A 72,089-nucleotide genomic window follows, 5' to 3' on the forward strand; every position below is an offset into this window, starting at 1 on the left:
ATCTTTTTCAGTGTTTCTGATATTCTTTCGAAGGTTTCTGTTTCTCGATGTAATTATGTCAACCATATAACAACTGTGTTTTGGAATATCTTGCTGTGTTTTGGCATCGCTTTGGTAATTTCGTGTAATTGATGCTAGGTACATCTGACATAGTATGACAGGAATATGTCAAATCATCGAGCCTTACTTTACTGTCACTATTTTAATCATATTCACGTGATTCACCTACCACATAATCACCACAATCATGCATATACTCTGACCATTCACAACATCTTCTTCAGCAACTTTGCCAGCAACCACTGCGTGACAAAATTCAGTTGTCCACAATGAGGCCGGATATCACACTAATACAGGCTGTGTTCACAAGCTGAAGTTGTATACTATGAAGTTATCCCACGATATCAGCGCTTGGTTGGGACGTATTGCCACGATTTAGGGTGCGTGCCGCATCACACGAGTCGAAGACTCGTGTGATGCGGCTCGCACCCTCACGAGTATATGCCCATGACCGTATATTTATGTAAAAGGTGAACACGATTGGAAATATTTTGGGTTTATAGGATTTTGAAAAGTTTGTCAAAAATTATTGAAAAATAAGGCACCAGACCATAATTTGTCGCTACAGACTAAGGTAAATTTCTTAATTTTGTTCAATCTACTTGGCAACAAAGTTAAGTTAACTGCTTTTTACTAAATCTAGTCAAATTTGCTTTTTTTGCAAATGTAAATACAGTGAAATAAACAAAAAATTTGCAAACTGTACTTATCATATAATTCTGCAGAATGTTTTGAATCTTACAAATTTTGATCCTTTACCTGTTTTTGATATATCACGGTTGTCAAATTGCTATTTTTCGAACAGTTATAACCACTACTTTGTTTGACTGCTGATAGTACATTTTAAACTCTCCTATTTTGCTAAACTGTCATTTTCATTGTGTGGTAGATGTTCAGAAAACTAAGGTATTTCATACTTTTGATGTTAGTACCTCAATAAGGCAAAGTAAAATAGTTAAAATTGTATTTATTTTATTCTATCTACTTAAAAAAATACAAGGAGTTCAAGTAGCTGGTGAAATATTTGTATTAAAATGATATTTTGAAATTGAAAAGTTGAAAATGTCTAAAAATTGTTCATGACAACACTACCTTATATTTTCAAGGCCACCTTGAACATGACCCTCTATTTTTCAAGGCCACCTTGGACATGACCCTCTATTTTTCAAGGCCACCTTGGACATGACCCTCTATTTTTCAAGGCCACCTTGGACATGACCCTCTATTTTTCAGGGCCACCTTGGACATGACCCTCTATTGTTCAAGGCCACCTTGGACATGACCCTCTATTTTCTCAAATTACCAAAACTTGGGGAATGGACAAAACAATAATGACAATTTCAAAGAAAACAATAGGATCTGTCATTTTGAAATGATAGAAATATATTTATTGTGCAAATTTATCAAAAGTGTCGGGTACCCTATAGCTGAAAGTTACAATATTACAGATTACCTTAAAAACATGTGAATTGCAAAAACAGAAGAGTAGATGAGCTTAAATTTACTGAATAAACCAATATTACTACAATATCCTATTATCCCAAAATATTTCCAATCGTGTTGGTAATTAAAAATAAAGAAATTTTATTAGTTTTTGTCAGTCTTTCGAAGGGACTATGTTTTTATATTCTGCCGCTGGTCTGAGCACATTGATACATACTTGTTTACAAGAGCTGATCAAGTCGTCGATCGCACCGTGTTGAGTGTACACAGTCTAAACAGGATTATTTCAGCGCAATTTACCGCAGTTCAGAAAAGTAATGGAGCCAATTTACTTATTCTGGTCACCGTCCCGGTGTTCTGGTGGATAATTATTACACGGACAATATTGTAAGTTTGAACTCACTTGGTGGCAGTCCCCGGGTTGGTGGGTACCCATGCGCGTTACCAAATTCACAGAAAAGGGGGTGTTTTTCTTCAGTCATCTCGGAGATTCTAGGTCCGTGAAATCGAGAAAAAGGGGTACTTTTTCAGAGTAACCTCCGAGATTAGGGGTAGTCCTTTCATAATCTCCCTAGGACACTAAATCTGGTCTAGTCTCACTCAGAATGTGACTAAAATCAGGTGAGAACAAACATTTGTATATATGTACATGTATACAAAGTCAACCTCCAGGGTCAACCCTGGAAGTCAACATACTAACCTCCTAGATTTCGAAAATAAGGGTATGTTTTTTACAGCTAATTTCTCCCAGATTTGCCACAAATAGGGGGTGTTTTTCTCAGAAATATTCTGGGAAAGGGGGTACTTTTCAAACTTGGGTAACAAGCATGGGTACCCACCAACCCGGGGACTGCCACCGCCGGGGCTGAAACATGGCTGACGTGAACAGGAACGACGAAGTAGCGCGAAATACAACAGATTGTAAACATCAACTTTTAATTTTCTACAACAACCTATCCTGTAAATCTCTTTAGATCTGATCATGAAATAAAGGAACGTTAAATTCATATGTATTAGTAATATGTTTCGCTTTATATTGGTAAATTTTGATTGAAGTGAAAAAGATGGGTTTGATCGTAAATGCAAGATGAACATCATAACATCAGAATCGGAAATAAACAATTGATGACGTATAACGTGCCATATCAGACTGATGTTTTACGTTCCACGTCACGACGCGTCAGAGGAGACACGGATACGGTCATGGGTATATGATAAAAAGTAAAACACGATACTATTAACCCTTTGAGTGCTGTAATTTTTCCCATCAAAATTTTACTGCCATATTTTGACAATTTTTTATGAACTTTTCTGATATATTTTGATAATTTTGGACCAAACTTATTTTTGGACATCACATTTCATCGGCTACACTTTGTTATCAAAATTTTGACAAAAATCTGAGAAAAATTGACTGGAGTATATTTTCTATAGGTGATAAAAATTGACATCAAAGGGTTAAAACGAAAATAATTCAAATATGTCAAACATTACAGATATTCTGAACGCGAGTCATCACGCTAGATTATTGTAAACACCTAAATTTTAAACCAAACAATAAAGACGTTAATATTAAACAAACAAAAAACCCTAATGATCACAATTATGGATAACTATAACATCTGATACTGACGTATCGTCTACCTGGGGGAATTCGTGCGATGAGGTACTGGACGATCAACAAAGCAGAGGCTCACAAGGAGCTAGACCGGTATGAGGAGGGTTTATTGACTTGATTTCACCATACAATAACGTGCCCAGCAGGATCGTATTCTGCTCTTTCTCATAAAATTCTCCCTTAAATGAGCGTAACTACAATCTAATCATATTGATTTACTAAAATGGTCGTCCATTGGGCACAGATTGAAATATATTTCCATACAATGTTAAGGTCTCAAATTTACATCGAGTGATCGGTTCGCACTTAATTAAAGCCGGTTTTGTAACAGTCCTTGATTGTTCCTTAAGATATACTTTCTATTTAAAGCAAGATATCTCCAGCAAGATAAATGTTTTGCTGAATCACTGATACTCCTTGAACTTTGTTCATTTTGAAGTCCGTTAAAGTGCAAGGTGATTGACCTATAACAATGACTAATAAGATTCCGTAGTCATTCGATACATAAGAGTAAATAAATATGAATATAATAACTACATAATTCTTGCCTTGTAACACTTCCCTCCTTTAAAGCAATGCGTCCCGCATTGGGACAAAAATGGAAATTACAGAACAGAAAAGTTATTAGAATCAAAGAAAAGTAGCAACTACCATGGGGAGTATTTTAGTTCCACCCCGCGGGAAAACACGTTAGGGTGCTTACTTATTAAAATTGGAAATAAAATTGAGAAAAGTATACTGAGCAAAGTTTTTTAAAAAAGGAAGAGAATATGAAGGAAAAATATTACAAGACATATCGTTGAATATTGAACATAGGTTACATAATACTTCGAGTAAATAAGAATAAAAATACAAATTCGAATTGCTACATATAGTGATAAATGTGACGTCAGCATAATACCATACTTATGTAACTATACCACCATCCAAGCATATTGATTTACTAAAATGGTCGTCCATTGGGCACAGATTGAAATATATTTCCATACAATGTTAAGGTCTCAAATTTACATCGAGTGATTGGTTCGCACTTAATTAAGGTAGAACGCACCTCGGGGACAGACATTCGGACTCTCAAACTTTTACAATTCTCTTCTGATATACCACATGTGGGGGTTCATTTTAAAGCTCTTGGTAAAAGAAAACTTTTTACCGGCTTAGTTTTTCGAAATTCGAAAATGTTTATTTTTCTCCATAGAGTTAACACAGGGATGGCGGCCATTTTGAATTTCTAATATCGGTAAATCTTGGGTAATTTGTTTCTCTAGTACCAAAATTTGCACGGTGACCCCGTATTTTTATTCTTGATTTTGAAAGAGAATGATTGAAAGACTCCTTGAGGAAAGTTAGAGCAAAAGTTTAAGTCTTTCACTTTCGAGGTGCATACTACCTTAAAGCCGGTTTTGTAACAGTCCTTGATCGTAGTCATTCGATACATAAGAGTAAATAAATATGAATATAGTGACTACATAATTCTTGCCTTGTAAGACATCCCATCATATACTTTTATCTCTCCTCGCCGTACTTTGACAGAAAAACTTCTTCCATATGTGTCACGTCATTGTAGATCTGTCTTCGAACAATGACAGCGGGATATATTTCGCAATAGTATGTAAAGTTGTGGCAATCTGTGTAGATTTCGCAAATGTAACACAAACATTGAATAAAGTAAATAGCCTCCCTTCTCAAAAAAAATTAAAGCATCACTGAGTAACGGTAAAAGCCATTGTTCATCCAAAACTTACACTCCTTCTTGTGGTAATCTTCTTGAATTACCATTTCATTGCCAATCAGTGCCACGCTATCCGGTGCATTCAACCAGTTGAACTCTGGCGGCATCACGCCCTTTTTAGCGAAATACACAATTGCCTGCTGCATCAGTGCCTGGAATTGCATGTCTTCTTTGGTCGGATTTGGAATGTAATACGGAATGAACCCGAAGAATGCGTACACGTCTGATGCATGGAAAGCATAGCGAGGTTTCCATGGGGGCTCAAAATCCGAAAACGGTTCCGAAGGCCACCATGTGGATACATAGCGATACACAGGTGATTTCAATGACAAGGCAGCGTGTTCGGCGATCAAGGAACTTCCACAAGTGAATCTAACATCAGATGCCATCGTTGTATAAATCAACTCAGGTGTATCCTTTGTCTTGTCATAGGGATAAAGCGACAATGCTTGAACCGTGATGTCTTTGCCAAATGTATCAAGGTTTTCTATCGATATTAAAGGAAAATACCAAACAGTAACTTAATGATACATACGGTACTTGAAGATTCATCAGGAGCTTCTATACATTTTTGTGTATGTGTGTGTGTGTGTGTGTGTGTGTGTGTGTGTGTGTGTGTGTGTGTGTGTGTGTGTGTGTGTGTGTGTGTGTCAACTTATAATTAAATATTCTCTGGAGACAAAAACGAATTAATGAGTACTTCCTCAGTCTAAAGCTCGTTGTTGTCCTTGAGAATATGTAAATTTTTGACAAGCAACAACAATGCACAGTTGAGAACACTGTGGAAAACATAAGTTTTCGGCATTGACCTTACCATCCAAATACTCAGTACACCAGATGCAAACACATAGCGCTGTTACGATTGCTCCTTCAAAGGAAGATGACGAGGGTGGAGCATCATTTTTTTCAAGTACACTTTAGCTTTAACTGCCATACGTAAATTATTGCAGTGGTTCGTGGTGATGTCTACTCTTTCTGTGTGTGGTAACATCTCACCTGCTACGTCACTTTCATACTGAGCCCAAGACCAATTCCGAATGTCGGTAGAAAGCGGCAAGGAGTCATATTCTTGAGCAGTTGCGCCTATATTAAAGAGACAATAAAGCTACAGAGAAATGTCCATCATACCTTTTGTGCATACTTACAGTGTAAAGCAGGAATAAGAAATTCCTAATCAAATTATTTATTTATTTATTTGTTGCAACCCTTTTAAAGCAGGGGCTCACTGAAAGCAACAGGAGCAGCAAATTACACTGGGCACTGGAAATGTAAATATAAAGTTACAGAAGAGCGAGCTGATAAATCTAACAAAGAAAACAAGTCATTATTATCAACCAAGGGAAAAAGTTGTCAATTTCTTTGTACACTTTCTTGTAATTCTTTGTAGAATCACCCAGGAAGAACATATTAACTCCTTTCCTACTCTGAAATCCCCGAGTAAGTTCAATTCGCTATTATTCAACAGCATTTCTTCAGTATCAGTCATTAATTTTTGTCTTTCTCTTGTGAACCGATCACATTTAAAAAAGAAAATGTTCCAATGTCTCATCTTCTTTTCCACAGCAAGGACATTGTTTTCCCACCTTCTCTTTTCATATTTCAGACCAAGAGTACATGATCTTGCCTTAAACTTTAATTGAGAACCCTTGAAATCATTGATAGATTTTAGATAACCTTCACATTGCAGCTTGTTTTTGAATCTTTGATAGTGAGCTAGGGTAGATTTTTTGGTCATACTTTCTCTCCATTCATTTTCATCATTGTAAAGCACAAGTTGTTTACAATGTATTTGTAAGAGTGCATATACAGGTAAATAGAGGCAAAAATACAGGTCCTGTATTTGTGTTCCCTGTATTACTCTGTATTGCCCTTTATTTACATGTATTTACCCTAAATACAGTCTAAAATACTTGCCTGTATTGTCCTGTATTATAGGGTTTTCACCCAGTGTTAATATTTTGATCAGTGAGCTGTTCAATGTTCGTTATGTTTAAATTTGTCATTATGTCATGGCAGATTTTGTCCAGTTCCAACACAACTGTTTTAGATTGCGTTCGGCTCCATCGTTAATTAACTTCAGGTGATTAAAGACAAGTTTTGTCCACCTTGAATTATCCATATCACAGAGTCTCTTAAAATATTTAAGTTTCATGATATTAAGTCTACCTTTCATAGTATTCCAACTATTAGGTCACCAAGAGTTGCTTCATTTGCTGTGTGTCTGCATGCTTGTCGGATGAATTACCCACTAGGCGTTGCAGTCTTTCAATACTTTCTGCGTCAATTGTAAGTATTATATGTTATTGCCTAACAATTTGCCCGACACTGGGACAGCATTTGTCTCCTACTGCAAGGGTACATAAACCCAGGTATTCAGGCAATAATTTTTTTATTACATGTCTCTTCACAGTTAAAGTTACATGACATTAAATTACATGTAAGATAACTCAAACAATTTTACCATTGTCGCGAAGCATCAAACAGATTCTAAAAAGTCAAAAAAGCAGTGCGCGTATGGATATTTTACATCTAGCGTTAACTGTCGAAGGGCTTCACCGGACCGGGTAACTATGGAAACCGGTCTGTACATCACTCATACGGCCCGCTAACTTCCCGGATATTCCTAGTCAAATCAATGCACTGGTTGCACTCATATCATGTGTAATATATACGATATTGTATTGTCATTCAGTTACTGCATTGTTACCGTTCAAATATCCGATCCAAATGTCCAAAATTGCTATTAAAGCACGATATTATCTTGTAACAGAGTTTACATGACTCGAAAAATCTTAAAGTTTTGATATTGCTTTGCGAGTAAAAGGGTAGTTAGGTTCTTACTATAGTTAAAGGATTATATATATATATATATATATATATATATATATATATTATATATATATATATATATATATATATATACATATATATACATATATATATATATATATATATATATATATATATATATATTATATATATATAATATATATATATATATATTCGAATCCTTGATCAACACAAACACAATAAACCGATTTTTACTTGTTTCAAAAAAGGTTGATTCGAAATTTAAATTTCTCAAAGTGGAAATGAGCGCATTTCTTCATCTTTAGGATTACAACAGAACCAATAATTGCCAGTCACTCTCTTTTATTTCAACTGGATCGAAATCATCACTCGAATGACGTCTCACCTACTCTACTGACCCCTGACCATGATAACCTTTAAACTTTGAATGGATTCCTTTCATAATGCTGTCATTCAAAATCAGTATTCCCCATTTATTATTATCCAGGAAGGCCTATATTTGTCCTTTTCTTCATTGCACTCATTCTTCGGGAACCCAAGATTCTCTCACTAACTTACTGTAATCTGTCTATCTATCTATGTATCTATCTGACTATCTATCTATCTGTCTGTCTGTCTGTCTGTCTATCTATCTATCTATCTATCTATCTATCTATCTATCTATCTATCTATCTATCTATCCATCCATCCATCCATCCATCCATCCATCCATCCATCCATCCATCCATCCATCCATCCATCCATCTATCTATCTATCTATTAAGTTTCATATGTCTAAATGGAAAGGTAAAGCGATATAACAATCAGTGTTATTTGTAATATTATAGAGTTATAGGCCACAAAAATTGAAGTAGGACTTGCTCATCTTGTTAAGATCGGGGAGGGGAGGACTTACCTATGACTAGTGGTATGTCAGCAGCTTTGCCTTCCTTCCATGCTGTTAATGGGTCAAGAGGAACGACTACCCCATCAACAATGCACAACCCACCGCTAAGTAAGCCTTTGACAGGAACGTCTGGACAGCTCAATTCACCCCAGTACGGATAGACATCGGTGGGAATAGCACGTAAAACTTCTTCAGGGGTCAGGGAATAAATGCATTCGATGTCGCGACAATGGGATCTCTCTAGGAACACCAAGTTATCCTTAGACGCCTCTTCCAAGGTTTTTTGAAAATATGGAGCAGCACTCGACATCCAGGCACGATGGAAAAGTCCCTCGGCGAGAGGAGATACAGATAGTGCCATCACGGAACTAGCTCCTGCACTATGTCCAAATAGAGTAACTAGATCAGGATTGCCACCAAAATGTTTGATATTATCCCTCACCCACTCCAGTACAAGTATTTGATCCATAAATCCATAATTTCCAGATGTATGGGTCTCTGACTGTTCTGATAAAATATCTAGAGCAAGAAAACCAAATCCGTTTAGCCTGTAGTTAAAGGATACATACACCATGCCTGTATCAATGACTGTTGTAACGTTGGGATGGTAACCCGCCATCGAAGATCCAGATATCATGAGACCTCCGCCATGAATCCATACCATAACAGGCAGGTTGGCTGAGGTGTCCAGGGAAGGCGTGTAGACATTCAAATACAGGCAATCTTCGCTCCGTATAATACCAGGACCTGTACGCTTAGGCTTTTGAAAACATACCGGTGCAAAATCCAAAGCTTGGAGAGTGCCTGACCAGCAGCTACCACTAGCTTTCAGGGAAACGGGTGGTTTCCATCTCAAGTCGTTGATTGGTGGTTTTGCGTATGGGATCCCTTTGAAGACATGAACGCCTCTTGTTGATCGACCTGCTATTGGTCCACAGTCTGTTTCAACATAACTCGACCGTACCCTTAGAGAGTCCGATTGCCATGATTTGGCCTCATCGGTGATCTGTTCGTCAAGATCTTCCCCTGTAGCAACATGTGTGGTGATCAAACCAGTTGCACACGTTAGACTTAAAGCGACAATGATGGTGATGCGGGTAGACATATTGAATCAGCGAACGATGAAATGTCTGTGCACGACCCTCACGATAAATCACTTCTATTCAATCAAAGGCCACGGCTCGAATTGTTACTGACGCTGTATGTAAATCCCTAAAACAATGGTTTCATGGTCATGCTTATTGTAATGTGATGTTAATGTAATGTAATGTAGTGTAATCCTTTATTGAAATCCTATCGCTAAAAGTATCTGGATTTAAATTACAATACAGGTCTCTGTATAAAAGAATTGCTTTCTGCATAAATAAAACCGTTAGTCGTTAGTCTTAGAATTGCTTTTTATTGTCTCTAAGGGTTCCTGTTTTTTAATGTGTGTTTGTAATCTGTCTGTACTTTCTTGTAGTTTGGTGTTGTGCTTTTTGGTGTACTGTGTAGCTTTTTTGATTCTATGGACGGTCCTTGTACCTGTCTGAAATAAAGTTTAATAATTACACAAAAAAAAAACTTCAAAGATTAAATTCAAACATGATCAAAAATATATATGTATATACGTATGCAAATATAACTATGCTTTTTTTGTGTGTTTGTCTCATGTCTGTGTGAACAGGGTTGTATCTCGTCATGTAATACAGGTACTGATACAGTGTCCAATCATGGTCTAAAAGCACTGTAAACAGACCAGCGTCACAGCACAGGTACAACGCTGTGCACTGTCTTTGCTGACACAGACTTACGCCACAACGGGTTAAAGGGGAAGTTCACCAAGGATGATTTTACATATGTGGTAGCTCTGTGGTAATTTACCCCAGAAAAGCTATTTTAACCATTTATAACTCGCTGGATTTTTTTACGAAAATGATAAAAATAGTACAGGAAGTTGCCCATGTAATTTGAATCATTGGAAAAAAGCCCCAAGCTTGGAGCTTGCATCATGTGATATGGAAGGGACCATCTTCGGATGGGTATGGCCCCCACATTGCCCACTCACAGCAACACAGTAGTAAACTGCAACACAAAATCTGACAGAGGACAGTTTCTTATAAGTGATTCATCGTTTATGCAAGGATAGTCAGTATAAACAAAAGTTATGAAAATACGCACAGCCTGGTTTAAGCATGGGTGAGTGGACAATGCCATACCCATGGGATAATGGTGCCTTCCATATCATATTATGCAAGCTCTAAGCTTGGCGCTTTTTCCCATGATTCAAATTACATGGGCAACATCTTGTACTATTTCTATCGGTTTTTGTAAAAATCGTGCAAGTTATAAATAAAATAGCTTTTCCGGGGTAAGTGACCACAAAGCTAGCACATATGTAAAAATCATCCTTGGTGAACTTCCCCTTTAACACTGGGTATAGTCGGCCTGAAAGAATATTGTCCCTTTCTGTGACAATCGTTGCTGTCACATTCAAACATGTGAACCGGACCAGAAAGTGTGACGAAAAAGTAATTTTATTCAGGACGCTATTAGACAACGTAAGTCAGACGTGAAAATTCGAACAGTGATATAAATAAATATTCTCTGAGACTGTTCTAGAAGGTTTATTATTGACAGCTTGTGACACCAGACTGCAATTTGTACGATCCACCAGTGTAATCCAATAATTGTCTGAATAGTGAACTTAATGTAGTAATATTTGAACATTGCATGGATCGGCATTGCCATCATTTGGAAGAAAATAGAGGAAGAAAATATATCTTAAATCTTTCCAACTGATTTTTTCAAAAGCTGTATCTTCTAAATAAGTCCCAACATGAACGTGGACACAAATACAGACAGAGCATACAGCAGTCTTTTAATCGTATATTTTAAGCCAGAATTGGCCGTTTGAAGTGTATGGCAACTTAAATAACAAAAGAATAGATTTTCATTTCACTCAACACTGCGACAAGTCGGCAACTATCAACGTATGTGGTTTTAAAAATACTTTATACCCGCTGTCACAGTTGTGAGTTGCTTTGTAGCTTCCAATGTGTGAAAAGTACTTCTTATCCTTTACCTTAATTAAGGTAGAACGCACCTCGGGGACAGACATTCGGACTCTCAAACTTTTATAGTTCTCTTCTGATATACCACATGTGGGGGTTCATTTAAAGCTCTTGGTGAAAGAAAACTTTTCACCGGCTTAGTTTTTCGAAATTCGAAAATTTTATCTAACCCCATAGAGTTAACACAGGGATGGCGGCCATTTTGAATTTCTAATATCGGTAAATCTTGGGTAAATTGTTTCTCTAGTACCAAAATTTGCACGGTGACCCCCCTATTTTCATTCTTGATTTTGAAAGAGAATGATTGAAAGATTCCTTGAGGAAAATTAGAGCAAAAGTTTAAGTCTTTCACCTTCGAGGTGCATACTACCTTAAATAATAGCAAGTGTAAGATATATATTTGCTGTTATATATGGTATTCCCGGATAACTGTGAAACGTGATCATTCCTTTACAATTAAAAACGTCATGTTTTCTTCAATATTATTGCGAAGGACACTCTCATGTGTAAGGTACTCAGGTGATGGCCAATCACGAAGAATGAGATTATTAGCATTATCAAATCTCGGTCATGAAGGATCAGAGAGACGCTGCAGCTGATCTTCAAGAATACTGCCACTTGTAGATTTTGTGTAAATGACATATTTATCTCTGTATTAGAGGTTCATGAATATGAAAGGAAAATTCACCCTTCCCTTTGGCGCGCACTCATCTTATATCCAAGCCTCAGAAGGAGGGTGAAAACGGGACATGTATGACATAAACCGGTTCTTAATATTTGTTAACCCTAACACAAAATTCAAGAATAAAAACAAACTATGACAAAACTAAAGTTAAAACATCCAATCAAAATAATTCTGGTCTAGAGTGGTGATTTAGATCTCATGAGATCAAAGAAATTAGTTGAACCGAATATTTAAAGAATAAAGAAGCTGCAAAAGTGCGACAGTTCCAACAATGTTGTCGTTTGTAACATTTTTTGCGTGTCTAGCGCTATCATTCAGATCGAAATGTACTAAAATCTTCTTTGTCATAGGTATAGTCATTCGGTGATGACGTCATCGATGAGGAATCTGTAGATAGAGAAAAAAATGTAAGAAAACAACAATACCTGTTTTCAACCCGATCTAAAATTAAGTTATGTTTGGTCGAAGTTTAGGAATAAATTTTGGGCATGAAAAATCTCTCAGACTTTGTCACGTGAATGTGTACACATTACCGCATCAAGTCATCTGTAATAGGTACTGGCAACAAGCATTAAAGTCAGACCCTATAACTTGCGTGTATAACACTGCGCTATGCAGGTATGTCTCTATAGCACTGCGTACAGTCACATCACTGTTACAGCCCAATGGTGTGTGTGCTGATACAGACTTGCACTATGTCCCTACTGAGGATCTAGAACATTTTTTCAATGGCTGTGCTAAAATCAGCTTACCTTTAAGTCAAACCAATGACATAATCCCTACATGTCACGTCGTAAAAAAGCCATGCTACCATTTTGAAAGAAATGTTAAATTACCCAAATAGATGATGCAATATTTTGTGCCACAAATTTTAGCAGATCTATTTTTTCAGACATTCAACTGCTTGATTTTCTGAACAGCAAGTCATAACCAAACTATATACTTACCCAATCGGAAGCTGGTCTGATCTGTTGTACTGACTTGGTATTTCTCTGCAGAGTAAGAACTCAAGGATTTGCGATTTGATTCTGAAATGAGGAGTGGAAAAATTGGGCGTGAGTTAAGTATAGCGACTGAATGTCCCAGTGTGTAAAGGAAGAGGTGCAGGAATGGAAAATTTTAACACGATTTACATGTATTCCCACTCATATATATGTACAGGAGATTCGGATAGATGCTCCTAGGAAGGCTAGGTTGTATGGATGGGGTATATTTTCTTGAGTTCATTTACCTTTCGTATCATAGTCTTCTTTGTGGCATGCGCACACTGTCCTCCATCGGTTCCGCACTTCTTTGTTCAAAAGACAATGGAATATGAAAATGAAGAGTCCCTGTAAACTGTTGCAGACAGCGAAAAGGTAACTGAAGACAAGTCTTGCTTCACCCACGGCAAATATCGCGAACACCCAGGTGAGTCCGAGTAATACCAGCAGCCCGACGGCCGCCCTCAACTGTGCTTGAACCTTAAACCTTTCGTATGCAGTCAGTCCCTTTGAGTTCAGGCCACATATTTTGTTAACTACAAGGCAGTAGATGACGGTGTTGAAGATGAGAATTAAACACAATGGCGCCAAGAATGATCCGTAGAATGGGTATCTTGACAACCAACAACTGAAAAGAGATTGATTAATATGACATAAGTTCAAATGTCAAGGACGTATTGAATTAATTTGAACCTAACTTGACGACATTATCTTCCCCCTGCATAATTAGTCTGATTATTATTTAGACGACTAAAATGCAGCTCGGGGACAAAAATTCGGACTCTATTATATTTTTTTACAATACTTTTCTGATCGACCACTTATTTAGACCCATTTTTTAAAGCTTTTGGAGTAAATAAAATTTTCACCGTCTTATTTTGTGAAAATCAAAAATCTATTTTTTCCCGTAGAGCTAAGTTAGGGATTGCGGCCATTTTGAATTTCAAATATCGGTAAATTTCAAGGTATACGTTTGTTTTCATGCTGCCAAAATGATGATGACCTTACGATGTTTAATCTTGATTTCGAAAAAAAAAATGATATAAAATTTCGTTAAGGAAAGTTTGGGCAAAAGTTCAAATCTTTCGATTTCGAGCCAAACACAACCACAACTAACTTCTCAAAAGAAAGTATTTAAGTGACAGTATATCGTGTATTTCTATATCTAATAGTAAAATTACACTGATTAATGAGACAAAGCCGCTGACTTTTATTATGAATTTTAGAAATCAGTTATATTTACCATAATACTTTCTGAGAGAAAGCTTACAAAAGACCTATTTTAGTTCCTAAACCTATTCCGCCGGATGCGCTTTCTAACCAGCTAACGTTTTTCTCTGGCAAAGCTACAACCGATGTGTATGATCCATTGCAGTAAATTTATGTCTGGAACTCGTATTGTGTCCATTTTTAGTCAGTAGGTATCTTGCTGTTAAACACATCTATGTTCTGATTTATTTATTGTCAATCTTTTCATCGTCGACAACGACAGCTAGCCGTCGTCAGAACATTCTATATCATTTCAATGCCAATATCAATGTCAACGCGTACGTCAATGTCAATTTAATTTCAATTGCAGCATGCGGGTAAAGCAGTGTAGTACAGAAACATATTATATTACATCTGTTTCACCGAAGACCCTATATGCGACGAAGTAATTTAACAGAACAGAGAGCTCTTGTTAATAGAAATCCAATAGTTCTCTGTTGTGACATTATTAAGGAGACATTTTCAGCTTTTACTTACAACATGCTGTGGTAACCATAGTGATCGACATCCACTGCTACCGTGACGACCGTCACTACGAGCGGCACACCTGTGAAGACGGGCAAAGAGGATGGTGATTTTAATGAACGGTAGGAAACTGAGACAACGCGAATAACACCCAAAGGTATGACACATTACTCTTTGGGTTGATGAATTAGATCTGGAGTTGGGAGAGCGGATAAAGTCAGAAAAACGTGGAATACGAAATGTGTTTTTAGAAAGATCGCGACCATGCTGATTTTGAAAAAAACCGGGAAATTATTCGCATGAAGGAAATCCCTACCAAAGTGTGGAAACTTTGGAGGAAATGCATGAATGCCTTGCAAAAAAAATCATTTACGAAAACGAAAAATAACTTTGCCATTCTGAAATCTACATGTTATTGTTCATCCCTTATAACGTCATTTAAACTACGTTCTGACGACATCCCCACCTTGTTACTCTGTCTCAGTCCATATGTCTTCTATAACTGATTATGATTGGAATTCAATGTGGCGGGGTTACTTCTCTTGTCACGGTGGTAAAGAAATTATAGTAATCGCGTCGTCCGGAAAACCTAAGCACTTTTTATCAGCAAATCAGAGATAAACCAATCCACATAGGCATTACTCGGTTGTTTGGGCCACTTTGGTCAGGATTTGACTCACCCCAGCCGATGATACAGAACTTCGTCATGAAACGTGAAATGAACGTCCTGAAGATTCTTATCACCAGCAGGTACACGTGAACTGCTTCCAAAGCACTCCATACGAAGACAGCCAATGTGAAGTAGTGTAACAACACGGCCATGGTGATACAGAGCTCCGGTATGATTGGTGCGAAATCCACGACCAAGGCGTTGGTTAGGAACATGACCATAGTCATGAATAATGCAAAACACAAATTTATCATTATCTTCACTTGCTTGTCTTTCCGCCTGCTGTGGATAAAGAATAATGTCTTCTTTCATTGGATGGAGATAGAAGAAACTATGTTGAATAGCCAAAATTAAGTACTGATAGATGTCTAACAAAATGAGAAAGGGACATTTGTGAGCTAAGTTCAACTTTGTTCGTTCCAGTGCCGTTGCGCCGTGTTGTTAAAAATAAAAAAAGTGACAATGCGGTGACATCGAATATCTTTTAACGTGACAGAACAAAAAGTTGCTGTTTTATACGACGTTAAGATCACCAGTATATACATGAGCATAAAGTGTAAACTATAGCGAGACATAATTGTAGTTCTGTGGGATATACTAAAAAAGTCCACTTATGAAATAAAAGATGAAAACTGTTTAATAAGTTATACTTTAGTTGATTGAAGCTATTTACCTGCAGAATACCAAATTGAGGAGTGTCAGAATCAACGCAAATAGTGAAATTCCACAACCAATGTACGATATGAAAGTCAACGCTTTCTGATTTGCCGAGTCGATGTCGTCAGCTTCGTCATATACATCCTAAAGCAAGAGTGAGAGAAAATCATGTCAAGGCTCTATTTGCTGCAACTTTCGATGCATTTCCCGGAGTGTTTGTTCTATCTGTGAAACACGTTTTCTTTCTTCTACTCCTATCATCATAACATCATGAAGAAATGGTCTACCCTTCAACTTGTCAACACATCCTCTGTCTGTGTACAGGTGTATGAAATACACGTTTCTCCCTCTAACAGAAATTTGACAACAAAGATTTATGAATTTCTTGACGAACTGGAGACTAGCTGCAATAAAAGCTCATTTTTCTCAGAAATAGTTATTGTGGTCTTTTCTGTAGAAGAAAAGGTAACTTTAATTACATTCCATATTCTAACTTTGATTGCTTGACCGTCTCAAGACACAAAAGGTATTAATTACAAGCATATAAATTATACTCTGTGGCTGAAGGAAAAGGCTGATATATTCGCGGAGCTTTTAATCAGACGATAACTGTTTGAAAGTCAGAACACTGTGACCTGACATCAGATTGGTTGTGACAATTTGGTTCACTCACCATGAGCAGCGCAAAGTGTGTCAAGTGATTACAATGACACACGACGTCATTGTCTGTCTCGGTCTTGTTCACGGCCAAGATGCAGCCATGGCCTGACCAACCTCCCTTCCCTCCTACAAATATAACAAAATAAATTCACAACTGCATTTCGGTAGAAAGGAGTGTCCCTTCTGAAATCAACATCTTTGCCTACAGTAAAAGACAATCACCGCACTTGCTAGCAAAATTATTTCTATTTATCAGTGGTAATATGACGATGATAAAGTTATGCATGTCCTAATGAGGCAATAGAGCATAGATCAAAAGAAGCTAACGAAAACGGTAAATAATAAGTGGCATCGTCTACAGATGAGAATTTTGCCGTTTATAGGTAAAGTTGTTGTCAACATCAGTGCAATGCAGTGTAACAGAGAGTATCAACAGAAAAATTGTCTCATGCATTATTTTCGCACTGACTGTACTTAACGCAGATCATAAATGATACATGCAAATAAATAGTGATTCCCACAAGGATGAAGAACTCACCGTTTCCGGTAAAATCCCAGAATACGCACTTTGGGTTTTTATACGGAACCTAACAAATATGCACCAAAAGACCAAAAAATAATGTATGCGTATCATGCGATGATATGTTTTGAAGGAAAGTGTTGAGTTCGAGTAAAAACGTAACATTCAGTTTCGTTCGATAAAAGTGTTCGACTTAACACCCAGATAATCTGTTGACCAACCGGGTTAGTTACGACCTAACATTTGCAAATCAAAAGCATACTGACAGTCAGTGCCGTTTATAGCAACAGTAACTTCCCGCTTTCTTTTCCGAGTATTGTCACTTGTGTATCGAAATAAAGAACTAATCTACAATCTTGACACAGTTTGTGTAGTTCGTCATCTCCCACTTCAACATGAACTGACGCAGGGATTTGTCACAATTTAAATGGACTTCACTTCCATTTCGTACCTCCTTGTCTTTCCTGAACTTTATCGTCACTGGTTCATTTAGGTTGGTGATTGTGACGTCACCAGTACTGGCGGCGATTACCGGACTAGCTAGCACCGTATCATTTGATGAACTCATGTTTGCTGATTGTGGTGACGAATCAGCGCTTGATTCGACGATCTATAAAAGTGTATAAAAATATAATCTATAATTATGAGGAGGAACAAAAGAATTAAATAGCAATCAAAATCTCCCATACAGCGATACATCATCGGCTACAACATAAGTATATATGAGACGAAAGAATGACCCTGAACTTTTCAGTAAAGGAAATTTTCGAAATCCTCGTTACTTTGTGCTCGCAGTAGACGCTTAATAGGTATGAAATATTCGTGATGGCTGATTTGTTTTTGTTAAATGGTAACCAGGGGAAACGCGAAAATAACATTCCAGAATTGTTGTATTTCCACGACTCCCTATACCTCTAAAAATGTAATCACCATTATCATAACACCAACCAAAATTGCAACAAAATACAACAGTTAATACATTATCGTCCACGAAGATTGTTAGATAATTACATTTATGGAGACTACAGTGATCACTCTTTTAGCAGGAAAAATATCATTAGAGGAAGAAATAAATGAGTGAAGGCCGTGTTTCATGATCATATACTTTCAGAACTCCAAGCCTTACATGGAACAACTCATTTGTCTTGTACGAAATGAACTGCGCAGTCGCAATGCGGGACTGTTCCTCCGTGCTAAGATCTTGAAAGATGGTCGGTGGTAGGTATATTTCTGACTGAAGATTTTCCTCAGGCAAGTCTTCATGTCTTGAGAAGGTGCTCTGCAAAATATTTTAACAACATTTCATGGAGATGCAATATGAAATACATATCCGAGCTAACAGCCAACAATAATTAGGAATTGTCTATTTCACAAGGCGTATATAATACTATACCAATCAACCTATCTGCTTTCCAAACGGAACAATAAAAACATCACAATGCCGAATTTTTAATTGCTGGAGTCAGAATCTTAAGTTTAAGAGTAATGAAACACGTTATTGAATTAAGATCGAAGAAGCTCTGACGAATACCATGATGTTAACTTGAGATGCTAATTATAAGTAATGTAGAACCAATATATTCCCACAATAAACACCAAAGGAACATAAGCTAATATAGCGGTAAAAAGTTGAAAACCTTCGTCATGGACGTGTAACCTGGCAAAAATCGGACGTTAATAAACACAAGCAGTCGTGAAAAAGACCAAGGCCACAGCGACAAGACCAAGACAGATTTTTCGACTTCTTATCACAAAAGAGGGTTTCCTACCCCGCCTCTGCCATCTTCAGCTGAGTAGACACCAAATTCCAGACCATCGAAATGATTTCCATCGATGGCGACGACAGTCAGTGAAATACTACGAGTTGTCACGACAACCGACTCGTTGCCTTGTACCACAATGCCTTGCGAGACTTGTTCGACGGCTTTGATCATCCTAGGTGGTGAATAAGTTAGTAGGATAATAAATTATGATGGCTGGCTATTTAAGGGACAAAGTTTCTGATTTAAGATATATTTGCATAGCAAAGATAAAACCATGTCTAATGAAAACGTACGATTTATTGATGTAATGTCAATATGAGTTAAATGGAGTTAAGATATGCTTTGTCCACAAGTGTGTCGCCACATTTCAGAATCAGAATCTGCTGCCCGTTCATATTAAGTTATTACGAGATTGCATTTCGGGATTCTGGAAAGTCCAAGTTCTAATACTGAAATGATACTAGCTTGCATGCTGGAATGCGCTCCGTGGACAGATATTTCGACCTTTACACTTTTACAATATCCTTTTGGCCCACCACTTGTGGACATTCTGTTTGAAGCCCTTAGAATACATAAAAGTTTCATGGTTTTTTTTTGAAAATTGGACATTTCCCCCAAAGGGATGGCAGCAATTTTAAATCTCATTTGACAAATATCGGTATATATTAGGCAATTTGTTTCCCCATTACCAAACTTTGCAAAATGACCTCCTGATTTTTATTCTAGCTTAAGAAAAAGAACGGTTGCCAGTTTGCTTTAGGAAAATTAAGGCAAAATTTTAAGTTTTCATTTGCTATGTGCAAAAACTATTACAAACCTTGAGGCGCTGTCGTCCTGTTCCTCACTAGCTGCCAATACGTCACTTCCGGCATTCAGCAAATTATTCACGATTTGTAGTACATTTTGTGCGACATCCACATCAGTTCCATTGACCTGACTGTCCAGAATTTTGTCCACAATATCTACCGATGTGGACACGTCGTCTGCGTCAAAGTCCCTTGATTCAGTCGTTAGCCTGCTAAGCTGACCTGACACCGCTTCTGCTTGTTCTTCAAAGGAAAAAAAAAGAACAACTCGTGAATGAACAAATTTGTCGTGACTTGGAACGATAATCATGATTTCTCTATTCAAATTGTCATAGCTATGAATGGTACACGAAATATTTGCTGTGCTCGTTACACTTGTACATCCAAATGTGCACCCTCTAGGGTAAAAACCAGAAAAACGGGCTTTTCATTTTGTCTCTTTGTTGGGCTGAATTCTGCGCCATTGTCTTACTTCTTCGCGGCTACCTTTAAAATAAAAGGCCCCTACACTGATCGGAATAACTTCAAAGAGTGTTTATTCATGACGTCACTTTTACCTGGTTCGATGGTCATATTTGCTATCTTGTTGAAACGATCATCTTTAGTTGATTGCGATTCACGTTTACAGCCACCGGTATCAGGTACACTCCATTCTGCTTTTGAAGATGACAATAGACTGGAGAGAGAGAGAGAGAGAGAGAGAGAGAGAGAGAGAGAGAGAGAGAGAGAGAGAGAGAGAACATATTAATGTTTTGATCAAAATGACTCATGTGTTTTTTTTTGCGTTTCTTAAATTTTGCATACTATGGTCTACCACAGACGAATAAATCAAAACAGATTTAGGTCTCCATCTTTTATGATGTTTTAACTTGATTGCTTTATTCAGAATTTATTTTTCAAAACAGTGGCTTTCATGGCGTTCAACCTACCATTTGCGTCCGATCATGAATTCACTATTCCCGTCTTCAGGGCCGAATGGACAAGGTCGAATTATAATTGTGTCATTGTTAGCTTCCGTTGTCGGCCACTCAACAATGCCTTTGTTGTCGCTCGTTACTTCTGCTTCACAATAAATTTTGACGGATTCCGTGGTTATTATTGGTTCCGTCATTTGAACCGTACTTTCTCTTGTCGACTTCGGCACACTTGTTGTTCTTGTAGTGGACGTAGATAGCATTTCAGTTGTCCTGTCTCTAGTTGACGTTGGTGGGGCTGTCGTTGTTTCTTCCTTGGTGGATATTCTTGGTACTAACGTTGTGGTGAGTTTAGTCGACATTGGTGGCACCGTGGGTGTGTTTCTCGCAGAAGACGTTGCTGGACGCACAGGTGTTACTAAAATAGGAAACTCAATCGCATTAATTGCCCATTCAGGTCAATGTTCCCGCTAACATCGCTGGTTCCAAAGTTCACCTCCGAATAGTATATTCAAGAGTTCGTTAAAAAGCAGCTTATATTATACTTCTTTACAGTCTTTGCAGGCCGAAATGTTTGATTTCGAATTGATAGAAAGGTGGATGTTTCTCCGTATGTATGTATGTATGTATGTATGTATGTATGTATGTATGTATGTATGTATGTATGTATGTATGTATGTATGTATGTATGTGCGTGCGTGCGTGCGTGCGTGCGTGCGTGCGTACGTACGTACGTACGTACGTACGTACCTATGTATGTATGTATGTATGTATGTATGTATGTATGTATGTATGTATGTATGTATGTATGTATGTATTGTACTAAACAAACACTCACCGGGTGATGTTGACGATTTCGGTGTTATATATCGCGGCAGGAAAAAGTTACACATATCGCCTTGACAACACTGCGTGGCGCATGTGCCCCTACGGCCCCTTGCGCACTCCCCATGGCTTGCTCCACCTTCCGGGCAGCTTGAGGAACACATCTGCTGTATTTGTTGTGATCCTTCCTCCGACACAAACTCAACAGTTTTGCATCGATCCTATCAATAAGTTGATTGTAAAAATTTCCAAGTTATAAAGCATGGTAAGTACAATTCAAATAACTGCTGTAGCTGTCTTGACCCTTCTTCCGACACAAACTCGACAGTTTTGCATCGATCCTGTCAATAAGTTGATTGTAAAAATTTCCAAGTTATAAAGCATGGTAAGTACAATTCAAATACAAAATTACCATTTACTATTTATCTGTGAGTGCTGTGTGACATACTACAGGTGAAAAACAAGGACATGGTAACAAAATCCTCAAATTCATGCTCTTGATTTTTTTCTTCATCATTTGCCGTGCGAACGCTACCTTCAAACTCCCTGCGATGAGAAGGTGGAGCTCAAATCTCAGAGTCTACATACATTTTTCTGTATTGTGTATTTGATCTGTAACGTCAATCCTTAGCTTTTTGTAAATTTCTGGCAAGGCCATCGTCATAGGCTATGAAATTCACCTTCCAACATGTGTTAACTGACTTATCTTCACATTAGGACATCATGAGAGCATTGATAAAGTCAATACATGGGTGGACTTATCAAGACCCTAATATGCGGGGTTTGACACTTGTCATAATAAACTCAATTAAAAATGATTTTTAATTGAGTCACGGGAATTGTCAATTAGCAGCTCGTGTAAGGAAAATTCGATAGAGTTCATCGTAAATTAAGTGATTATGGAAGCCGGGGATAAAGTTCGTGTTATTTGGATCAACCGCTGACATATACCCGTTTTTTTTACTATCGAGCCCTTTGAATTACAATAGTTGTACAACTTTACATTTTCGACACCACAGCACGATTACAAAGATTGTGATATAATTATGTGTACGTATATTGCGGCAACATCTCCAGTGTTACGGCACAGGCAATTGGTATCATTTACATGTACTTGGATTTGAATCTAAAATCAGAATAGGAGTGAAGGCACAGGATTCCACGCAAATACAGTCGACAACGGTAGAACAAGCGTTTTTGTGATATTATCACCGCAATCCGAAGAGTGATGTTACTTTTGCTATTGAATATACGTGTACATTCCTAGTGAAGAAAAACGTACGGAGATAATCGTGTAAATAGTTAGACGATACATTTTTATAGAGTGACCTACTTGATACATGGGACATGTCATGAGACTCTGATCGCTGCAGTCCTCTGATAGGCCACACACGTAACAGTTCACTGACGAAATAGGTTCTGGGAGAGAGAGAGAGAGAGAGAGAGAGAGAGAGAGAGAGAGAGAGGAGAGAGAGAGCTTTTTACTCACAAGCATGAATGTATATTCCTTGCTTTTCTACAACCTTTACATTTTTTATTCTTCTGTTGCGTCTTTCTCTTTACCCGTCTTGCTTCAGTATTTGCTTTGACTGTCACCTGATCACTCATTGATGTAGATTCAGATACTACCTAATGTTTTTCTTGTCTTCGCCGCCATGATCATGGCAGCATCACAGTCATCACCATCAAAAATATTTGCGAAATGAGAAACATGAATCAGCCACTACGCTGGCTTGATTGACGGCGCACATTGCAAAATATATAAACTTTTGATCAGTCATTTATTTGTTGAATGCCGATCCTGAAGAACTGAAAGGACGCTGCTCATTGTGTATCCTTGAAAGGAAGAGGTTGCAAATGATTCCCAATGGGAAATAAAATCAATATCGATTCTGTAACAACCCGGCGGAATACGAAAACACTACACTATGTTTTCAGTACACTAATTATCACTCTAATATTTCCTTTCTTAGAATACTATTTCCTTTGCCTTACCTTGACACAGAAAATCTGTTCGATTTAGATTGGATAATTCCCGGTCTCTCAAAGGGCCCGGCGTTTGACAAACAGCTCCGGATATAACGAGGTTTTCAAATAATTGGTATTGATTTGTGGCGGCGTAGTACAACCATCTCATAGCGCAATTGCAGTTCAATGGATTGCCTCCGAGTTTCCTGTCGAGATATCGTACATGTCGATTACCTGGACATATGTGAAGTTGGAGGGGCCAGAAGACTACCACAACTTACTAAATTTACATACTCTGGCCTTATAAGGAAAGGCAAATTACCTGATCATGAAAGCATAACACCGACATTCGGTAACTACGTTCGTAAGATATCAGCAAATTGTGAACAGAAGTTGCAGTACCGAGACTTTAAAATATGAACTGTCCTCTATTATGGTTCCGGAATGCCAATACTCACAATTCTCTGGTATGGGTTAGTGGCAAGATGTCGTCCATATACAGGTTTCTGAGGTCATTGCCCTCCAAGTTTCTGTATGGGAAACACATTAATCATATGTTACTGCTCCATTTTTGTTGAAGAAGAAACAAAGAAATACTGTGGAAGCAAAGCTGACATTTTGCAACAGTGTGCAATTCCAGTCTATTGTAGATTCTATTACATTATAGTATTTACGTTTTTAGATAACCTTAATTACATGCAACTAATTATTGAATGTACAATCATATCACTTGTACATATAATGCCATATATTGCTTCTACCAAACATGCCAGTTAGTTTGGTGATCACTCGAAAGATACAACGATCGTTGTTCCAAGTAAAGGAATGCGAGAACTGTTGGCGAATTCCTTTAAAGTCCCGTCGCACACCATAGTAAATATCATTTCCTATTTCTATTACTTTCTCTTTCAGGGCATCGTCCGGTCTCTCCGGCTTGGTTAGGTCGGCGTAACGTAGTAGCTGTCCTGAGGTAGGGCACTTTCAGAACAGACATCTTTGGCAAGCTAAAAGTTGATTAGGCTATTTAGTGATACAAATCACGTGAAATACACCGGGAACTCTGTAACCATTCGAGAAACCCCAATTAAAATAGTATCTACTAGAAAAACGAAAGGTTCATAAACGTTTTAAATCCGTGGAAGGAACGAAAGTGAAAGCACATGTCATCAATGGATCGTAAGATCAAGAAGTTAGAAAAATATTCAATCTTTTCTTAGCTAAATAATGCCAGACATATTGAACCACTTTCACTGTTTCCTTCATAAAATATCTGGAAGATTTAAAAAAAATGTTCAAGACCAGGGACACGTCTGACACTGTCGGATAATGGCATCGTTATCCTTTGAATAGCACGCATAATAAACATTCCCGAATCGAAATTGTGAAATTGCTGTTTAAGCATATCATGTGGTATCATTGTGTTGGAAAATTTGAAATACTTAGAAAATAAATAGAAAACACATCGCATAACATAAAATATTGGTCTCTCGAATATATGAATCTCTTCTCTAAACACATTAACTTCTCCAAGAACAATAAATTGACAAAATTGACAGTCCACCTGTAATAATCACAGCAAAGACCGTAGACATATACGATTCAAATGTTGGCACATAAATTCCATGGAGTCATCCGACGAGGTAGCCATCTGTTAATGACATTTATGTACATTTCAAATCCTAGCTAGCAGTTTGAAAATCAACGTAAAGATGACCCCTTCGCTTTGAACAGCTCTATGATAGAAATGACATCAAACTAATGAATCGAGTGCCTGGTAAAGGTCAAGTTTGAAACTGCCAGTATCTTCACCCTCTCTCCTCGCATCAGTTTTCGATCACCATTCAAGAAAACAGCAGCAGAAACTACTAGTACTGATACAGCTATGTAATAGTGGACTGAGAGAAATGAAGACAAGTTGTATACTCACAGAATTTTTGTCTCCCGTGGCACGTCAGCGGGGAACGCTCTCAGTCCCTGATTCGAGTAATTTGCGTAACAGTTGGGGGTCGCAGTATCGTCACACAAGTTTTGATTGGTTGCGGTGCACCCTATCACCGTGATGCACAGCACAAGAAGAACAACAGAAATTGTCGTCATGCCCGCTTCTCGCATTTTCTCGCCACTGTGACAACCTTTTCTTCTTTCTTATATATTCTGGAAAGCACACTTCTGAAATACATCAAAACAATTTTAAAATACATGACTTCTGACCTGTTTTGCGATATATTTGTTTCTACAAAGGTATTCATATAAGCAGTCAGTCTAACAGGTATATTAGACTAGGTGATGTCACTTGACTTTATTGACAAGCATTGTTTGGTTTTCAGAGAGAACAAAGATGAAAGCGTGATTTTGAAGTAACTATGTGGTCTATTTTACAATTTTTATGACCAGACTGCGCAACGACATTTCCCGATCTATTGAAAGAGGGATCATCAAGTAAGAGAAAAGCCAGGAATAGCACTATTATTATCGAGTTTTCACTCACATACATCCACCTAGAGAATGTTGACACTTGGCCGTAAAAATGTCAAGAAAGATATTTTCCAAAATCATGACTGTTGGTTATGAACGAACTTTTCAAAAATTGGTTAATAAGAAATTTACAAAATCAACAGGTGGGCTCATGTATATTGATCTATCAAATACACATTTATCAGCATACATAATGTTACCTATATACCGACGTGTTAAGAAACGAATGCAAAATTTCCAGACCGTTCCAAGAACATTTCACTGACTTAACGTACGAATATCACTTTTAACTTTTTGAAAACCACAGCTACAGGGGTTAGGTCTTGCTTTTACCGACACTTGCAGTAACATTCAAATACAGCTAATTTTTGAATGAAAAATATATGAAATAAGAATGTAAGTTTTTCGTCTGTTTTTTTCCTGTTGAATATCAGCAGGATTTGCAATGCTAATGCCGGGACGTTGTCTTGACGAAGTCATCACCATGGTAACCATTGTGAGTGACGACGACCTCGCTTCATTCGAAAGTCCGGCTGAACTGGATTCCCGGACCTCATGTGAGAAATTCTCCCACGCTGCACACTCTCAGGCGTTGGTGCATGGGTTTGAAGTCATACCGGTTTTGACAACCGAATAGTTTCGATAAATTGAACAATGGTCATCTGTCAATTGTGGTTCTGAGTAACTGAAAGGCTGGAACACATGACTAATGCAAACAAGAGTGAAATATATTTCGCTTTCTACAGGACTATGAAAAGCACAGCTGCTTTTAGATTGTGCGGAAACCGAACAACTATCGTCCATTGCTGCGATATTTTTGTGTTCGTCAGAAAAATAGCTTTTCTTCTCTAAGACATACTGATGCACTTAGCATTTTAGACACTTTTGAACTTGCTACCAAGACACTGGGCCTCTGATGAGTTTAGTTTTCTACGCAAGCTATTTCACCTGATTACCTACTGAAAGTTCATTCACCTGACACAGAAAGTAAAACTGTTGGTCAATCGTATGATGCTACATCAAAACTATGCAGATATAACAAGCTGGGGTGACTGATGTAAAATTGTAGTTTGTAGATTGTTTCATTCCTAACTGTGGAAAAGTGTGGCATGTGTAAAAAACATACAAAGGTGTCAGGCATGACGTTACGGAGCATGCTTAGTGTTACAAATGTAGATAATTGGTCGTGTCGGAGTACGATAATCAAAATTTTATTTAAATGGAACCAATCATAATTGATGCCCAAACAAATAAAAACGTTTGCTCATGCAATAAAATTAACGATAATAAAACGTCGTCGATACGATCAGTGCATGTCGTATTGTTCGAAAGTAAGGAATTCAATAGGTACTGTGGGCCGTGCCCTGGTTACGCCCTCTAGCACAATACCTGTACAGTCGTGACCTCTGGTGACTGCTCGGCCTTCCTTTCACAATCTTTTGTTGACCTGAACAGTAGATTTCTTTAACGAGGCAGTTCTACTTTGACAACCCACATTCTCTTCAAAGCATGATTTGTTTGTAAAATTTCCATGTAGGTGTACGTATGAGATCATCTTAACTTCGAGAATCCAAGAGATCTGTCAAACTGTCGATGTTTACCAGTCGTTTGTCCCACTTTTTAAATTTCTACAATAATCCCTAACCCTAATTGTGCGGCCGCACCAGGAGTACAAAACACGGAGAACGATTGTATAAGGGACTGGACATAAATTACAGGGGGGGGGTGGGCCGGTGTTTTTCGAAAAACTGCTGCGTAAAAAATAGTGACCCTTCAAAAGTTCATGCACAAAAATTAGTGACCCTCCCCCTTATCCATGCTTGAAAATAAGTGACCCTCCCCTGTTACTCAATACCCCCCAAAAAAACCCGCAATGTGTTAAAGACCCCCTTATGACTTGCTATACTTTTTAAGTCGCCCCCCCGAAAGAAAGGCAAAATGTGGCCGATATAACGCGTTGTCCAAAAATATCAAATCATATGTGTGTTATTCATGTAAATGTACTTTGCTTGAAGTGGCAGGTAAAAAGTGCATGCCTGTACAAAAAATGTAATTTTTAGATTTTATCGATAATGTTGATTCACTATACATGTAGTCGACTATAAGAAACTACGAACATGTATTTTCCAGTATAAAACTAGCTGTATCTGTTCATATACAGATGTTCAATCACTGATATAGATATACTTGATTAGCATGGGTTGTTTACAAGTGCACATGTGAACAAGATATTTGATTTTGGAATTTCTGTCAAAATGTTGATCCACTATACATGGGAGTCTATGACAAAACTATACATGGGAGTCTATGACAAAACTGTCAAAAAATTTCAGAATTAAAAATTTGCACTATTTGTGCATATATGGACCCTGAATAATTGACATAATTGTGCTTGATTAGAAGAGGGTGGTAAAATGTGCATCTGTGTACAATAACTTTGTTTTTGGAATTTCGCATAAAATGTTGATCCACTATACATGGGAGTCTATGACAAAACTGTAAAAAAAATTTTCAGAATTAAAAATATGCACTATTTGTGCATATATAGACCCTGAATAATTGACATAATTGTGTTTGATTAGAAGAGGGTGGTAACACGTGCATCTGTGTACAATAACTTTGTTTTTGGAATTTCACATGAAATGTGGATCCATTATACATTGTAGTCTATGAAGAAACTATGAATAATTTTTTTTAAATACAAAACTTGGCAAATCTGTGTATTTATGTATGCTTGATTATTGATATTTATGTTCTTGATTAGACTAGAGTGGTTACAAGTCCATGTGTGTGCAAGAAATTTGATTTTGGAATTTCACCGAAATGTTGATTCACTATACATGGCAGTCTATGGTGAAACCCTATGAATAATTTTTTCTCCAATTTAAAAATAGGTAAATCTGTGCATTATGTACACTCAATTATTGGTACTAATGTTCATGATTAGAGTAGAGTGGTTTCAAAATTGATTTCGAAATTTAAAATTTAATTTAAAAATATGAGGTGCAATTACGCCCAGGGTTTAACATATGTTTCAACATAATCTACAGCCCAATGCGTTTATTCAATGCACACATGGCTCTTTCGTCTGGTCGATTAATATTATGGCAAAACATACAGGCTACTGTGGTGGAGCGTTTCGTGTAAGTATCGCAACATCAGTAGACACCCAAAATGCTGCTGATCATTCGTAATTTATCAAAGATTTAGCCAGGTAATATTCACACTATTACTCGCTTTGATGTGCTATTGTTTTACCGTGTGTACATCAGAGAGAGAGTGTGTGAGTGAGAGCTACTCAGATATATACAACAAAGGTCCATAAAGTGAAAGCAGCGTTACATTGCACTATTCGGAGTGATGGCATTCCACAACAGTCTATAACCTTTGTAACTGTCCTTGAAAGCAGTGCTACAGCTGGTACCATGTATGAAATGTGACGCTGTGAGCTTGTATTGCGCGTAACGCCTAGACATGGCAGTTTATTTGTCAAAAACCAAAAACCAGAAATTTCACGGTCACATAATAATGTCTTGCTACAACTGAAGCGATTGGTAGACAAGAGTATCTATGTCTAGATGCCGTAGGCTACATGGTGCAATTTAATCGTCGGCGGACTATGAAAAATTAGCTCATCGTTCTATGTAGCTTCGTCACGGACTTGCCACTCCTTTGACTCTTTCTTTGGACCAAGTTCAAGAGCTGAAAGAAGCTGTGATCGTTTCAAGGTTGAATTAGACAAAAGAAAAAATAGCTATCGGTACCTACGTCCACGATGATTCCGTCGTTTTCGTCAAGTGCTGATGACTGTATCGCCGTATTTGTCCTCTCACAGTTCATACACGATTGCACAGGGTGACCGGCAGGCGGAATGTTCGCATTTTTCGAATACAAGTCCCGCAGTCTGCTTTTCAAAATGCCGTGGTAATGAGTCAGAGTTCGTACTTAGTATTGTTGAAGTAAAGATTTGAATGTGAATCAGGTATGAACGGTTCAGTGCGATTTATGTATTCATTACACGGACGATAAAGGTGAGTTTAGTACCTTTTCAAAAAGCGCCCTCAGTGCCAAATCACCTTGATTTTTTTTCACGATTCAAAATTCTCTGCAGCGAATGGAGTTTATTATGTCATGGCACGAATCGATAACAGATAAACATGATACTCAGAACGTTAATGAAAGATCTAATTGTTTTGTTATGTAACCTGTATGGTCCATACACTTCTTGACGTACATTTAACTCTGGAGTACGGATATCTCTATAACTGGCGGTGATATCTGATAAAGAAAGTGGATTTTTAAATTATTTTTTGATTCTGTTCGCTTGGTTTATGATTACTATACGATATTATATCGTTTCCGTCAAAATTTTGAATAAAAGTGTTTCTACAGCCGAGTCAATCAGATACTTCGCATTCTTCAAGTTCGAGTTCTTCAGCTTAGTCTTTTAGTTTTGTTTTTCCGGTCAATGCCAAATCAAACTTTTCTGTAAATTCAGGAAAGTCACGGTGGTAGTTTGCGTATGTGGTGTCAAACAAACAAATTTACAGTGTTCTTGTAAATTTTATCACAACAACATCAATATTGTAACAGGTATAAAGAACTACAACTAAACAAAACATCACCGTCCTTCAAGTTTATTCGCCACGCAAACAGCGAAGATCCCATGTTGCAGAGCGTTGAGAACGGCCCATGGTCCAGCCCACATGCTGTTACGGCCCAATAAACTGATTTCTTGTGACGGGTGTCTGCTTTATTTATTCTCATGATAATCTCTGTTGTTATATTCGCGTTGTTGTTTTGAACACCAATCTTAAATTCTACTGAACGGGAAAGGGCCTATATATTCTGGGTGACTTCAGATCTATCGCTTTGGGCCAGTGAAACGACAAAGTGATGACGAAATCGATTACGATGGTATTCTGTGTAATATATATCTTCACGAATGCCAGCCATCGCTCAAATCACCACGAAATCAGTGTGTTTCAGTATATTTTGTCCTGTTCGGTTTCAGGGATGAACTCAATGTGGGACTGTTCGAACAACGAGGAGTGTTGCCCCTTAGAATTATTTGCGGCTACTTTTCGCTCGTAAACTCACTACCTCAGCAATAATTCCCCAAAGTTTCTTGGAATCTATATTGTCGGTCCCAAAGAACCGCACTGTTCAGACTTTATCAAATTCATTCTAAAATATTAAAAATTAAATTAATGCTGACGTAAACTATATGGATACATAGGGTTGATCGGGCACTTTGGTGGATTTGGGGTTTCAAAAGATATTCATTGGAATATATTAAGATTAAACTTTGATAAGGTAGAATGTACCCGGATGTGCAGATATTAGACATCTCAAACCTTTTGAATACTGTCTTGGTCTACTTCTTGAAGGGGCTCATTTTGAAGCTCTTGGAGTGAATAAACTTACCGCAGTCTATTTTATTTTGAAATCGAAAATTTAGTTTATTTTTACCCCTTGAGTAAACGCAGAGGTGGCGACCATTTCGAAGTTCAAGTGAAGGAAAAGATTTGGTAATTGATTCTTTAATACCAAATTTTGCATAGTGAATTCTGATTTTATTCTTAATTTCAAAGGGTAGTTGGGTTGAAGAACTTCTTCGATAAGTATGAGTAAAAGATAAAGTCTTTCAATTGTATCACGACGTACAACACCGTAAACGTCTGTTCAACTTTAAATTGGACCATTGCAATGAGTTTAAATGTCAGATGTATCTTAGTTTAAATGTCAAATGTATCTTAAGTTGTCCAAAACGATATGAACCCAAACACCGGAGTAGTGTTTATCAGTAGACGCTCACAATGAGAAAGAGCAAAAATGGTTTGATCAGTCACGTGATGGAAGGTCGCGCCTTTCAACCACGTAAACTGTGCAGTTAAAGGGACAGGTCTTTGTCAGTTTAATCTCTGAACAAATTGATCAACTGGACACAACTTTTAAAAAAGAACTGTTTTACAAAAGACTAACATTATGTATAATACTCAATGTCAACGAGAAGCAGGGATGAAGACTCTCGGCGCTTTAAAGAATCACTATTCTTTACATGGGTCAACAAGGACGCCTACCAATTTACATATCAAAAGATTGTTCGTTGTCGCCCCAACAATTGTCAGTCATTTGAGGTCATGTTTGCGCCTAGCATCACATAAAATGAAAACACTGGATAAGCTTGCGATACGCACAACTGCGTTCACTTGGAATTTTTTATTCAACAAGTACTAATCACCCCATTTTACCAATTGACGAACTTTCAAAACCAACATAAGCGAATGAAGCAGAACACGCACGATACATGAGTTTTCGGCAGCAAATTCAATGTTACACACGGACGCATAAAAACGCCATCACATGTTTTGGAGAATATTCACATGGGATAAATCCTTAAGCTGCAGAAGTGAAGGGAAGACGAAATGAGGCTTATCCTTGCTCTTTGTTTGATTTCTTTTGGAAAAAATTATTATGATATGACGCAGCTCTATATACGAGTATAGATCTTGGTCATCTGTAACAATTCTTTTTGTAATTTGTCTTCACGTGCGCTTTGAAATGTAATTTGACCTAGAAAAGCAATAAACCATTATTTACCGTAATGTGATTGTTTTACCCGTAGCATGATTTCGTTCTTCTCGTAAGGGAAACAGAATCGTTACACTTTGAACTGGCTGATGCATGCTTGTTAAAATCTATACCAAAAGACAATTACTCGTACAAAACTTGAGCAAAGGCATCTCGATATTAGCTTCCTGAAAGCGTCAAATGGGAGTTTGCAGTTTCACCTGCTTTTTAGTGTTTCAAATGGTCACCACGTTTATGTTGTTACCTGCTCAGTGGTATAATTTATTTGCTATGTCAGTGATTGAATAATATTGAGTCCATCCGATAAAGTCTTGTGAAAGCTCATTTACATCTGTGAGGTTAATGATGTTCAACATGACAATTTTAGTGCCGAGAAGTTTTAAAATTCTAAACATGTCCTAGATCCACATCATTGTGCTGAAGCTTTCTTTTGTTGATATAAAATACAAATATATTGGTGTTTTTATATCTAGCTTCATTGGTAACGATGGTGTTGTATACTCCTAATAACTTTCTATCTCAAATTTTTCGCATTTTTCTACCCAAAGTGAAGCTTAGATTATAAAAAATTTATTTTTTGCATCACGTTCGTATCACGTTTTTACTGTTATAAAATGTTCATGTGATAATGTCCGCGTAACTTATGAGTTTTTTTCAAAAACTTTTTAATTTGTCATGGCAATGTAGTACAAGTATATTTTTGTTGTACATTCTGTTTTATCTTTCTTTCATGTTATGTTGACTCAATGCGTCAATGTATCTTGAATTTCATCAATAGAATTAAGAGATCTAAATTTTTTTATATTACGAGCGTTTTAGACTCTTTCTAGTGTAGGTATTGGATATATATTTCCTACTATCATTTTGTTATCTTTTATCGTCTATTAATTTCTCTGTTGCCATTTATAGATGACTTTATAATGATAAAAGCCTTATTAAAATAAATAAATAAAAACAATACATAGCTCAGAGTGATAAATTTTGGCGGTTTTTGCTCGAAAATGCCGCCTTCTCAGAAATTACGCAATGGGCTGTCTTTAAATTTGATATAGGTTGTAAGGGTTGTCCATTTCCAAATTATTGCGAATCGTGTCAAAATTATCAATACGCAAATTAATCCGTACGTAAACGACACGATTACATAAGAGTAGGCAACCTGAGACATTTTGGATTGTGATGAAAATTGATCTGCATCGAAATACATATAATGATATGTGTGAAGCAGTATAAATTGTGCGTGCATACGCCAGTTGACTTTGACTGACAGCATGTGAACTGACGCTAAATGCAAACTCTCTTTTGATAGGTCCCAGGACGGAAAGGTCACCTCGTGTAAGCCACATAAGCAACGCAGCTGAAGAATTACTGAGCGTACTTTGTCAAACGTTAGAGGGAAACACCGGCTATCTTTAGTTACTGTCTTTTGCCAAGTTTGCACTGTTTTAGAAAATATCTTTCACACTGGAATATTGGCACAGTCTGGAGAACATATGCGCAAAGCATAGAGTCATTAAACCTGACTATCAGATCGGTGGCGGTGATGTAATCGCACAGCGTGTATGCCAAACAGCTGTCCTCGTCCGATTAGGTTGTGTATGGCAATAAACATGTATGTATGCACAGTATTGACTTTATATCACTGATATTAAAAAGATGTTTATTTGTCTCACTTTACATGTACAATAGTAATGACACACTTATCCAAGTAAATAATCCCTGTACGAATCTACAGCATGACGTTTGCGGTTGTGTGTTCCGGTTTATCATTCATCTGAGCAGGTCAACACATTCTGTCACCTCCATCAATTTTTCCTTATCTCAGAAAAGAAAAGCACGTTCTTCTGCCAATCCATCAAAACAGTTATGAAAGTAACACGCCAACGAAAATGCCAGTATGTGATGTCATACAAAGGAGTTGCAAGTTCATGTACACTAGTATACACCGAATCATGTGTGGAAAACAAATGGCGTATCATTTGAGAAATATATAAATTATTATGATTAATAAATTGTAAGTTCTACATCAATGTTATCTGCGATTCATAAGTTATCATATCCTGTCAGTTTAGACATATCGTCTGGCTTGTAAGATGGTTTAAAATTTACAGATTACTGTCATGCGCAGAACTCCTTGCAACGATAATAAATCTTTGGTATTTATAAAGTAGAGTAAAATATATAAGTTATGTAAACATTAACTTAATAATAAATCCGTCGAAGCTAGCAAGGTTTCCATGCTGAAGGAACTGCCTTTGTCTACTAGTAACCAGTGCAGTGTCACAAAAGGTAGGAAGCCTTAACATTTTAACTGTCTGTCAGTAGCCTTCTTGCGTAAAGCGACAATTCCTAGTTTAATTTCTGTGTCTGTCAAGTAGTCTGTCTGTCTGTCTGTCTGTCTGTCTGTCTGTCTGTCTGTCTGTCTATCTGTATGTATGTATGTATGTATGTATGTATGTATGTATGTATGTATGTATGTATGTATGTATGTATGTATGTATGTATGTATGTATGTATGTATGTATGTATGTATGTATGTATGTATGTATGTATGTACCGTTTATGTGTCTGTACCTATATGCCTTCACTGAAATATAATACTGTAACTGTATACCCTAAGATACAAAAAAAATCAGGCAATATTCTTTATGATGCGTACATAGTTTGTCTCGGGTGCAGAATATTTTAAGTTCCGTGTAAATGATAATATCTTCCTTCTGGTACTGCCATCCTGGCGACTATTAGCGAAGGCAAGCCTCTCATGTTGCGGTCGTAGAATCTGAAAATACCAGACAGATTCAAAATTCAGAAGTTGTGTGTTTGAAATTTATCGTCTGCTGTGATATAAAAAATTGTTGCGTTACTCCTAGGTTTGTGATGTCGGTAAATCATTAATGATTTATGTCAGAAACGAATCCAAAACTGTGAACAAGTGGAAAGTGTTGCTACCGTGAATATCTAGACTGAAAGATCCGTCGCTCGAGGGCGCTCTCTACGCCCCCTCTCAAGCGACGGACTCGGATCTTTCTGTCTGGTGAACCAGGAGCACAGAAAATAATACATGGCTGGTTTTTATGTTGGGGGATTTCTTCGATTTCAGAACTTACCAGAGTTCAGGGCGGTTTTACTGTCCGTGTCTTTCACCTGATATTTATGAGCGGTGCTGAATATGCCGTTCGACGACGACGTTCTGTTACTTGCTGTAGAAGAAAAACAAAACAATTTCAATAAACTTGACGGCTCCTTTCCATTCTTTAACCAAAAAAATATAATATAATATCAAGAACTGAAAATACAATGAAAGAGTTCGATAAAATAAAGAATAACAAAAATTGTGAATTATTTCCTTGTGCATAACATCTTCATACGTGCCCACAGAGGCTACACATTTGCCAAAGAATTCTGAAGGTCACGTGACTAGAAATGACAAGCAGTGATAAAGAAAGGCTGACCAATCAGACCTTTAACTGGCAAGCTCCACTTTTTACGGCAGATGATTTTCATCGCTTACCCTTTGAGTCGTAAGGAGCTTTCTCTTGCCCACAGAAAGTCCTCTTCCAACCATTTTGGATGTCTGTCTTCAACGCGCAGTGGAATACGAATATGAACAATCCCTGAAGGCAGTTGAATATTGCGAATAGATACATGAAAACGAGGCTGGCTTCACTGATAGCAAATATGGCGAACGTCCACGTCAGACCCAGCAATGCCATCAAACCGATAGCCGCCCTTAACTGTGCCTGAATGTTGAACCTTTCACTAGCAGTCAGCGCCCTGGAGTTGAGACCACATATTTGGTGGATGACAAGACAGAAGATGACACTGTTGAAGATGAGAACCACGCCGAAAGGAACCAAGAATGCACCGTAGAAGGCGTACTGTGACAACCAGCAACTGACAAAATAATGATAGATTGAGAAACATGAAGTAATCACCGGTGTTTACTCCTATAACTTTACTTTGTTACTGGGACTGGCTGAGTGATCTATTAGAAAACTGAATACCAAGTCATGTAATACGGGTTAAATTAATGGAAATGCATTAATAAAATCTCTGAAAAATTCCTGCACTATACTGACACCACATTACAATTCCGAACAGTTTAGTAGGTCAGTCTGTCAATTTGTCAGGCAGTTAGGCTGTTAGTCAAGTATTAAATAAATAAATAAATAAATAAATAAATAAATAAATAAATAAATAAATAAATAAATAAATAAATAAATAAATAAATAAATAAATAACCAAACATAAAACTATCATTCCGTCACGAGCCAATCAGTCAATTAATTGATCAATCATTTTGGCAGACATTAAGTAATGTCTAATCGACCAATTAGCCTATTTAATCGAGTACAAAGTAATCTAAAATCGCACGTCATAGTCAAAACATAGCATAACTTACATCCTGTCATTATACTTGTATCCATAGTTTTGCACATCCACGGCTAGAACAATGATCACAATGATAAGGGAACACCTACAATGAAACAAAAACAAACAATAAACTCTAAAATGCAAATGTATTCCCAGTCTTGCATTTTTTCCATAAGTACATTTAGGCCCTGGTAATTTTTTTGTATTACTTTGCCAATGTCATTTTGCTGGTTTAACTTCAATCGATAGGCATACCATTAGAGTTTCATTTGGGATCGTGGTGGCAAATGAGTCTCATTTGTTTTATCTTAAGTCCCTCCACTCACTTAAATGGAACTTTGAAAGTGCGAAAATCGGACGACCACATAATAGTTCGAACTGTCATCAAACACTATAAATTGCTGAAATTATTCCTTGGAAGTTCACTACCATCAGTACCAAAATAAAACCTGGAGGGTGCATGGTTCAGTATCAAGACTTTCAGGGCACTTCCGTAGTTCAACTTTGAAATAGCACTACCCCTACCCGTACACGCAAGAAGTTACGTTTGTCATGCTAGTGTTTAACTTATCCATGGATCATGAGAATACAGTTATAGATGACAAAACATAAGATTGATATACTCAGGGTATTTTTGTGAAGGCAATAAGGAAATGTAGTATTTAGACATTGATTAAACACCAAAATATCATATAAAAAGTTTCCGTTCTGCCAAAAATTGATGAATCATTTTTTAAATATTAATATTACCAACGTTTGACGGAAGCATCTCTATAGCAGTGGTTACAGATGTACAGAGCGAATCACGGAAATTGATATCGATTCAAATGTTCAAACCATTTGCACGTCAGAGAAATAGAAGTGTTTGAGATAACAAGAAGTGATAACTATTTGCGAAGCATTTCGCTAGCTACTGATGGGTGCTTTAGTTTGAGCCAGACACGAAGTCAGAAAAACTAATTCCGTACCGGATAATTTGTACTTTCAGAGAAAATACCAATTTGAATATTCATAATAGTGATATTTACAATATCAACTGTCGTGAAATCTTAATCCATCTTACCCCAACCAATTAGGCAGAACTTGACCATGAAATTCTTGATGTACTTCTCAAACACTTTGACCAATTTCAGATACAGATACGTTGCTTCGAGTGCCATCCACAGCAAGACAGCCAATAGGAAATAATGTTGTAAAACAGCAATGGTGGCACAAATACCAGGTATTCTCGGTCCAAGGTCAACAAACAATGCACCAATCAGGAACATCAACAACGCCATGGAGAGGGCAGAACATAAACTGATCAGGATTTTCGTAGCTTTATTTTTCTTTTTCCTAAAATGTGATTCAAGGATGTGATCATCTATTATTGAATTTGAAATATGAAATTTAAGTGCGGACCAAGGATTTCAGAGGCAGTAATTTTGAGAAAGTGAAGGCTATGATCAATACAAATGAAGTAAGAATTTTTCAACGTTTTCCGCCGTATGGCTACTCACTAATATTATCACAAACCCTTTTTGTTCAAATGAAAAGTTACTGTTATATATATCTTGTGATTAGAAAGTGTCGCACTGTATGATGTAGTCGGAACACATCAATGTTATAGCCTAAAAGTATATAGGAGCTATTATTTTACGTCTTCACCGAAAAATTGGAAACGGCAGAAAGAGTAACGCTAACCACTATGCTCCTTTTAAGGTAGTATGCGTCTCGAAAGTGAAAGACTTAACATTTTGCTCCAACTTTCCTTAAGGAATCTTTCAACCTTTCTCTTTCAAAATCAAGAATAAAAATCGGGGGTCACAGTGCAAATTACGATACTAGAGAAACAAATATCCCAAGATTTACTGATATTAAAATTCAAAATGGCCACCATCCCTGTGTTAACTGTATGGAGAAAAACAAAATTTTCGAATTTCGGAAAAAAACTAAGTTTTCTTTTACCAAAAGCTTTAAAATGAACCCCCACAAGTGGTATATCAGAAAAGAATTGTAAAGTTTGAGAGTCAGAATATCTGTCCCCGAGGCGCATTCTACCTTAATCCTTTTAGTGTCTTTGAACTCTATATATATTTCTTCGTGCAGGAAGCGGACTTGCTGATAAAATCAAGGATAGAAAAATTTTACATTCCTGTTTCAAAGTAAAGTAAATGTATTGCAAGGCAGCATTGCTAAGGAAGTTTGCTGTGAAATACTCTACCTGAGTCTATGACCGGAATGCCCTAACATGATTTGGAGAAATCGTTGATGAGAATTGAAATTTCATTGTTTTCGCTCACGTTTAAGTATAACAACTGCTAGCATATACTCATGTCTACCCATCTAACATGTATCAGTAACTAAAATGATTATCACATTGTCAAAATATTGCACGGACGCCAATGCTGACCCTTGAAGTTCACTTACCTGTAGACGATGACACAGACAAGTGTAAAAGACAACGCCAGTAAGGATATTCCACAACCGATGTAGGAAATTATCGATAACGCTTTCTGATGGGTTTCGTCGACCTCGTTATCGTAGATATTCTAATACAATAGTGTATGGGTATAAAATATATTATGTGTTAAAGTTTGAAAGTTTCAGATATTCATGTATACGAACTAAGAACGTTAGTTTTGACGGTGTTAAAATTGCAACGATACAGAAAAATGACTCGATGTAGATAACAAAATAGTGTACCTCGTAGTAAAGTCATACTTGCCACGTCGTCGAAAGGCAATTCACGCAGACCAAGTCAACTTTTCACTTTGACATATCACTGCTTTATTCCAGTAGGTGGCCGGTAAAGACTGTATTTAAAGTGGTAGTTCGGGAACTGTTACCATGGTAACGTACGTGTGTTAGTGCTGACCAAACTAACATGTTCAGTACCAAACAGGGAATGGTGTTTTAAACTTGACTCACCACAAGAAGAGCAAAGTTCGTCAGATGATTGCATTCACAATCTGTAGTGTTACTTTCAGTTCCCTTACCATCTGTACCGTCCGATGCAACCTCACAGCCTTCTTCAGACCAAGCACCAGCGCCATCTATAGATAAGAATATGAGTCTGTGTTATGCCTTATGGAGCAAAAGTAACAAATCAGCGTGGACGTTCACAAAATTAATGTCAAAAATGTTACCGTTGGAAAATAATTAGACTGTGGTGTTACGTCCTGAAACAATACAATAAGAACGATAACGGCCAAGTAACATAACCTTCATCTTGTGTATGCTGTCTGGTGTATGTTCAATTGTTACATCAAAAAAAAATGATACATGTATATATCATAAAGTCACACTGTCTTCGTGTTAAGTACATTACATTTTAAACATGATATTCCAATACCAATTATCAATATTTCAACTTGCAAATTGTGGTAGGATTGCACAAAATCGATAACAGGCTGATGTTTTTTAGAGAAGTTTACAATTCTTTGACTACTACTTACTACTGAATTTTACAGTTTTGGCACTCCTCTACAACAAAAGAAGTTTGGAACTATTCGAAAAGCAGTGAGTGCACAGCTGCATGGAAAATATTGACCTTTGACATTAGAACTAGATGTTTAAAATGTGGCCACACCACAGTGATAGTTGGCGCCACTCATGATATATACTCAATGGCTCGTTGTTCTGATAAACGGAAGGCAAATGTACATATGTTGAATTCGTTTTTGCGTTCATCAAAAATTACCCTGTACAACTTAGCATATATTCTAAAGGAAGGCATCACAGACAAATGAAACCTTCGATCTTTTCTGAAAATACGCTTCCATAAAGATGGACATGTGTGAATCAGTGATTATATGAGCTGTCACAAGATTGACATCGTTACTGTTGATCTATTAAAAATATACCGATCTAGAGTAGAAGATAACCATACATACGTGCATTAATTATATAGTGATATCATTCTAAAATAACATGACTTATACGTTAAAATATCCTCAGAGACTCGACATAGCTGGAACCGAAAACTACAATATGAGGAAGTAACTATGTTTATCTCCTTACATAGCATAGAGGCACTGTGCAATAAAAAGGTTTAATATATCTCGAATTTATGACACTTGAAACATTTCTACTCTACAAACACGCGGGAAATTTATTGCATGTACGTGTACATAAGTAGGTATTTACGTAGATCGCTTACCTCTCAGATTAAAATCCCAAAAGGCACAGCTGACATTATAAAGGTTAGAGTTGACAACCTGTGGGATAACCTGCAGAATTCGTACAATCTTTAGTACGCACCCAGTTTTATGGTTCCGGGACAAGTGTTGGGTCCTTACAAAATCGAATTCTCTGTAAACACCAGAGCTCGTAACCGCGTAAAATTATACATTTTCTGAAAGCTTAGCATTGGTGAATACTGTGATTTGTATTTTTAATCATTATTTACATAATGATCCAATGATAGTAAATTTAAATAATCCCAAAATTGGTTTTACCTTCCCCCTGCACCAAACGTACGTTGCAGTGTTTTCAAGTCGAAAATTGCGCCAATGATTAACAACATTATGACCTCGAGAAAGGTGTCTGGCATTTATATCTTAGTTGTTTTTCATTACCCAATCTTAAAGATGTAACATTGTGGATCAATCACTAGACAGATATTGCAGCGTCATTGAAAACGACCTAGACACTATTCAAATCGCAGTCACCGATTGCACGATTTATTAGAACTTTTGATCTTGTAAGTTTCAAAGAGGAAATATCAAAGCGTTAAACGGGGGAAGGTAAATGTAATGTTTGAGAGGTTATCTAAATTTGCACTCTCGTGGCCCATATGTCAATATTGATCATAAAGTACAAATAACAACACTTGCTAATATCTAGGCTTTACGAAAATATGTACTGTCATGGGTTATGATTTCAGTTGCAATTTATTACAGAGAATACATTGTTTTGAAGGGCGCATTACTTGCCCGGTAATATCTGTTGGACACAAACGCCAAAAAATATAATGTAACACAGTGACTGCCGTACAGATTTAAGTACACATGTTGCCGATACACAGAAAGAGAATATTAAAGACAAATAATTGGAACACGGACTCAGATTGAGCAATGACGACAACATCAAAAAATAGCAATGCAACATTTACTAAAACAAACATCCGACAAATCTTCTTACCTGATTATTGCGTGGTATTTGGATTCTAACAGGGTCCCTTAAGTTGGTGATTTTAAGCTCCCCAATACTGGCTGCGATGACAGGAGTGAATCCAGCGAGAGTACCATTAACGTCCACGGCCTGCAGATATTACCGGGCAGCAATAATTATACAATAACAAAATATCTCTAAAATGTAAAACCTTGTCGAAGCTCAAATTCAATATTTTTTTAACATTCAGTGGAAATAAATCAAGGTGACGTTGTGGTTACAGATATCGTCACCAACGATGGGAAACTGATCAGTCTGCCTACACAAAAGAAACTATGCTAAATTTACCATACAATTATACTTTGTAAGTCCTTTTCACTCACCTTAAATAAAGTGTTCAATTTATGAACGATAAATTGTACTCGATTGATTTGAGATCGTTCGTCAGGTTCTAATCCATCAAGCAGTGATATCGGTAAGTGAATGGATGATTCAGTCTCCTCGATGACGTCATCAGGCTCTGTTCCTTCCGAAAGCTCGGTCTGGATCAGAATAGAATAGTACCAACATAGAACCAACATGATTGGCAATTTGTTAACGGTGTATTATGATATGATTCGAACCGTAGTCCAAAAGTATAAACACGGCGTCGTTAAGGAAAATCCTTTTATTTGGCAACATTAAGGTTGTGCATGTGATAGGTATATTATTCCTAAATAATTTTCTTCGTTCAGCTTGGAAAATAAGAGTGACCCTATGATCGTATCAGCTCTCGTCTTCGACTTCTGGCGACGTGGTCATTACGTCACTCATATTTTCCTCGGCTGAAAGAAGAAAAATGTAAGGGAAAAATGTCTAAATGCTACAATTCACAAATCATTTAGGCCTTTTGTCACGTCTAGCTTTTCACCTCCAAAATATTAAAAAACCCAGATTTCTAATTCCCTTTTGCGCGTGCCATGCGTGGTTAGTATAAAATTTAGAAGTGCTTGACATTGCCTGCATATTCCGATCAGTGTAAGTGATTTCACATTAAATGTGAAAGAAAATGACTTACTTTTCCCGTTGAAAACCGGAAGTTAAGACCAGAGAAGGATTCTGAATCTATCTGTGCTAGTATCATGGCGATATTAGCTGTCTCTATGGTGACGGACTGGTTTCTGGAATCTATCGAATTATTAACGAAGTTAACAATTAAGGAAAGTTTCTCCACGGATTCAATAAGTCTGAAATAGAAAACATTGCAAGAACTTTGATAAATTTAAACGTCCATGTGATAAATTGATACTACTTTCTGCAATCAGCAAATTGTACAGGATTTTCGAAAGATGTATACGGTAATTGTCGACTAAACAAAATGCAGTACTATGTGAAACTAATATTTGTGCGATGAGGATGATTGCATATCAGAAAACACTAGTTGTCCTCTAGAGATTTACGATTAGATAATGCTCTATCATTGCAAATAGCTGAAAATCTTATACTTTCGCTCATCTTTGTGTCATTGTGAGTGTCAATTTGTTCATTACGTTCTGTAGTATATAACCTACTTCCTGGTCAGATAATAATGTCTTTATAATTCCTCACAAAAAGACAAAATAGCAGGTTAAAATGGTAAAACTACATGTCAGAGAAAATCCTTGAAACTTTTCAAAACTTTAGGGAAATGAATATTAAGGGTTTCCAATAGTTAAGCAATTAGTGCTATAGAAAGCGTAATATCTAAAAATTCAAAGCATGGGCTTTTGTGCTTATATAACAACTCGCATTGACTTGTGATAACCAGCTGGTAACTGCGTGACCTTAATCCAAATGCTTTTAGCAAATCTTAAACACTTGGAATCTCCAACGTTCGTTGGTAAAAATCTCTTTGTTTCCGTATGCATGGATGCAGACTGTCGTTAAGGCCTTCTTTTTCAATAACGCTTTAACAGATTGTATGCTAACCTTAACAAACATAGAACTCATGAGTACGAGTGTTTTTCAAAGGGGCGTTTAAGTTTTATCTAAATGAAATTCATCAATTTGATATGTGTTAAAGTATATGACTTATTAAGGAGCAACTATGTAGGGCCTAATTTCCTTCAGGGAATACTTTTAGCGGTAGCTGCAATAATATTCTTACCTTGTCGCGGTATTTTCATTTTGTTGACTAACGACCAAAACTTCATGGTCAACATGTAGTAAATTATCGACAGTCATTAGCACATCTTCAGCAACCTCAATTTCAGTTCCATTAACTCCACTTTCTAAAATGTTTGTGACTACATTCACAGAGAGTGCCAAGTCTGCTTCGTCAAAATTTTCCGCTTCAGATGTGATGTTGGTCAGTTGTTCAGCAACCTTCTTAGCTTGTCCTTCAAAGAAAAGGGAGAGAATGAATCAATCTAGCCGTATTTCTTCAACATTCGGAGACAACGCTCCGTTTTAGTGTTTTCAACACTGCTTTTAATACGGCGTCAAACGTACAGCCATGCAGTTACACAATTCTTGTCATTAATCTGCTAACATTTACAGTAACATTTATGTTCATTTGGTTTAGATATACGTTGACCTTCATGGATAAAAAGTGGAATAAAAAAATAAAAAAAGTGGAATAAAGTATTTTTTCGTAAATCTTATCACCATTAGCTAACATGACTCAGAATATGTTTGATGGTTTAAATGGTTTACATCTACTTTCGAAAGGCTCACCTTTCCAACATGCCTTTATATATTCTAGAACTTTTATCGATCATTCGTTCTGTTGGAGACATTGTCCATGGTCATTGAGAAATAATATTTATTTTCCTTTCGCCATCCCCTATACAGAAGATTTTTCTCTGAGGAGTTAAATGGCAATTCGCTGAATTCGTCTTATCGTGAAACTAGTGATGACAAAACCGTATCAATAACAGATAAACAATGGGTACTAATAAAGATATAAGTGACCACGTGTGTGCGGTCACACCTGTGTATTTTATCAAGCATATTACTAACGGTACCTGGTGGAATAGTAGTATTCGCCAAATGATTCAGGCGTTCCCTCCGATTAGCTTGACTCTGCGGTGTACACGCTGACGTGTTTGGCTTTCCCCATACGCCTGTTTCGTCACTGAAAAGGATAAACGTCAATGTGAATATTCACGATATCGTACAATAAAAACTTTCGGAAGAAAGTTGGCTAATGCGTGGATTTCTTTGTGACATTAATAGTAAATCTTTCTGCAATAGATATAATAAGATTAACAAACTCGGGCATATCTGAATCGCAAAATAATATTTATTGCCGGTCTAAAAGACCTGTTTGACCGGCTTGTCTATGCGACTGACCAAAAATAGTCGGATACGATTGCGTAGAAAGAAATGGTGAGTGAATGACTCTTTGTCATCACAGCAGAAAGAGGTTATTTTCCGTAGAGTCATTTTGTGAAGCAGAACGATAGTCATTACTACATTGTTGATGATTTTCCAATGAAATCCATGAAGTATATATACGCAGTTAATTTGAACACAATGCCTTGATATATTCCCAGTATCGTATGACACCATCTAGAATAATTGTCTTAGTAAATCGCGCAGCTTGTCAAGATGGCGTATTGTTTAGAATACCAGGAACAACATGCTTCGTCGTGCTAAGGCTGCTATGCAAATGGCTACTTGTTGAGTAACGTTCAAAGAGGATACTCAGCATGGCTTCGTCTTGCCCCATTTTGACATTAGGCTGAAAGAGCCGAGATAGACCTTGCGACTTACGGAAGATGCCAGCCTATGCTCCTATCTGCTTTGCTGGGATTGATTTATTTTGTAACGTTTCAACATCTTCAGAGAAATTAGCGTCCTTGAACACGATAAATATCACCTAATTCCAATCGATTGGAAGCAAAGCAATAGTGGCTCCACAAAATATACCAGCACGGAATCAACAACATGGCGGAATTCGTTCACTAGTAGGTTAAAAATCCACCCAGATTCGCCGTTTATTGGTGAGATTCATCAAGACTCCCAATGAATGGCGAGTCTTGATGATTCTCGCCAGTGAATTTCAATTCTCACTGTTCTTGGTGAGAATTTCCATTCTCACCGGTGAGAATTTGTTCTCACACTTGATTATCGCCAAGGAGTGCATTTCTCACCAATGTCCAGTGGAGATTAAAATTTTCTCACTGACAGCGGTGAGAATAAGAACAGATTTTAACCGATTGCATTTTTCCCGATAGTGCATGTGGTCTAGCCATTGTTCCGTATTAAAAAACAAGTTCAAGTTCTTCATCACTCGTCATTTCAAGCGTTTTCCTGATAATTGTGCTTTAAAAAGGGAGTCTTGCAGCTTCAAATGCATTTCTCTTATCCGTAGTGAACCTGATGTATTATGCTAACAAAATATGCTACACTGATCACAATGTGATAAAACACAACCAAATATGTACTAAATGTCAGTGAAACTTATTTGGGTGATACGTGCCACATTCTCCATGCTTTATCATCGTTTCCTTTGCTGTATGGGCATTTCCTGGGCGACGCGACACAAGCATTGACTCTCGACCATTGTATGATGCCCTTGTCATCAGACGTGATCTCAGACGAACATCTATTTGGCGGTCGCTGGATCATAGTACTACAGTTAAGCATGTCTCTGAGATACGGCTGATCACCTGGGAAAGGCAATAATTGGGATGTCTTAAAAAATCTATCGCAAAGCTGAAATGCAAAACACCGAAATGATTTCCCAAAAGTATCACATGACAACAGCATGAAAGTGGCCAAAGTGCTCATTAAATATTCAAATATTGCTGACAGTAGGGCCTCTTAACTCAAATTGTGTATTTAAAGTGAAAAAGATGAAACTTGGCATGTATAACTGCTTTGATAAACAGGGCATATTTTGAATCCAATGCAACAGCACCCTTCACTAAAATCGGGAAATACCAACGATGAGCGCGAATTATTTTGTTGGGATCAAGGGATCAACAGTAAATGAATCCTGTTACATATATGTGCACAGTATCCACAAGAAAAGAACTCGGAATTTCAACTCGTCCTATAAATTGGAGAAAGTAAAAAACTCAGGAAATATTGTCACAGGCTACAGATACTCAGTCTTTGACGGTAGTTTTCTTCGCTAAATATCAAAAATCTAATAGCATTGAAAAATGCCTTTCGGCTTGCGTGTCTTTAGATGCAGTAATTTTGTCTTCCTCTGCGGGACCAATTTTGTTTTTACGGACTATTCTCGGACAGTTTTTTGCCTGTTGTTTCCTGTGCTTGATTTTAGGCTAAATACATTGAGCCTTCGGTTTGTTTCCTTTATTTTAACAGTTCGTAGACGTTTGAATTTTTCTAAACCATGGATATTAATTTGGTTCCCTTTGTCTTGTTTTTTGTTGAGTTTCTAACAACAAATTGTCACAAATTAAAATTATGTCTATATCGTTCTTGGATCGCGAGTAGTACAAGATTATTCCAACGGAAATTTTCGTAGACCAATCACAAACACAAAAGCTGCGTGTAAAACAACGGTGATCGAGACAAACTCTCAAAGTGCCATAAGCCTGTTGCGCTCTTCTATTATTTAGCAATACGTATATGTGCCATCTTATAGGGTGTGATTTTTCACCGAAGTCTAAAACAGGGTGTGATTTGATCTATCTTAATGTACTTGAAGTCAAATATCTGTAAACGTTTTCAGCAAATTATTGACCGGATAACATATTTGCTCATGCTTGTGCCACGACTGTGCGTCAGCTCAGCCCATACGTGTAAAGCCAGGGGTCCAGAATTTAACGAAAAAATAGGATGATGTATAATAGGATGTGGGTTTTTTACCCAGGCCTGTTGTTTCTCCAAACAAGGGCAGGCACTCCTCGGGCCAAAACATAAAAACAAGTTTGTAATATGAGTTGGATTGGCCGCAAACCAAAAATACAAATGTAATAAAAAATCCCCAAAAGTCATTCATATTGAATGTGGTGGAACTTCACGGATTATGTCAAAGGTTCGTGTTCACTACTTACGTCGTGACGGCTCATTCATGGCTGTAGTGTTTTGGACCTCAGCGACCAGCAGCGTGATCGTACTGTCGCTCAGGGTTTCTCTCTTGTCAGTAGTTGTAAATTAAGTCTATATTTTTCGTTTATGTTCACATTTTATCAATATCTCGATGTAATATTTTACTGCAATAACATTTCTATCAATTGTCAAACATTGTTCTAGTTCATGCAATTCTTCCCTGAGATATTGTTGACGTTTGAGCTCAGGCAATTTTGGCTTTATGGTGTTATTAGATGACTTGTGAAACGTTTGAATCATGTCTTTTGATGTGGATCTGTTTACTAGTTTTTTGTTTGTTTTCAGCCCAAACGGCGTCATTTTCATCCATATTCCCCCTGTACAGAATATATTTTCCTGTCATGTTGAACAAAGACATACCCACTATCCAACTGACTCCACATGACAGAAGTGTGATCGCTGAAAAAGAATCGCAAAAAATCAAAAGTTTTTTTCAATCTATCTGAAGAACTTTTGCTATTTCGAATACATGTTACCTTGCATCTTGTAACTGCTATTTGCACAGCGACACGATTACTGTGCACCAGCACTAACAGGCTAACTTGAGTGCAGTATTGCGCAATGAATACCTAACAAGTTAGTTTATCACGTTAATTTTGTGTCATAATCATTTAGCATGAATAAAATATCAATATTTTCGTATTAACCGTTACATTGGGATGCATACTTTTTGGCACATACCTAGCTATATGAAAATTTCCGTTACATACACATGTTGTGCGATTGTATGTAAACTGCAGATACACATCTCGCAGTGAGTAAAATAACATGACATCAATCTTCGACAAAACTAACGTATGATAGTCATCGAGTATGTAACAACCTGTTTTATGTTTACTTTAAAAATCATTCAAATTTACACTAACCTGGACATGGTCTTCGAAAATCTTAAAAAATTATAAAGGTGACAAGCAATCAAACTCCCAGTCGTGTCACTGAACATAAGTACGCGAGTGAATGGGACGTTTCCTTTATGAGCCACTAGAGGGCGCTGATGAACTGGGGCAACTTGAAGTGTTACTACTTTTGAATTTGTAGAAGTACCAAGTTTCATGCTTCTAACCAAAAGTGCACAATTTTTGTTTTATCTGCCCTATTTTAAGCCTGCGATGTTTTTACAGGTCGATATTTTCAATTTTACTTATGTAGGTGTAAGTGTTGAAGTTGGAAATCGTGTACGAAAGCATAGGGCTAGTTATAGTAACTGAGTGTTGGCTCAGATCTGAGGAAACATAACTGTATAGTCAAAACAACCAAAATGTCGTTAACAAAAATATACAAAAATTAATACATTTACATTCACTGCATTGTATGCATGGAACGATTATATAAAATAGAACTTTATGTGTCGATTGATTTGGCACGGTGATAGCAACTCACGAAATTGGCAGATGACACGTCTTTGACGGTTATGCCTCGAACATTCGACATCATCCATCATGAATCGAAAATTCTCGTTTGGTCTGTTCCTATGACAAACAAAATATTATCAAAAATAGCAATTGGTAATCTCGAACATCAATATTTGGTTAATCGCAAAAGCTGCTCTTAGCTTAAAGCAAACATATAACAAACATAGGAACAAACACAAACAAATAAACAAACAAATGTATACACACGCATACACACACGCACACACACACACACACACACACACACACATATATATATATATATATATATATATATATATATATATTGCTAGAAGTGGTACTGCCGTTGCATGTTGATACATGTAATGTATGGTGCATTAGCTGTTAAGTCAATCATTTCAATCTTTTTTCAATATGCTGTTGTGTCTTTTACTCACACACACACACACACACACACACACACACACACACATAATATATATATATATATATATATATATATATATATATTTGTATATGCGTGTGTGTATACATTTGTTTGTTTATTTGTTTGTTTGTTGTTATTGATTCAACGTTGTATGATATTGTATATTTGTTTGTTTATTTATCTATTTGTTTCTGTCTGTCCGTCTGTTTATTTTTTGTTTTTTTTGTTTGTATGTTATTTATTTTTTGGTTTTCTTGGTTATTTATTTATTTGTTTGTTTGTGTGTTTTTCCCTGCCCCCCTGTGATTCTCCCACGTGTTTCGTGGTCATTCAACAAATACAGGAGAAAACTTCTTAACAATAAATTTCTAGATTTTCAGGTAAGAGCTTGTTTCTTCAGTCGTTAGTAAGTCTCCCTTTGACCCAAGTATTATACCCCGGTCCATGCCAGTCCGCCTCAGTTCCTATATTTACTAATATAATAATAAAATCTAAATATGCAGATCTTTTACATGTACAGGGTTTCAGATTTTACATACCACATTTGACAGCAAACATTTAGTGTTGTAGGTGAAGATGATTCTGTTTCATTTTCACATGGTCCATCATTTGGCTCTCTGAACCATATTGACCGATCCATCTTCACTGGCGTCCCGTCAACCCACGTGAAAGTGCAGTTTCCCACGTTATCCTCGTTACTGCAGCCTATCCAGTAGCCTGTGATATTTTTATCGTACTCGTCTTCCAATAAGTGATCTCGGACGATGTTAAAATGCGATATATTGGAAAGAACTGCCAAATCTCCATGGATTCGCAAACTGTGATTATATATACTCTTACAACAATCTCTGGCAGAGTCCCAGTTGTTGAACTCGAGTGCAGTAAATTTTTGAAAGCTATCATTTTCAATCTGAAATACATCTGAAAAGTAGGTCATTATTTTAAAATGGTTTCGTGTCAAGCGTGGTGACAAATACTTTCAAAGAAATGAAATATTATGTCAAGATTTTCGCAACATGGTGGTGAGAAATGTAAAAACTCGACAGTCTTTTTGTATGCAGAGTGATTTGGCCTTTATAACACAAAGCTAAATGTCAAGCTTAGCGATGGGTCGAGTCGCAATATTATATACAAATTGCTATAAATACTCAAGTAAAATATGACAGCAATACTGGCTTTCCCTTAATTACTTGCATGAGCAATGCTTACCCTAAAACTTTCCTTCGTCAACAATAAGTGACCCTCCCGACCAACTAATCAGCATTCAATGGGGCTGTTTACAAATGTTTTTATTAACATGCAAAAATACACAATGTCAGTGACAATGTCAGTGACCGCGGGCTAGATCAGGAATTCAGGGGTCGGAAGAAGCAAGTTAGGTAATCTGTAATTGTAAACCTGTGTTCTTTGAAGCTTGCTGAGCAAAAATGTTTATGTAGACAATTTTTTTTGTTTTCATACCTGCCTAGTATACATATTCAAATTAGTATTTTAAATATTGTAACCATACTGTTAATACGGGTATTGTAAAAGGCTTGTTAATTCGAATCTGCGTCTAAAGTTATAGGATCTGAGACTGAGGTCTGAAAAGTCAACTACCAGCAACAGTGTGTGTTGTCGGGCGAGTGCAGCTATATTTAGTAACGATTCTGAAACAGTTAACTACATATGGGAAGCCTTTTGCTCTTTCCTCATTCCTGATAAAATGCCAATTTGCTAGTAATTTTGCCTTGACAACACAGTCTGTCCCTTTGTACAGACACTATATTGTCGACAAAGCAATTCACATCAACAGTTAACGTGACTATATATACGCACTGTGTTGAGATTCAAACCAATGGGTATTGCAATATTGCATGTTAAGGAAAAAAATCTTTTAGTTTATAATAGCAGAAATACAAAAAGGAGAAAAGAAATCATCGCATCAACGGCTTCAGTCTTTTAAGGCGAAGCAGTCCCTACTTATCGATTCAGTGTTACATGAATGTATATAGATGACGATACAATCAAAACAACAGTGCCCCTTTTATACATTCTTGTGAGTAATTTATAATTTCCCCATGCATTTAAAATCCTTGTTTCTCATTTCAATGCAGTGTTTTGACATCACTTGACCTTTTCCATACACTTATGCAAACAAAGTGGTGACCCTCTCCTGATAAATGCTCCAGATGATAAACCTTCCCTAAGCCATCACATGAAAAGTTGTCAACCTTCCCCTCATTGTGTCACTCCCCGTTAATTCTGTCCAGGCGTAATAGTGTCATGTCAGACCCAAAAGTAGTGTCTGTTAAGCGACACACTTGCCAAACTTAGTAGGACATTGATACGATAACAGACAAAAGGAAAGGAATAGAAGAACGACCGAAGTGGTGCTTATGTTAATGTTAATAATTCATAAAAATAGCATGCAAGCGATCTATGTTAGACTGTTCTTGCGCCTCCAGAACAGTCCAGCAGGTAACAAACCGTTGTGGGTGAGTTTTCGTTATCATCCAAACTTCTATGTATATGTACTCTGTGCAGACAAAGGACCAAAAACCCATCCTCCATGAGTACGCCCGCAGCAAAAGCATCGTAAAGTAACGTTTAAAATGAGTATAAAAATACCACATATCAGAAATCCAACACCGAAATCCTTATTTCACAGAATTATTAGTCATGTAACATTTATTACATAAAGGCCAGCACAATTGCGTTTATTAAAGGTTTCGCTTTAACCAATGTACTTACCATCAAGAAAGTCCAGCCCCTCGTCTATTGAATATGAACAAGGCTGATCATATTGACCTTGACATGTCCTGAGCAAAACGATTATCAGGCCTAGTGGTAGATGATAGCTCGCCATTTGTGACTGAAATATAGAGGTATTTTTGATGTAAAGAAATCAAAATATTTGAAATTTGACATTCTCGCAATCACCGCAAACGGTTTAGTGTAACAAGGAATTGGAACATCCGGTTGTTGCAGTGGTGGTCTCATGAATACCATTGCATACTACCCTATGGTATGTGGGTGTAGTCCAAGTTTAATTTAGTGAAGAGAGGGCTAATGAACGCGGAAGTGCTGATCTCTATCCAGAAATGTCATGAGATGTTTGCTAGTCATCATTGGCGGAAAAACACTATCACCGAGATGTCACACTGGGGCCTTATTTTGTGTCACCAAAATATTGAAACTTAGCAAGGAATGTTATAAGCATTTACCATTTGAAATGAATCAAAGGGAACGACCCTCAGCTTTCCCATGCACTCGGCGACTAAAAGATGTCTTCAGCCTATGTAGGATATTCGCAAACCTTCGAAACCCTGTCTGTGTTTAGCTGATGGGGATCATGGCTGTGTTACATTACTTGAGAAATGTATAAACAGTATATCTGAAATGAATAATAAATAAACAAAATTTAAGTTTTCCAGTTTTTATTTATCATACTAGTGGACCACGCTAGTTTATACATTTTGGACAACTGCTATCCTGACTGGTGCTTGGAACACTGAATTTCAAGGTGGTGGGAAAAGACAATGTTAAGGATAATTGCTCTTCTCACAAGCTCTATATGGCTTTGCCGGGAAGCTGGGAATTTGATGTCAGGTGCTTCGAACTTTTGAACATGTATGGCTTCAAAAGCAAGCAAAGAATGCCTACGATAGCGTTATTTAGATATTTTTCATTCAGAAAGCACCCATTGCTTTTACTTTAACTAATGATCTTCCACGCCAATAGAAAGAAACTAATAAAAACATAGAAATTAATTAATAGAAACAGCTTCCAAACGATTTGTAACGGATCAATATTTCTAAATGCGACGAAGTCTCCATAGTTCTGCTAATATGCAATCCAAGATGTCCAAGACACCAAGACTTGCTGACTCTTAATTTGTTCATTCTCTAAATTTGTACTTTTATTACCAAACACCTGATGACGTTGAATTCAAACCAAAAGGCGGAACTTACATACAACGTTCTCATAGTTTTTTTTATTATGACGCATCGGAATGTTTTGTGATTGCACAGTTCCTCTTTTTGAAACAAACACGGTTAAATTCGTCTCAATAAATTTCTGAGGGCACAAACATTTTAGGGCAAAAGTCGATTGATGGGACGATGCCGCAAAATAATTAACAGGGGACACGTTGCAACTGAGGCGGAAATATTAAAATATAAATTGTTGTACTGATAAACTTCTTTCAAAATGTGATACAATGGGTCTGTAGAGTGTCCGTTTGTGATGTTCAAGAATTTAAGAGGGAGCACTAGAGATTGCTGCAAGTCCATACTTTTCCTTCAGTAAAATCTCCCGTTTTGTCGTTCACAAGTGAGACAATAGTTGTTTTTGTATAACAAACACATTAGTCTTGTGTCTACTAACTACAGCTAGCATTATGTAAAGTGTATCAATGGTGAATTGTAAGTGTATGATGAAGTGTCGGTACCAGCGGCCTGTTAAGATGGTTTACTTCTGATCGCATCATGATTGCTAATTTCTATGAAAGTTATCATCTTAACTTCATGTGAAGTGTCACACTAGTCAATAACTTAAACGATTCCTCTTTTATTACTGTTAACAGATAACATTGATTACTTCTTACGGTATCTCCATATACCAGCGACACTATTCTAGCAGAGAAACCTCTAACAATCGACTTGCAAATTGTTGATGCAAGAACGAACGCTTTTCCATAAAACAACGCCGTCGGTAATTTGGAGCGTATCCTTATACGCACAGTCGCTCCTGTCATCGTCTTTTTGTCAGGAGTTTTTCCACCTAAAAACTGTACCGTTTATGTTGTATACCAGCTGACGCCTGGGTTAGCCTGGCTAAACAGCAGTTTGAAAGAGAACCGCAAACGATCTTACGTGTTCATTGAAACCAGAAAGCGAAGGAGACGAATTGCCTTTCTCACTTCTAAATCAGAGTTATGCAGCTTCCCTCAAAGCTTGAATCATTTCAATGAAAGATACAGATGCTCTCCTTGTGATAATTGTTTACAGTGTGTGTGCTTAAAAGTGGCCGTGTTGAGGAGTTGGTGATTTGGAGAAGTTACCAGAAATATTGTATGATTTCTGAATATTAGGGATACTGATTTGGTTCCTCTAGACTCGACTACAATGCAGGCAGTGTTGTAATATTACATCCTCAAACAAAGAAAGTAAGTGGCACTCTCGACGAGCCTCCGAAGGCGTTGGTGATAGGAGAGTCAGTAAAAACAACATAATCAAAGAAAACCGACACTATACACTATGCACGTCCATGCAGAAATAGGTTGACGCCATCCTGTAAAGTAGTTTTAATGTCGCCTACAGAAGTAAATTGCCAGCAGCAGTACTGAACTGACAGCAGTCCGACATAATATAATTTTATATTCTACAGAATTAATTAAATTCATTTCCAAAGAGTTTGTTTGAATCTACGTTGCTGACACCTATTCATCTATGTTATACTGTTAGTTTTACACGGTGTTTACACACGAGTGCAAATATTTCTTCGCAGTTAGCTACATATAAAATAATAACACAACCTTAGTCCTCGAGATGAAGCCGACGGTCTCAAAATAATCTCTTTTACCGCTGAACGAAATTCAATAAATTTTCTTACATATACAAACTATGAACTTTCATTCCGACGAAGTTTTCCGTCATTACACACACTTTAAATAAATCCCGACTTTCAGCGGGCAAAAATGCATGGTCACGTTGAACCTATCCCGAGGCGCTTTCTACCTTAAACTGTTGTCATTCTAATGTTCAAAAATTTAGATTTTACGAGGATGTGCTTCAAAAGTCAGAGATGGATCGGAGTTGTACGCTTCGTACCATTGTGCCTATGGACGTAGAAGCAATTTGATACCATTATTAATACGTCGTACTACATTATGAAAATATCTGATTTATGATTTTGTAACCTGGCTGCTAATCTCAAAGCACGTCACGCCTAACTTGTAAACTGACACAATATAGCTGTCCTATTCAAGGCTATACCATTCACTGAAGGTCGGAACAAAATCACCTTATCTTGAAACTTCACAAGTTTTACCACTGTGTCGTTTTCTAAGTTGGGTGGTACGGATATTTGGATTTATTCTCAGCGAGATTGGTTCCGGGTTCAAGCGTGACGTCGTAACACTAGTAGTTTTTATAAACACAACGGGTTGTCAAAACTTTGGTGTTAACGGAAAATCGAAACCCAGCTGTCTGAGATTGCGAACACATAATTGTGTCTCAAATGCAGCAATGTCGTTCTTTGATACAGACACAGCCTTGTTCTTATGCAGCCGCATAGTACGATATCGATCTTCCTATTGGCTTACACTATGCGAAGTCGCTCATTAAATGACACAAATTTCACTCGTCTTACAGTTACCTTGCGCAGGGTCAGTAGAAGCTTACAGGAGAAGTCTGTCCTCAAGTTGTAGCGTATTTTTTCACAATATTGGTGTACATTTTATCCAATATCGTATCCATACACACTTCCTCCATTTTCGTGACACCGTGGTCCACATAAGAGAAAGACAGAACGTCGGACAGTATGGAATAGTGTACAGACTGTGTTCCTTTTTTTGTCAATACCTGTCTGAACACGTTTTGCAGATTTCCAAAGTTCTATGCAGCGATGTAAGATTTATCCATTTTCAATTTTTAATGTTAACAGTTTATAACGTCACACCTTGAACATATGACTTCCTGTTTCGAATGCGACGTGAAGACGAAGCATCTCTACATTGATTGGTTTTAAACTCATCGGTTTGAAAGGTTAAACACTTTTAAACTTTATAAGCGATGGTTTTACTTCAAAAAGTGAAGCTGAATTCAGTTTAAAGCGATGGCATGACCATGGTGTACAAGTCTAGAAGTCTAAGGGCGTTCACTTACCCGCAAGACTGTGAGTCTTCCCACACGTGAACCGATACGTCTGTGCTGGTTGAGCTGATAACGATCTGGCAGTGTGTCAGTCACAGTTTGTGTATTTGTAATGTCTTAAAAACGGTTGACATGAGAGAATTTTAGAATCTGACTGAATACATCCGCGATATACTTCAAACCTAGTGTCTTCCGGATTAAGGTCAAATCACGTGTTCGAGATCTTTTATGACTCTTGACGCCTGTTTATTTGCATTTCAACTGAATTGTCGTTTGTCCCCCAGTAACATTTGCAGGTCATTTGAGGCCATATTTGCCTTTTGACCAGTTAAGATCCTGTGTTTCCTGGCACTATGACCTAGCCCACTTTAAAACCCTTCTAGTTTTAACATTTTTCGTATCTTTTAAGACCACGCATGATTTTGCTAAAATTGGTTGTTTTTCGTTTAGTCACATTCGCACGATATGATAAGGGATGATATGAATTTTCGATTTTCACACGAAAAAGGCGTTGAAAATGTTATTTACTTCACAGGTTTAAATGCATCCACACAGTCGAGACACAAGAATGGTTTTATAAATACTATGGTGTTCAAAATATGTCCGCTGCGCGCTTTCTATCTTATACTGTTTTTGCTTTGATTTTCTGGGAGTGTGACAGCAAACATTTGTTTCTAAATTGTCATATTGCTATTCCTTCATGTCTATTCATTAAACACAGTGGTCTTGAGCGTACTAAATGTCGATTTAATACATGGAAATGTATATTGAATCATCTCCTATAGTATTGTTTTGAAACCTATCTGTTTGTATCAAAGTGCACGCACTGCGCCCGACGGTTCCACTGACAATATTGAGGCTGTAAACATTCCTGGCCATTAATACGTCACGAGATTTATCACTAGGTCGTTTTCGTAGACCAAGAAGTGAGTTGGGTGTTATAAATCGTTTACATTACTTGGCAAGATTTGTTCCGCGCACTAGCCTGACGCTCACGGTCATATAATCAACACAACAGGCCGACAGAGTTTGAATGGTTAAGAAAAGCCAAACCTCACTAGCGAGATTGTAAACACATAATTTTGTCGCCGAAACGATATCTAGTCCTTGGATACAGACATACCCTTGTACTTATGCAGTCAAACAGTATGATTTTCCTAACCTACACCCATATATTGTAGATGACACCAATAGAGTTGGTCTTAAAAGCAAATCTACTCAGGGTCAGTAGAAGCTTTCAACAGCTCTCTTGTGCCCAATTGTGAACGGACTTCTTGTTGTGTTAGCTCACACTTTAGGATATTGTCTACGTATGAGAGGTGGTACGCGTAGACATCTTAGAATGACATAGTAACTTACATATTTATTTTTCTTGATAATGAACAAAGACTTTTTTAGACACATCGTTAGTCAGTAAATATTAAATGCAAAGATTTGTCCAATTTTAGTTTTGATGTGCCTTACGAAGTCAGGCCTTTGAATATCAACAACTGCGTCCCTTGACTTCCTCTTTTTTGGGAATGCGATGTGGAGACAAAACGTCTCCACTCTTAGTAAGATAAAATTGACGTCTTTGCTCCTCGACTTGAAAAATGTTGTTTTTGCTTGCAAGAATTAAGCTGAATTCAGTGTAGTGTACAGTGATGGCATGACCGAGTTTTACAAGTATTACAGTCCGAGGGCGTTCACTTACCTCACAGAAAGTGCATGTTCTGTTATTGTCTTCCGTTTACCACCAGTGAACCGATACGCCTATGCTGTTTGAGCTGATATGGCCAAATCTAAGTTGGTCAAAGCTTTTGTATCTGTAACGTCTTGATAACTGCTAATATCTATCGTCTCAATAACTGAAACTGTTAAAACCGTACCCGAAAGTTGCATCGGGCTTATGCGATAAAGCTTAAACATGCGTCACACTTCAAACCAGACAGCGGCATGTGATTATGTTGCGATTGATCACGTGGTATTTTATGACCCTTGACGTTTGTTTTTCATTCAACAAATTGGGCGTTGTGCGGCAGTAACAATTTCATGTCATGTAAGGTCATGTTCACCTTGGCACATTGTGTGTTTCTGGCAACGCAACCAACCCAATTTCATACCCTCCCACCCTAAACGTTTTGCGCATTTTCAAAAATAACTCACGATTTTACTAAATTTGTTATTCTTTGAGGGGTCGAACCGTATTAGAAATAAGTTATATAAACGTTACCGCCGACTTGCCTAATTTCCTGAAGGCATGCTGTCAGAAACACATATTGTTTGTTTTTGGTTGTAACATCGTACAATTTGAAACACACAATGGTATTCACTTGGCAGTTCATTATTCAAAATGTTCTAAAAGCCTCTACTTTACCGATTAACGTTAACACTAACATAAATAAATAAATAAATAAATAAATAAATAAATAAATAAATAAATAAATAAATAAATAAATAAATAAATAAACTAACAATACAAGGAAAACAGTAATAGCTATTGTAAACTCTGTTTTATTCAAATGCTCAAATCACATTTTCATCCGGATTGTCATATACACAATTTAACAGTAGGGAAACTAGGGTCATCATATGATATTGTGATCCGAATTTGGTTTTAAATTCAACAAGGATGTCTTTCGAGTGTTTATTCCTTATCCATGCTACGATGTGTTTGTGACCATTGTTTGCTCACTCTACATTATTTTAGATATTTTTAAAGCCTTTTGGTAGGAGTGTATTGCCCACCTTGGTATTTTTATAAACCACACGTTGCGGTGTAGATTACATTTTTGCTTCGGCGAAAAACTTTTGTTTCGGACGGTCTATTTTGCTATTGCATATCCAATTATATATGCATGAGGAGTTTGGTTTTAGTGAAGCGTTTTAAAAGCATAGCTTGGGTAACAAGAACGTTCTGAAAAATGTTTAAATGTTGTAACATTAGAAAAATCGAGTTGTTGGTTCTTTTACCAGTTCATTCTAAATTTTAGCGCAGTGTCGCTTAAGCCGCATCGTACATGAAATTCTACTCAACTGTAATTCGATAATTGCTGCGTCATCTTCATTTCAGTTATCCACAACGATTTGAAACCAAAGACCGGAATAGTGTTATCAGAAGACGCACACTATACCAACAAAAGTAAAGTGGTTAGATCGATATCAACCCCGGGATGGATAAATCGCGTCTACCAACCACGATAGCAATGTAGTTAAAGGGACAGGTTTTAATCAGAGTTCTTTCTGAACAAATCGACCAACTTCAACTTGAATCAAATTTTGAAGGGAAAGAAAGGACGACCATCACGTTAATACTCAATGTCAACAAGCACCGATGCGAGAGCTAGCGATTGAGGACTGCCGCTTTAAAGAATCACATTAGCATAGTTTGTTTACGTTGACGACACACTAATGTTCCGACATTACCTTGTGATATGTGCATTGTTTTAGAGAATCACCGATATCGGCAAATGATATCTTAGTCAAACCTCCGAATAATTTTCCAATTAGAATCAGTTTGTTATATAAGTAATACGTATGCCTGGATTTTTATGAAATTTCCTTGCTAGACTTAAATTTCGATTGCGTGATTGAACAGCATGTAATAATGCCGATCAGCTGACAGCTACACCAAACTGCAGACAGACACAACATTTATGCAACAAGATTACTCATTTCATCGTTAATTGTATAAAGATATTTATTACAGCTTAACCTGACGATACACTCAGGTGAATACTGCCATTACTGGTGCCATTTCTTAGAGTGAAGACATACTAGTAGGTCGATTACTAAATGCCTCCGACGCCTATTAATTTGAATTTGAAATGATCCCGAAATTTTGCTCATTGCCCTACCCAAAGTGGAGGTTAGATTATTCCAATTATTTTGCATAAATGTTTATGGCTATCACCTTTGGTCTACTTTTACAAAATGTTCATATGACAAAGTCCGTGTAGCGTGTAAGAATGTTTTAGAAACTTTTAATATGTATTATCTTTGTTGTGCAAGTACTCTGTTTGTTGTACATTCTGTATTAATTTTGAGTTAATGCGTAAATGTATCTTGAATTTTATAAACATAAACACAATTAAGAGATCTAAAATATTTAAATTGCGTTTCTTAGTCTAATGCGGGAATTGAATGAATGCTTGCCACTGGCATGATTTATCTGTTTATCGCCGATTATTTTCTCTGTTTGCTATTTGTAGATGACTTCATAATGCTATAGGCCTAGAATCTGATTCTAATAAATACATATCCCAGTGTGATTAGCAGATATTTTGGCAGTTTTTGCTCGAAAATACCACCTCATAGGAAATTACGCATCGGGTAGCTTTTAAAGTTGATAGGTCGTAAGGGATGTCCATGTTCAGATTGCTGCGAATTGTGTAAAAAGCTTTCCAAGAAAACACCGGGATACTGTAAGTAATATTATCAACATACGTCCACAGCTTGGAAATTGTTAGATTCAAGGACTGAAAGGTTTCACCTTGTAAGCAAGGTAAGCAACGTAGTTTAAGAATTATTGATCGTAGTATATCAAACGTTTGCTGGAAATTGGTTATCTTCAGTCATTACCTTTTGCCAAGATTGCATTGTTTTAAAGAGTCTTTCATATTGACGTATTGACACAGTCTGGGGGACATATTGGCAAAACATGTTATCGTCATTAAACTTGACTAGATCGGACTCAGTGATGTAATTTCTGACATTGGATGGCGTCTATGCCTATCAACTATAACTACACACAAAACTGCAAACGAAGTTTAGTCCAATCAGGTTGTGTATAGCACTGAACATGTATGAATCAACAGTATTTATTACTTATCGTTGATATTAAAAAGATGTTTATTTATCTCACTCTGAAATAGACCTTTAAAAAGCAATGATGCACTTATCCAGTTAAATAATCCCTGTATGACTAAGGCATGACGTTTACGGTTGTCTCTCTCGGGTTATCATTCATTTGAGCAGGTCAACACATTCTGTTACCAGTATCAATTTTGCCAATTATCTCAGAATAGAAAGCATTTTCCTCTGCCACTTCATCAAAATAGTTGTTAAGATAACACGACAACGAAAATGCCAACACGTGATGAAAAAAGAAAGGAGTTACAAGTTCATGTATACTATACACCGAATAACGTGCGGAATACACAATGGCGTATCATTCGAGAAACATAAAAATGTCAGGATTAATAATTTGTAAGTTCTACATCAATGTTATCTGCGATTCATAAGTTATCATATCCTGTCAGTTTAGACATATCGTCTGGCTAGTAAGATGGTTTAAAATTTGCAGATTACTGTCATGCGCAGAACTGTTTGCAACGATAATAAATCTTTGGTATTTATTAAGTAGAATAAAATATATTAGGTTATGTAAACATTAACTGAATAATAAATCTTAGCAAGCAAGGTAACATTTTGACTGTATGTCAGTATCCTTCTTGCGTAAATGCAACAATTCATAGTTTAATTTCTGTCTGTCTGTCTGTCTGTCTGTCTGTCTGTCTGTCTCTTCGTCTGTCTGTCTGTACGTATGCATGTCTATATGTATGTATGTATGTATGTATGTATGTATGTATGTGTTTATGCTTGCATGCATGTATGTATCTGTGTACCGTTTACATGAATGTATAAGTGTTCACTGAAATATAATACTTTAACTGTATACCCTTGGATACAAAAATAAAATCAGGCAATATTCTTTATGATGCATACATAGTTCATCTCGGGTGCAGAATATTTTAAGTTCTGTGTAAATGATAATATCTTCCTTGTGGTACTGTCTCACCATCCTTACGAGTGTTATCGTAGCAAATAGGCAAGCCTCTCATGTTGTGGTTGAAGAATCTGAAAATACCAGACAGATTCAAAATTAAGAAATTGTGTGTTTAAAATTTATCGTGATATAAAATATTGTTGTTGTTAATGATTGATGTCAGAAACGAATCCAAAACTGTGAACAAGTGAAAAGTGTTGCTGCTACCGTGAACACCTAGACTGAAAGTTCCGTCGCTCGTGGGCGCTCTCTGCTCTCACTCTCGAGCGACGGATCTTTTTGTCTGGTAAACCAGGAGCACTGAAAAAATTCATTGGTGTTTTTTTTAATAGGGGGGGGGGGGCATTAATTCGATTTCAGAACTTACCATAGTTCAGGGCGGTTTTACTGTCGGTGTCTTTCACCTGATATTTATGAGCGGTGCTAAATATGCCGTTCGACGACGATGTTCTGTTACTTGCTGTAGGAGGAGAAAACATTTTAATAAACTTAAAGGATCGCTTCCGTTCATTAAACGAAATGAATGAATGAATAAATAAATAAATAAATGAATGCATAGACAATAGAATGGTTGATGGCGCTGTCCTAGCTGCCTCCCGGCAAACTCGACTCTTCGTACTTTTCAATTCTTTGTCTAACATTTAAAATTATTCATTGTAGTTCAGCGCCGCGCTACCTCACTGAACTAATAACTGTCAGGATGCCGATACAAGAAAACATGAGGAGCAATTCCAGTGTATCACTAATTCAGCAAAAAATTAAGACGAATAAGAGTTATGGTGATAGAGCTTTCTCAGTGTGTGCTCCTAAGCTGTGGAATAAGCTACCAGAGGCCATTCGATCAACCAACACTTTTAATAATTTTAAATCGCAGGTCAAAACTTACCTTTTTAAAACAGCTTTTTAGACTTTTTATTGACAAAATGTTTTTTAAATTTTAAATTGTTTTACCTTTGTGTATTTTATAGACTAGTGAACCAATGCATTGTATGTATTTTATTGTGTTGTGTAACTATTTTTTCAGATTTTAACTGTACAGCGTATAGAGATAGTGTATTCTATGTTATACGCTTTAGAAGAATAAATTATTATTATTATTATTATAGAAAATCGAATGAAACAGTAAGATAATATAATGAATTACAAAATTGGATATTTGTTTTTTCTTGTACATAACTTCTTCATACGTGCTCACACAGGCTACACATTAGCCCGAGAATTATCATGGTCACATGACTAGAAAAGAAGCAATCAAGCAGTGATTGAGAAATGGTGACGAATCAGACCTTTTACTGTTAAGCACCACTTTTTACGGGAGATGATTTTCATCGCTTACCGTTTGATTCGTAAGGAGCTTTCTCTTGTCCACAGAAAGTTCTCTTCCAACCATTTTGGATGTCTGTCTTCAACGCGCAGTGGAATACGAATATGAACAATCCCTGTAGACTGTTGAATATTGCGAATAGATACATGAAAACGAGGCTGGCTTCACTGATAGCAAATATGGCGAACGTCCACGTCAGACCAAGCAGTGCCATCAACCCGATAGCCGCCTTTAACTGTGCTTGAATGTTGAATCTTTCACTCTTAGTCATCGCCCTGGAGTTGAGTCCACATATTTGGTGGATGACAAGACAGAAGATGACACTGTTGAAGATGAGAACCACGCCGAAAGGAACCAAGAATGCACCGTAGAAGGCGTACTGTGACAACCAGCAACTGACAAAATAATGATAGATTGAGAAACATGAAGTGATCATCTGTGTTTACACCTGTAAGCTTTACTTTGTTACTGGGACTGGCTGAGTGATCTATTAGAAAACTGGATACTAAGTCATGTAATATGTGTTAAAATTAAAGGAAAGTGTGTAATAAAATCTTTAAACAATTCCAGCACTATACTGACACCATATTACTATTCCGAACAGCTAAGTGGATCAGTCTGTCAATTTGCCAGGCAATCGGGCTGTTAGTGAAGTCGTAAATAAATAAATAAATAAATAAATAAATAAATAAATAAATAAATAAATAAATAAATAAATAATTAATTAACAAAACATAAAACTATGATTCCATCATGAACCAAATAATTGATCAATCATTCACTTTGCAGACATAAAGTAAAGCCTAATCCACCGATTAGCCCATTTCATCGAGTACAAAATATTCTAAAATCATACGTCACAGTCAAATGGCCCGACTTACATCCTGTCGTTATACTTGTATCCATAGTTTTGCACATCCACGGCTAGAACAATGATCACAACCAAAAGGGGAACACCTATAATGAAAGGTAAAACAACAAACTCTAAAAATGCAAATGTATTCCGAGTCTTGCATTTTTTCCACAAGTACATTTAGACCCTGGTAATTTCTTTTATAACTTTGCCAATGTCATTTTGCTGTTTTAACTTCAATCGATAGGCATACCATTGTTTCATTTGGGGTCGTGGATATTAAAGACATGCGCACGGCAATCTCATATAGTTTTATCTTAAGCCCCTCCGCGCACTTATATGGAATTTGGAAGTGCGAAAATAGGACGACCAAATAATAATTTGAATTTTCATCAAACACGATAAATTGCTGAAATTCTTCCTTGGAAGCAGTGGAAGCTCAAACTACCATCATGATATTGGACATGCATTCCAAAATAAACCTTGAGAATGCATGGTTTAGTATCAAGACTTTCATGAAACATCCGTGGCTCAAATTTGAAAAAGCACTACCACCACCCCAACATACACACAAGGCGTTACGTTTGTCATGCTCTTGTTGGACTTATCCATGGATCCTGCAAATATTAGGTGACAAAACATAAACTTGACATACACAGGATATGTTTGTAAATGTAATAAGTGTAGTGGTTAGACTTAGATTAGACACCAAAATGTTATATAAAAAGTTTCCGTTTTGCCAAAAATCAATGAATCCCTTAAAAAAATTATATTACCAATATTTGACGGAAACATTTCTATAGTGGTTACAGAAGTACAGAGCGAATCATTGAAATCGATATCGTTGGATGTTTAAACAATTTATACGTCAGAGAAATAGAAATGTTTGAGATAACAAGACGCGATAACTATTTGCGAAGGGTGTCTCTACCACTGGATGCTTTAATTTCAGCCAGCCACGAAGTCAGACAAACGAACTTTGTACCGGATAATGGATACTTTCAGAGAAAATACCAATTTGAATATTCATAATGCTGACATTAAAATATCATTCAACTGTCACGAAATCTTAATCCATCTTACCCCAACCAATTAGGCAGAACTTGACCATGAAATTCTTGATGTACTTCTCAAAAACTTTGACCAGTTTCAGATACAGATACGTTGCTTCGAGTGCCATCCACAGCAAGACAGCCAATAGAAAATAATGTTGTAAAACAGCAATGGTGGCACAAATACCAGGTATTCTCGGTCCAAGGTCGACAAACAATCCACCAATCAGGAACATTAGCAGCGCCATCGCGAGGGCTGAACATAAACTCATTAGGATTTTCGTAGCTTTATTTTTCTTTTTCCTGAAATGTGATTCAAGGATGTGATCATCTATTATTAAATTTGAAATATGAAATTTAAATGCGGACCAAGGATTTCAGAGGCAGTAATTTTGAGAAAGTGAAGGCTATGATCAATACAAATGAAGTAAAGAATTTTTCAACTTTTTCCGCCGTGTGGCTACTCACTAATATTATCACGCACCCTTTTTGTTCAATTGAAAAGTTACTGTTTAAAGTGTCGCACTGTATGATGTAGTCGGAACACATCAATGTTATAGCCTAAAAGTATATAGGCGCTATTATTTTATGTCGTCAAAGAAAAATTGGAAACGGCAAAAAGAGTAACGCTGACCACTATGCTCCTTTTAAGGTGGTATGCATCTCAAAAAGGAAAGACTCAAAATTTTGCTCAAACTTTCATTAAGAAATCTTCCGACCATTTCTCTTGCAAAATCAATAATAAAAATCGGAGGTCACCGTGCAAATTTCGGTACTAGAGAAACAAATAACCCAAGATTTACTGATATTAAAATTCAAAATGGCCACCATCCCTGTGTTAACTCTATGGGGAAAAATATAATTTTCGAATTTCGGAAAAAACTAAGACGGCAAAAAGTTTTCTTTTACCAAGAGCTTTAAAATGAACCCCTACAAGTGGTATATCAGAAAAGAATTGCAAAATTTGAGAGTCCGAATATCTGTCCCCGAGGCGCATTCTTCCTTAATCCTTTTAGTGTCTTTGAATCGATATATATTTTTTCGTGTAGGAAGCGGACTTGCTGATAAAATCAAGGATAGAAAAGTTTTACATTCCTGTTTCAAAGTAAAGTAAATGTATTGCAAGGCAGCATTGATAAGGAAAGGTTGCTGTGAAATACTCGACCTGACTCTAAGACCGGAATGCTCTAACTTATTTGGAGAAATCGTTGATGAGAATTGAAATTTCATTGTTTTCGCTCACGTTACAGTATAATAACTGCAAGCACATACTCATGTCTGCCCATCTAACATGTATCAGTAACTAAAATGATTATCACATTGTCAAAATATTGTACTGACGCCAATGCTGACCCTAGACGTGCACTTACCTGTAGACGATGACACAGACGAGTGTAACAGCCAACGCCAGTAAGGATATTCCACAACCGATGTAGGAAATTATCGATAACGCTCTCTGATGGGTTTCGTTGACCTCGTTATCATAGATATTCTAATATAGTACATGTGTATAAAATATATTATGTGTTAAAGTTTGAAAGTTTCAGATATTCATGAGAACGTTAGTTTTGACGGTGTTAAAATTGCAACGATGCAGAAAAATGACTCGATGTATACAACAAAATAGTGTACCTCGTAGTAAAGTCATACTTGCCACGTCGTCGAAAGGCAAGCAGACCAAGTCAACTTTTCACTTTGACATATCACTGCGTTATTCCAGTAGGTGGCCGGTTAATGTGATATTTCAGGAACTGTTACCATGGTAACGTGTTAGCGCTGACCAAACTAACATGTTCAGTACCAAACAAGAAAATGGTGTTTTGAACTGAACTCACCACAAGAAGAGCAAAGTTCGTCAGATGATTGCATTCACAAACTGTAGTGTTACTTTCAGTTCCCTTGCCATCTGTACCAATCGATGCAACATCACAGCCTTCTTCAGACCAAGCACCAGCGCCATCTATAGGTAAAAATATGAGAATGTTTGATGCCTTATGGAGCAAAATTACCACAATCAGCATAGACGTTCACAAAATTAACCGACTGCAAAATTTTTACCGTTTGAAAATAATTAGACTGTGGTATAACGTCCTGAAACACAATACAATAAGAACGATAACGGCCAAGTAACATAACCTTCATCTTGTATATGCTGTCTGGTGTATTTATCTCATGTTCAATCGTTACATCAAAAAAATATGATACATGTATATATCATAAAGTCACACTGTCTTCGTGTAAAGTACATTACATTTTAAACATGATATTCCAATACCAATTATCAATATTTCAACTTGCAAATTGTGGTAGGATTGCACAAAATCGATAACAGGCTGATGTTTTTTAGAGAAGTTTACAATTCTTTGACTACTACTTACTACTGAATTTTACAGTTTTGGCACTCCTCTACAACAAAAGAAGTTTGGAACTATTCGAAAAGCAGTGAGTGCACAGCTGCATGGAAAATATTGACCTTTGACATTAGAACTAGATGTTTAAAATGTGGCCACACCACAGTGATAGTTGGCGCCACTCATGATATATACTCAATGGCTCGTTGTTCTGATAAACGGAAGGCAAATGTACACATGTTGAATTCGTTTTTGCGTTGTAGCCTGTACAACTTAGCATATATTCTAAAGGAAGGCATCACAGACAAATGAAACCTTCGATCTTTTTTCTGAAAATACGCTTCCATAAAGATGGACATGTGTGAATCAGTGATTATATGAGCTGTCACAAGATTGACATCGTTACTGTTGATCTATTAAAAATATACCGATCTAGAGTAGAAGATAACCATACATACGTGCATTAATTATATAGTGATATCATTCTAAAATAACATGACTTATACGTTAAAATATCCTCAGAGACTCGACATAGCTGGAACCGAAAACTACAATATGAGGAAGTAACTATGTTTATCTCCTTACATAGCATAGAGGCACTGTGCAATAAAAAGGTTTAATATATCTCGAATTTATGACACTTGAAACATTTCTACTCTACAAACACGCGGGAAATTTATTGCATGTACGTGTACATAAGTAGGTATTTACGTAGATCGCTTACCTCTCAGATTAAAATCCCAAAAGGCACAGCTGACATTATAAAGGTTAGAGTTGACAACCTGTGGGATAACCTGCAGAATTCGTACAATCTTTAGTACGCACCCAGTTTTATGGTTCCGGGACAAGTGTGGGGTCCTTACAAAATCGAATTCTCTGTAAACACCAGAGCTCGTAACCGCGTAAAATTATACATTTTCTGAAAGCTTAGACATTGGTGAATTCTGTGATTTCTATTTTTTAATCATTATTTACATAATGATCCAATGATAGTAAATTGAAATAATCCCAAAATTGGTTTTACCTTCCCCCTGCACAAACGTACGTTGCAGTGTTTCAAGTCGAAAATTGCACCAATGATTAACAACATTATGACCTCGAGAAAGGTGTCTGATATATAGTTGTTTTTCATTACCCAATCTTAAAGGTGTAAGATTGTGGATCAATCACTAGGCAGAATTTGTAGCGTCATTGAAAACGACATAGACACTAATTCAAATCGCAGTCACCCTTTGCACGATTTATTAGAACTTTTGATCATGCACGTTTCACAGCGGAACCTCTGCAATGTTTGAACTGGGGTAGGTAAAATGCAATGTTTGAGAGGTTATCTTAATTTGCACTCTCGTGACCCATATGTCAATACTGATCACAAAATACATAACAACACTTGCCAATATCTAGCATTTACAAAAATATGTGCTGTAACGGGTTATGATTTCAGTTGCAATTTATAACAGATAATACATTGTTTTGAAGGGCGCATTACTTGTCGGGAACCTTGGACACAAACGCTACAAAATATAATGTAACAAAGTGACTGCCGTACAGATTTAAGTACAATTGTTGCCGATAAACAGAAGGAAAATATCAAAATCAAATAATTCAAACACGGACTCAGACTGATCAGTGACGACAAAATCAAAAAATAGCACGAAAACAAAATCCGACAAATCTTCCTACCTGATTATTACGTGGTATTTGCATTCTAACAAGGTCCCTTAAGTTGGTGATTTTAAGCTCCCCAATACTGGCAGCGATGACAGGAGTGAATCCAGCGAGCGTACCATTAACGTCCACGGCCTGCAGATATTATCGGGCAGGAATAGTTATATAATAACAAAATATCACTAAATGTAAAACCTTGTCGAAGAGCAAATACAATATGTTTTTAACATTCAGTGGAAATTAAGGTGACGTTGTATTTACAGATATCGTCACCAACGATAGGAATATGATCAATCTGCCTAGACAAAAGAAACTATTCCAAATTTACCATACATTTATACTTTGTAAGTCCTTTTCACTCACCTTAAATAAAGTGTTCAGTTTGTGAACGACAAATTGTACTCGATTGACCTGAGATCGTTCGTCTGGTTCTAATCCATCAAGCAGTGATATCGGTAATTGGATGGATGATTCAGTCTCCCCAGTGACGTCATCAGGCTCTGTTCCCCTCGAAAGCTCAGTCTGGATCAGAGTAGAATAGTACCAACATAGAACTAACAGGATTGGCAATTTGCTAATGGCTCATCAATATATAATTCCAACGCAGTTCAAAAGTGTAGACGCGGTATCGTTAAGGAAAATCCTTTATTTGGCGAAAAATTTACGAATTTCTAGGCTGTGTATGTGATAGGTATATTTTCCCCAATAATTTTCTTCGTTCAGCTTGGAAAATAAGAGTGACGTTATGATCGTATCAGCTCTCATTTTCGACTTGTGGTGACGTTGTCATTACGTCACTCGGCGGAACAAAGAAACATATAAGGGAACAATATACTTTGAATCTTAAATGAAGTGCATATTGCAATGCACAATTAATAATCTAGCCTATCGTCACGTCTAACGTTTCATCCAAAAGTTTCAACACAAAAAAGCAGTTTCCAAATTTCCTTTTTTCCACATGCCATGTGTGCTTTGTGTAAAATTTAGAGGTGTTTGACATGGCCTGCGTCTTCCAATTTGGGTACGTGATTTCACTATGAATTTCGTGAACGTGACTTACTTTCCCTGATGAAAACTGGAAATTAAGACCAGAAAAGGATTCTGAATCTATCTCTGATAGTATCATGGCAATATTAGCTGTCTCTATGGTGACGGACTGGTTTCTGGAATCTATCGAATCATTAACGAAGTTAACAATTAAGGATAGTTTCTCCACGGATTCAATAAGTCTGAAATAGAAAATATTGCAAGAATTAGCTATCTTTAACATTGGTAAATTTAAACGTGTACGTGATAAATTGATAATGATGTATGTCTGCGATCAGCAAATTGTACAGGGTTTCCGACAGGATGTATACGGTAAATGTCGACTAAACAAAATGAAATACTCCGAGAAACATTGCAATTTCATTGTGAACGATGAGGAGGATAACATATCCGAAAACGCCATTTGCCCTTCAGAGATTTACGATTTGGTATTGCTCTAGCATGTCAAATTGCTGAAAAATTTATACTTTCGTTCATCTTTGTGTCTGTGCGATTGGAATGTGTTCATTTCTTTCTGCCCTATTACTCACAAAAAAGACAAAATAGCAGGTTACAATGGTAAAACTGCACTCCTGAAAAAAATCCTTTAAACTTTTAAAAACTTACAGGCAAATGTATACTATTAACTGATTTAAATACTTAAGTGAAGAGTGCCACAGAAACAGTATTATCTAGAAATTCCAACCATAGACTTTTATGATTTTATAACAACTCGAACTCTAATTGACTTTTGGTTACCAGCCGGTAATTGCGTGGCATTAATCAAAATGAGTTAAGCAAATTTTAAACACTTGAAATCCAACGTGAGTTGGTAGAAAACTTCTTTATTTCCCATAGAATAGGTGCGGTCTGTCGTTAAGGCCTTTGTTTGAAATAACGCTTCAACAGATTGTTTGCTAACCTAAACATACACGGAACTACAAGAAATCATGCTTACATTGTTTTTCAAAGGCGTGTCTAAGTTTTACATAGATGAACTTTACCAATTTAGTATGACTGT

The 72,089-nt window shown here is 36.9% G+C and overlaps 3 protein-coding genes across 4 annotated transcripts in view; all 3 read right to left on the minus strand.

The window, feature by feature from the left end:
- Positions 1-4,639: 4,639 nt before the first annotated feature.
- On the minus strand, positions 4,640-9,737 carry LOC139141883 (para-nitrobenzyl esterase-like). The gene is made up of 3 exons (XM_070711640.1): positions 8,560-9,737; positions 5,850-5,936; positions 4,640-5,340 (listed from the first exon to the last, which is right to left on the minus strand). Exons 1-3 carry the CDS (start codon positions 9,653-9,655, stop codon positions 4,817-4,819), a joined length of 1,707 nt encoding a protein of 568 aa, XP_070567741.1. The 5' UTR covers positions 9,656-9,737; the 3' UTR covers positions 4,640-4,816.
- A 1,311-nt stretch (positions 9,738-11,048) lies between these two features.
- LOC139142973 (adhesion G-protein coupled receptor G6-like) lies at positions 11,049-23,428 on the minus strand. The gene is made up of 16 exons (XM_070713167.1): positions 23,384-23,428; positions 21,834-22,041; positions 21,011-21,413; positions 20,639-20,757; positions 20,093-20,324; positions 19,282-19,447; positions 18,639-18,791; positions 17,964-18,122; positions 17,531-17,579; positions 17,006-17,118; positions 16,349-16,476; positions 15,686-15,957; positions 15,018-15,087; positions 13,520-13,899; positions 13,236-13,316; positions 11,049-12,675 (listed from the first exon to the last, which is right to left on the minus strand). Exons 1-16 carry the CDS (start codon positions 23,426-23,428, stop codon positions 12,599-12,601), a joined length of 2,655 nt encoding a protein of 884 aa, XP_070569268.1. The 3' UTR covers positions 11,049-12,598.
- Positions 23,429-60,683: 37,255 nt separating this feature from the next.
- The window catches only part of LOC139141881 (adhesion G-protein coupled receptor G6-like), a 34,916-nt gene continuing 23,510 nt past the window's right edge, over positions 60,684-72,089 (minus strand). For both annotated transcript variants that reach the window (XM_070711636.1, XM_070711637.1), the window contains exons 9-19: positions 71,103-71,271; positions 70,406-70,564; positions 70,058-70,177; positions 69,099-69,168; positions 67,859-67,983; positions 67,394-67,515; positions 66,055-66,326; positions 65,000-65,075; positions 64,131-64,513; positions 63,162-63,254; positions 60,684-62,865 (exon numbers count right to left, since the gene is read on the minus strand). In XM_070711636.1, the coding sequence (XP_070567737.1) occupies positions 62,846-62,865; positions 63,162-63,254; positions 64,131-64,513; positions 65,000-65,075; positions 66,055-66,326; positions 67,394-67,515; positions 67,859-67,983; positions 69,099-69,168; positions 70,058-70,177; positions 70,406-70,564; positions 71,103-71,271 (1,609 nt within the window). In that variant the 3' untranslated portion in view covers positions 60,684-62,845. The remainder of the gene's footprint in view (positions 62,866-63,161; positions 63,255-64,130; positions 64,514-64,999; positions 65,076-66,054; positions 66,327-67,393; positions 67,516-67,858; positions 67,984-69,098; positions 69,169-70,057; positions 70,178-70,405; positions 70,565-71,102; positions 71,272-72,089) is intronic.

This window comes from Ptychodera flava, chromosome 10, assembly GCF_041260155.1.
Source record: "Ptychodera flava strain L36383 chromosome 10, AS_Pfla_20210202, whole genome shotgun sequence".
Taxonomy (NCBI): domain Eukaryota; kingdom Metazoa; phylum Hemichordata; class Enteropneusta; family Ptychoderidae; genus Ptychodera; species Ptychodera flava.

Bases quoted from the DNA above. Each gene is read 5' to 3' on its own strand.
- LOC139141883 (XM_070711640.1), bottom strand. From the start codon at position 9,655: ATGTCTACCCGCATCACCATCATTGTCGCTTTAAGTCTAACGTGTGCA. The intron at 5,937-8,559 runs GTAAGTCCTCCC...TCTTTAATATAG, and splicing joins TGACATACCACTAGTCATAG to GCGCAACTGCTCAAGAATAT. The intron at 5,341-5,849 runs GTGAGATGTTAC...TAATATCGATAG, and splicing joins GTATGAAAGTGACGTAGCAG to AAAACCTTGATACATTTGGC.
- LOC139142973 (XM_070713167.1), bottom strand. From the start codon at position 23,428: ATGAGTGATCAGGTGACAGTCAAAGCAAATACTGAAGCAAGACGG. The intron at 21,414-21,833 runs GTGAGTGTTTGT...TTCCTATTTTAG, and splicing joins GAAATCGTCAACATCACCCG to TAACACCTGTGCGTCCAGCA. The intron at 15,958-16,348 runs GTAAATAGCTTC...CTTTATCCACAG, and splicing joins CTCAATTTGGTATTCTGCAG to CAGGCGGAAAGACAAGCAAG.